We start from the raw sequence: 72,089 nt of genomic DNA, 5'->3' as shown, positions 1-72,089 counted from the left end.
AAGGATATATCAATAATATTTTGCACGGCTAAGTCCACGTATACAATATACAAAGTTGTATATCGGGTGCTAAATGATCCGAGAAAGATATCCCTGTACTGCATAACCCAGGCCCTTTATACGTCACTACTCGCAAAGGGAATAGGTAGAGATTCTAGTTCTTAGGGAGGAGAATGAGAAATAAAAATCTCATTTGGATAAGAAGGATGGCAAGTGCAATAAGGAATGTGAGGTGATTAGCAGAAACGAAGGGAAAAGTGTTGGATGTAACAAATGGAAAGGAGTTTCCAGAAGTGGGAGAAGGATGAAATTAGGGGAGTTTAAAGATGGGTTGTAAAACAGAAATCACGTTGCTGTTCTACAGGACGAGTCTGAGTTGTGAATGAGGAGACAAGTTGAACAAATGCCTCAGCATATAAGAAAAATGAAATTATTTGTTGTTGAGGGGATTCTCAGATTTGTTATATTGACCGGGATTATTGCGACAGAGGGTGTTACCCTGGAGCAGGTGTGGGTGACTTAGGTAGCAGGTTAGAAAACATTATGCCAGGTATTGGAAACAACCCCATTATCTGCCTCAGTGTTGAAGATAATAATGTAGGAAAATGTATAGGCAGTAATTAATTTAATTAGGTCTAGAAGGGGAGTAGGCGGTAGATGGATGTCTGGGGCAACTGAGGGACATTGCTGGCTAAGCAATTACTGCAAAGAACTTAGTGTACAACTGGGATAACTTCTATGGCAAACACGGGGTACATCTCTCTGGTGCAAGGGTACCAGTACTGGCTAACTCAGTTGAAGGAGTCATTGCTAAATTGTCTAAGACTTTCAACTGATAGAACATAAGCGTGTCTGTGGAAAACAAAGCGGTTACAATATTAGGGACAGAGGTAGAACAAAAATTGGCAAAAATTGGCTAACGTTCAGGATAAAAACAGGAAAATTGGTCGACAAACAAAACGAAACGGGAGAAAAGCGGAGCAAAAACTTACTTGATGCCTTTTATGCAGATAGCCGGAGTGCACGAAATAAAATAGATGAGCTAAGGTAAATTTCATAGTTATTATTACAATAACTGAAATTTGTTTGATCTAAAAAAATAGAGACAAGTTTTTCGAATTCCACGAACAGGAGTATAAATTATTCTTCAATGATGGAGTCAACAGGAAAGAGATGGAGTTACTATCTATGTTAGGGAAAATTTAAATTTTTGCATCAGAAATTATATGAAGATGGAAGGGGCAGACACGGAATCTGTTTAGCTGCAGTTTCTAAAATGACATAAAAGATATTCATAGGTGTGATCTACATATCCCCAAACTTAGATAGTGATCACAGTAAGATTATTGGGGAAAAAGTTGCTCAAGTATCAAGAAGCGAAAATAGTTTAATAATGACGACAAAGTGAAGGCTCCCAATTTTCTCACTGCACATTATAAGGGGCTAAGACATATAGACTAAGGTAACCTGACCAGGGACTGTGGTGGGAAAGACCGGATAAAAAATCCAATGAAGGCAGAAGTAGACAAGAACTTACTATACCTTATAAAATAAATTCGTTAAAACTTTAACTCTGAAGACGGCGAACTTGATGAATGGGTTCAGGCGGACAAGAAAGAACAGGTGTACACTGATAAATGAAGATTATAATTATCATTATTGATTCCCTTTTATGTCCAGCGTGGACAAGCTATATTTTTTTCAGATAAATGTTTAATTTCCTTCAAATTATGTCTAGGAAGGGGTACAGGGATGTGTGCAGTACATAATTTAATCACTTAGGGACCCAAGTAGAACTGAGTATCTCTGTCAATAATAATAATCAATAGATTCCTCAATAATTACTTAGGTTAACTTCATCGCCATTTATTTTGCACATAATATTCATAACATTCGGTGCATGGCATCAGTCATGCATCTCATTTGGCATAATGCAACAATTTCAGTACATTCCATCGCCTTAGTAGAGGCAAAAGGTGATTCAGAGAGCAACCAAGCCATCTCAGGCTAAATGAATAAACACTTATAAATTATCTATATATAATCTTATGACTCAGATTATTATTAAAATATTTTGGATAAGATAATCTTTAAACTGATGGGCTTGGCTCAAAAATGCATAAATTTTTAGTATTAATTAAAACTAAATATCCCTTTCAGTGAGCCCCCTGAGGAACGTTACCTAAGGCGAGAGCCAGGAAAAACAGCACCCAGGGAAGCAGTTAGTCTTCACACATTGTGGCAGTGAAGAGTGTGCAGCACGAATTCTCATAATAGGAAGCAATAACTTGTGTTGCTCAGCCTGACTGATAATGCAACTAAATATTGACAGCCATACAATAACTAAATTTAAATAAATTTGAGGAGGCGGCCAGTGTGTCTCCTATAGGCTGCAAATGTTCTTTACTTCCTAAAAGAGATCATTTTATTTACCTTAGTAGCTCAGTATTTTTCCCTTCTAACAGTGCTATTGATGGAACATTAAAATGGTATAAAATACCGACAGGTTGTTAGGTAAGACACATATGCAACAGTTAGGTATCTTTATTATGAAACGTTAAGAAGCCTACTGTGTAGGCGAAACGTTTCACAATAAAGATACCTAACTGTTGCATATGTGTCTTACCTAACAGTGCTATTGATACCTAACCAGAAAAGGCTGAGCTTAGTGTTGAATACACTACTTGGCGCAGATATTCCGCAGTTATATTCAATTTATTTCCATCAGTTTACGTTAGTTCTCTAATTTATCAATTTTATCGCGTAGGAATAATTCGGTGTGTAATGGTATCCATAAAAATCAAATATTAATTACTTTGTCTCTGAGATTTTAATATATATACCGGGCTTTTGTAGTGAGCTTGTTGAGTTAAGTAAGTCAAACACCTTCAGTGTTATTATTATTATTATTATTATTATTATTATTATTATTATTATTATCATCATCATCATTATCACCATTATCATAGATAAGCGTTAAACCCATAAGGGTCATACAACACTGTCAGTAACGACATAGAATCATTGTTGATCAAACAGTCGAGATCATCCTTAACTTTAATTAATACCAATAGAATAGCAAACAATTTAGTTAGTAATGTCGAAGATCAGTTGGTCATTCTTATAGTTAACTTAACATGGTTGTTATAATTCTCATCTATGGAGGTGGTAACAAGATCAGCCTTGAAATTTCCCCTTTAGATCAGTTGGTGTATATTATTTGATATATTTTTATTAACAGAAGAGCAGGATTATTTTTATGAGCAGTTGCCTTTGCAATTTGTTGGAAAAGTGATTATTTGTGATGAGCTTCTTGGGAGGGGCTTTAAATCGATATAAAAAAGTCCAGCTGCCATGGATGGGCGAAATGTTTTTATTTGTAGAAAAACGGTTCACGCAGATTATAAAATTTAGTGTAACTGTATTTTTTGACGATACATTTAGGTTTAAGATTTTACTTTTAGACATTTATCAAGATTTAAGAGAAGGTAAATTAAGAGATGTTGCTGGTGTTGTTGGTATTGCGTCGCAAATGCCCAAACTTTGTCAAAAACATTTTTAAACATTTTCACATACTATTTTGTTCTAAGTTGGCGAACCTGTGACATAAAATCTATAATAACTGCAGGTTCCATTGCATGTTGGAAGGCGCATCCTAATTAATGGTTTCAATTTCTTCGTGGAAAATTGCATTTATCTGAATGTATCATTATGCACATAACAGTAAATGAACAAAGATAATTATTATTTATCAGTTAGACAAGTAGGAATTTGGGACACCTAGGTCGCAAAAAATGTCCCCCTTCGATACCTACCACTGTCATATCCACAAGTTGCTCTGGACCCATTAATTACAAATAAAATATGTATCACCAGGAATGCTGGTAAATATATAAATTTGTGGACTGTATATTAAAAGTAAAATGATTATATATACACACATTTACATAACAGAAGGAGAATATATCTTAATATCACTCACCAATTTGACTGGAGATTAAGATGTATCATACTCAGAAAACCCCCCTGTCTACATTTATGATAATAATACTGGCCAGAACTATAAACATAAATATAGACATGACTTAGCTGGGGGTAATATCCTGTTTTCATCTAATTACAGAGTCCTGTCCAGTCGTCTGATATCTCAAGTTATGCAGGACTGCACATCCAACAATTTCGTCTCCTATTTGAGAGATGTCAGGCCAATTTTAACCTCTAGAGCACGAAAATTCTTCACATTACACTAACGTTTCTAATCCAAATTCAAACAACAATGGCGAGTGTCTTCTGCGCAGGCGCAGCTTCTTCCCATTTTCGATAACATAAGTTTTACTATATACAATATAGGACATCTATTTACCTATAAATTACCGTATTTCCGGAAAATATACAGTATTTTCCACATTCTTATCAACCTCGCTCTACTGCTCTAACTGGAGTCATTTTCACCACAAAGAATATATTTGGTGGCAACAGAGCATATGCCTGCCAAAAAAATAATCATTCTTTCACCCCTTTCTTGAATCACACGTATCCTTTTTTTTCAGCGCAGCAATAATTTTTTGAGGGTGGGGGTAACTTATCGAAAATTTTCATTTCCTCCTCTGATAGGCTTCAAAATTTCAACACTGGTGTATCCTATTTAGAAGAAGGTTGGTGTTGGTAATGGAGTGCCTAGGTGCCATTTTTTTCTCTTCTAATCTCGAAATGGATTAGTATTCTACATTATTGCATTATTTTGCCTTGATGTTGATGAGGGGGGGAAAGGGGTTCTTGATCTCAGGAACTGGATTTATCCTTCCCTTCCTTGGATGGAATCGAAATGACTTCCATTCCACAAGAGCCATATGACCCCTACGGGTTTAGCGCTTTCCAGATTGTTAAAAAAAAAAATAATGTGAACGGCGTCAAATTTTAATTTCTGATGCGCCGTATGAAATGGACGAAACTTTTTTTTTTATGGTATAGTCTGTGCAGGTGGAATTACGTTGGATTCTGTGGAGTAACTGGAGAATGCATCTTCTGATCGGCTCTAATTATTATTATTATTATAATCAAGGGGGAAGCGCTAAACCCGGAGGATTATACAGCGCCTGGGGGGGATGTGGAAGGCATTCAGGCTTAATTCGGGGAACTGGAGCACAGATCCAATTCCCTAAACCAAGAGCCCCTCACCAACATCAAGGAACCTTCCTTGAGGGGATCGGCTCTAAACTTTTAGTGCTGATGTGTTTTCCTCAAAGGAAGCTTCGCCTTGACTTTATACCATGTAAGTTTTAATGCGCTAATTTTATTAATCAAATTGGTTGCTGTGAAATAACTGGAAAATATCTCTTTTGATCATAAATAAATCACAGTGTTTAACAGTATAGGATTAAATGTACTATAATGAACTTTTATGTGCCCATAACACACATGTGTGCCCTAGGGATCATTATATAAATAAAATCTGTATGTTATGTACCCATTGTTTCAATAAAACTTGCTTTCTTACCTATGCACTTACTTTCTTATATTCTGATCTGTTTTGAAGAAAATCTTGGCTTAATTTTGGCAGTGTACGTCCTAATTTTGCTTCTTCTCGTGGAAGAAAATGGGGAAACTGAATTACTGCTTTTTCATGTGATAGCTTCTGAATTTCGCATCAAATTAGTTTTAACTCTTCAGCGCTGATAAATTCATATAAGCAACTTGCAAGTGACTTTAAGCTAGACATGCTTATGTACTTTCTTGAAAAAAAATGGTTTTTGAGATATCAAGAAAATGCCCCCTTAATTTGTCCTCAAAGAATGTGTTTCTTAGTAGACTTGGCAGGCGATGCAACATACCCCTAGTGAAAAGTTGGGTCGTCACTGTTACACTAAGAGAAAATGCAGTAAGTGTCTGGGGCCCAAGACTGTTCAACAGCCTCCCATCAGCAATAAGGGGCATTACCGGAAGACCCCTGGTTGTCTTCAAGAGGGAGCTGGACAGATACCTAAAGATGGTGCCGGATCAACCGGGCTGTGGTTCATACATTGGGTTGTGTGTGGCCAGCATTAACAGCCTCGTTGATCAGGCCCTGATCCACGGGGAGGCCTGGTCGTGGACCAGGCGCTGCCAGTCTTTCAAAATATTGGGTTGACGTTATTGGGTTACTGAAGTCCCAATTTGCCAATGTTATTAAATAAATAATGATGCTGATTTCCATTCGGTAATTAAGGAATGTCTTACCTCCTCGGCCTCAAAAATATGAACGCTGATGCATAAGAGGGAAGACAACCTGAGTTTTAAAGGGATTGTTAAAAAAAAAAACTTGGAATCACTGGATTCAGAGCAATTACTGGATTTTTTTTTTTTTTGATATGCTGCAAAGTGCATTTTAAATTACAAATTTTATTAAAAAAATATTCCATATAACTAGAAATTATTCTTCTGGTTGGCTTCAAACACTTGGTGGTTGGTGGATCTTAATTGGAAGAATTTTGTATGGACTGTGGTGAATTATATGCACCAATTTACCAATTTTATGTTTTCTTTATCAAATTTGATTTTTTGAAAAGACAAAAATCACGGGTTGTTTCACAGAGTATTACGGAGACTTATCAATAGAACTGCAAAAAGAAATTTGAGAAATATTCAAAATTCGCGGTTTACAGTCAATAATTTTCTGAGTTTAGTCAAAACTTAAAAGTTTTATGTCAGAGCTGGAACTTTGATAGGCACAGTGTGCTCGTCCCCAACTACCTCTTCCAAGACTTTCATTTATAACTTCAGAACACCTTATCCAGTCAGCTTAAAATTTCGAACCTTGGTAAACCATTACTAAGCAAAGGTTCAAGTAACGACTGACAGGATAGTTCTCTCTAAATGGTTATAACTATGACCATAATTTTTAAAGGGTAAGCCAGCGGAAGGCCTTGGTCAGATGACCAGAAGCTCCAACGGCAGGTCATCATTTAAGACCCGCGTCAGGAAACACTTGTCCTGTTTCCTGATGAACCTTACCTAACCGGCTGACAGGAGCTGAGGTTCACTGCTACATTTCAACACTGGTGTGTCCTACTTAGAAGTTGGTATTACTGAGTGTGTAGGTGACATTTTTACCACCTTTAATCTCGAAATACTGTAGTAATGCTATAGTAATATTTTGCATTACATAAATGAATTATACTTACTGATAGTGGGGTGCCTTGATGGTGGTGAGAGGCCCTTGGTCCAAGGAACTGAACTTATTCTCGCCTTGCTAGGATTGAATTTGAATGCCTCCGATTCCACAGGTGCTGGATGATTCACTGTATAAAATGTATGAAACGTTTCTGTATACATGCAAATATTGTTGCATTCTGTGCAATAAATAGATATGGTGATGCGTTTTCCTCAAAGGACGTTCTCTCTTTTGTCTCCTAACATTACTGCCTCCAGCACTGAGGCAGTTAGTGGGGAATGTTCCTGTCACCTTACATGATGTTGTCTAACTGGCAATTACATCATTTCTATCTGCTTCAAGGGAAATGCATCTGCATGATATTTGCACCACACATTGTCCTCAGACACTACATCTCCACTACCTCCATCTTCCATATAAGTGTTGGTACCACTATACTCTCATACATTCCCCTCTCTGCCTTTATGGACAATTTTGTCTCCACAGATACCTCAATTCACCACCCACGTTTTTTCCTGTGTCGATTCTGTGGTTCACCTTGTCTTTCAGAGACCCGTCTGCCAAAATGTCCACTCCCAAATATTTTAATACATTCACTTCCTTCATACCCCATACCTCCAATCAGATATCCAGTTTTTCACTGCCTTACTTGTTTGTTTGCTGACCTAGAAAATGTACAGAGAACCTTCATGGCGCGCATAACAGAGATAAAACACCTCAAATACTGGGAGCGCTTGAAGTTCCTGAACCTGTGCTCCCTGGAACGCAGGCGGGAGAGATACATGATTATATACACCTGGAAAATCCTAGAGGGACTAGTACCAAACTTGCACACGAAAATCACTCGCAGCGAAAGCAAAAGACTCGGCAGACAATGCAACATCCCCCCAATGAAAAGCAGGGGTGTCACTAGCATGTTAAGAGACAATACAATAAGTGTCAGGGGCCCGAGACTGTTCAACTGCCTCCCAGCATACATAAGGGGGATTACCAATAGACCCCTGGCTGTCTTCAAGCAGGCACTGGACAAGCACCTAAAGTCGGTACCTGACCAGCCGGGCTGTGGCTTGTACGTTGGATTGCGTGCAGCCAGCAGTAACATTCTGGTTGATCAGGCTCTGATCCACCATGAGGCCTGGTCACAGACTTGGCCGCGGGGGCGTTGACCCCCGGAACTCTCTCCAGGTAAACTCCAGGTAATACCCTCATCACCTTGCTCTTATTTATGTTCATTTTCAACTTCCTTTACACACCCTCCCAGATTCATCCACCAACCTTTGCAAATTCTCCTCAGAATCTCCTAACAGCACAGTATAATCAGCAAAAAGTAACTGTAACAACTCCCTTAGCATTCACTTCTTTTACAACCCCATCTATAAATACTATGTTAATTAAACAACATGGTGACATCACACATCCTGTCTCAGGCTTACTGTTACTGGAAAATCATCTCCTTCTCTCCAACATACCCTTACCCGAGTCTTATTATCCTCATAAAAACTCTTAAGATCAATCAGTATTATTACAATCAAAACTAAGTACTAAACCCACAAGGGTCATGCAACTCAGGATTCAGTAACCTACCACCTATTCCATACATTCTGCCACATTGCTCCCCTATCCATCCTATCATATGTCTTTTCTAGGTTCATAAAAACAATGAAAACTTCCTAGCCTTTATTCTTTATTTAACTCAGTCCTGTAACTAAGCCAAGGCTCATACAACTGCTAGCATGTGCAGGCACCTTATGACCAATTTATATAACTCATTTTAAGTTTCCCAGAATGGGAATAAATTTTAAAAAATCCTCCAATTGGCTTTAAATGTACAACACTGGTATCTCCTACTTAAACCAAAGCAGAGATTGCAAATTATGTGTGTAAGTGAATACGCAGTTGTCAGTTTGTTTAAAATACTGTATTGTCATATTTTATCCTTTTAGATATCTTTGCATATACATGAGCATACTCTTTTGAATGGCCTCAATCTTCAATGGCTGATATATCTTAAAGAGATAGCACCCAATAAATTTAGTTTAAGTAGAAATTTCCCAAAATACAGTACTAACATAATCAAGAAAACTTGAAATTGCTGGAATCCATGTGATAACTGGAAAATGTTTCTTTTGATTGGTTTCAAACTCTTGGCACTAGAGTGTTTAAAAAATATTTTATTCACATTGTTATTGGGTCACAAGAGTCCCAATTTGCCAATTTAATTAAATAAACTGTGATAATGATTTCCAATCAATAACTAAAGAAAGATGAATAAAAGACACATGCTACACCTGGGTATCTTTATTGACGAGAAGTCCCGCCTGCACAGCAGGCTTTTTTGTTTTTAATCTAATACAAAGGTGACTTTTATATTGGAAACAGTGGATGAAATATGTATATATACGTGTGGTTAATTCTGTAATCCACTACTTTGAAGTGATTTGTGCCCATGCTTGCAGGAATGCAAGGTATTAACGTGTTTGTATATATCATTAATATAAAGAAACTAAAGATTATTATTACATCCACGGGGAAGGGAACCAAACCCATAGGGCGGTCATACAGAGCCTGGGGAGAATGGGGTTCAGTTCAAGGAAGGGGCGCACAGATGAAACTAAAGAATACTTCTTCCGATTAGCTTTCAACTAATAATGCCGGAGCACTGGACTTGATGCATGGTATCCTATGGCTTTAGACTGTGTAGCTGCAAATTTGCCAATATACAAATAATGATAAAAAACCTGAAGTTGTTGGACAACTGGAGAATGCTTCATCTGGTTAGCTTCAAACTTTCAACATTACTGTATCTTATTTAGAGTAAGATGTGTTAGTTAGCAAGTTTAATGGAAGAGGATTCAAGCCATCTGTGTCTGATCTTGTCATGTTCATCAATAAGTAAGATTGCTAACTGTATTTAAAAATATTAAGAGTATCATAACATACTTACTTTTCAGACAGTGTTGTAAAAAAAAAAAAAAAAAATCTTTTAAATTTTTTTTCTTGAACCCAATCCGCCCAAGTATTTTAAAAAACTAAGTTTCTAAAATAAAGCCAGGACTTTTTGAGAAAAATCCCTCTTTTTTATTGTCTTTTCTTATTTTTTTATTTTCTTTTTACTGAATATAAAGCTTTTAAAATTATTACTATTTTTAATTTTTACATTTCTTATACTGACAGAATTATACTGACATAAAAACATAAGAAAGAAGGAACACTGCAGCAGGCTTACTGGCCCATGTGAGGCAGTTCCAAGTCACCTCCTGGCTTAGATCAATGACCCACCTAGTCAGGTCAGGTCACATCCACTTATTTATTTATTTATTTATTTACTTTATGTCTTTGCAAACAGTACATTGAGATTTTGTATTTACAATAGTGGGTTGCAATGCAGAGAGAGCCTCTATTATGCCTAGGCATTATGGGCCAACTTAACATTATTGGCTCACAGACTACTTAACACTAAGGATTATATCATAGTTGTACAGTAGGATAGTAATTATTTCAGTTGTACAGTAGATTATTAATTATAAATGAATCAAAATTTGTATAAAACAAAAGATATATTCATATACACTGTATTCGAAAATGATTTTTGTGAAAACAATGATTCAATTATATTCCTGTCAACAATGGATAAAAGGTTCAAAGTGATTGTTGAAGTTATGATGTAGGAGTACATAAGTGAGTATGTGTGTACTGAGTATTTAGCATTTAGGCTTTTGAGAAGTCTTAAATTGATTTTCAGACTGGGTTACTTTAATATCTTCTGGTAATGAATTCCATATTTTGGGGCCCTTTATGTGAATAGAGTTTTTACACAGTGTGATATAGACACGAGGTATATCAAAAAAAGATCTGTGTCTTGTGTTGTGGTCATGTGTCCTGTTTAGGTTGGTGAGGAGAAATTTGAGTGGAGGGTTTATATTTGCGTGTACTGTTCTGTGTATGTAGTAGGCACATGAATAAGTATGCTTAAGGAAGGGGCAAGGCATCAGACCTATTAGCACAAGCTGGTCAGGTCCAGCTCACACCCACTCATGTGTTTATCCAATCTATTTTTAAAACTACACAATGTCTTAGCTTTTATGACAGTACTCAGGAGTTTGTTCCACTCATCCACAACTCTTACAAAACCAGTGCTTTCCTATATCCTTCCTGAATCTGAATTTTTCCAACTTAAAACCATTGCTGCAAATCCTGTCTAGGCTAGATATTTTTAACATGCCATTTACATTCCCATTATTTATTCCTGTTTTCCATTTATACACCTCAATCATATTCCCCCTCATTCTATGCCTTTCTAGAGAGTGCAGATTCAGGACCCTCAGTCTATCCTCATAGGGAAGATTTCTGATACATGGGATCAACTTTATCATCCTCCTTTGTACGTTTTCCAGTGTATTTATATCCATTCTGTAACATGACGACCAGAACTGTGCAGCATAATCTAAGTGAGGCCTAACCAAAGATATAGAGAGTTGAAGAACAACCTGAGGACTCCTATTGTTTATGCTCCTTGATATGAAGCCAAGGATTCTGTTCATTTTATTGCACTTATGCACTGTTGTCTTGGTTTTAAATTACTGCTAACCAGAACTCCCAAATCCTTTTTGAAATAAGTAATATTAAGATCTACGGTACATTATTTAGTTTATATGTGGCATGGGTATTTTCTTGTCCAATGTTTAGAACTTTGCATTTGTCTATATTAGACTGCATCTGCCACTTCTCCGACCACTGCATCAGTCTATTCAAATCTTCCTGGATTGCTCTAATGTCCTCATTAGAATGAATTAGGTGACCTATTTTGGTGTTATCAGCAAACTTGTTTATTTATTTATTTTATTTATTATCACACTGGCCGATTCCCACCAAGGCAGGGTGGTCCGAAAAAGAAAAACTTTCACCATCATTCACTCCATCACTGTCTTGCCAGAAGGGTGCTTTACACTACAGTTTTTAAACTGCAACATTAACACCCCCGTTTATGTCACTATTTATTCCCTCATCTAAGTCAAATAAATTGTGAACAACAAAGAGCCCAACACTGACCCCTGTGGAACACTACTCATGATGCACCCCTACTCTGATTTCTCCCCGTTGATGCAAACTCTCTGCTGCCTGTCAACCACACCTCTACCCATGAAAAAATTTCTCCACCTATTCCATGTGCCCTAATTTTCCTCAACAGCCTCTGATGTGGAACTCTATCAAAAGCCTTACTGAACTCCATATACACAGTATTATATTCATTACCATGATCTACCTCCTCAAATACCTTGGTGAAAAAAGTTAGTAAATTCGTAAGGCAGGAATGCCCCTTTGTAAAACCGTGCTGAGATTCAAGATGGCTATGAATTGACTCAGCAATTATTGATTCCATAAATTTTCCCACTATGGGAAAATTTATGGCATTACATTTGCCATTTTCCACTTGTCTGGCACTGTCCCAGTTTGTAGTGATATGTTGAAAAGACTAGCCAAAGATTTGCTAAGTTCCCCTTTACATTCCTTTAAAATCCTTGCAAACAGTTCATCAGGGCCTGGGGATTTGTTCAATTTTAATTTATCTGTCTGAGGATCATGTCACTAGTTACCCTAATCGTGCATAGTTTATTATCGTCCTGTTCTACATACTTTATCATTTCTGGAATTTCGCTAGTATCTTTCTGCATAAAAACTGAGAGGGAATAAGAGTTAAAAATTTCACACATTTCTTTATCACTGTCAGTGATCTGACCAGAGTTATTTTTGAGTGGGCCTATCTTGTGCCTAATCTTACTTCTATATACCTGAAAGAAACCTTCTGGGTTAGTCTTCGAATCCCTTGCCATTTTAGCCTCATAATCTCTTTCAGCTTTTCTTATTCTCTTTTTTAAGCTAGCTGAAATCTTTCTGATCTGTGCAATACAATACTGTGCATAGTGCTGTGTATGGTTCTGTACTGTATTTTCATGTGCTTTCTACACTGAATACTGTACTGTATTGCCCATGCTTCCACTGTACATTATATGTCTTTTTAGAGCAATATTGATGTGCCTCTCATTAACAATACTGATGTTATGCTTTACAAATCATTTAACATGTTAGGGCATGTTATATAGAATCCAAGTGAATCCATACACAATGAAACTTGTGCAAGAAAGGTAGTATACAATACCGACAAGATGAAAGTTAAGACACATGTGCAACATCTGGTTATCTTTATTGTAGACGTTTCGCCATCCAGTGGCTTTATCAGTACAGATTCTAGCACATAACTAGAAGACAGTAGAACTATATACAAAAGATGAGGTAATCAGTCCCTCATCCTTGGAGTTGGTGATCTCTACACCAACTCCAAGGCTGAGGGACTGATTACCTCATCTTTTGTATATAGTTCTACTGTCTTCTAGTTATGTCCTAGAATCTGTATTTATAAAGCCACTGGATGGCGAAATGTCTACAATAAAGATAACCAGATGTTGCACATGTGTCTTAACCCCTTGACTGTCGCAACCCGCAATCTGGAGGTGTCTCCTGGTGTCGCAAAATTTAAAAAAAAAAATTATTTTTTCTTATGAAATGATAGAGAATCTTTTCCCGATTGTAATGACACCAAAAAAAAACGAAATTTGATGGAAAACTGATGGAATTACGCACTCGCGAAGTTAGCGACCTCGGCGATATTTACAAATCAGTGATTTCGCCCACTTTGAGCCCTATTTTCGGGTTCTATCCCCACCCGTGGTATGGTTTCTCATAGCTATTGCTTTGGAACTCCGTTTTTTCTATCAACTGAGTACAAGAAACTGCCCATTTACTGATTTCAACTACCCAATACCGTGGTCAGAAATTTGCAGTTCGGCCAATTTCACGAAAATTAAAAAATATGAATTTCAAAATAAGGTCCAGAATGAACAATGCAGACACTCCTGGCTCTAGAATAACATTTTCTTTGTTCATCAGTCACGTCTCCAGGCCCTTCTGATAATACTCTTACTTTCTATTTTGAATTTTTATTCAAACAAAAAATAGAAGATTTACTGTTATGCAGACTACTACAGTACTGTAATAATTGTACAAATAATGTCAACCCATTCATGACTGCATATTAGAATGGCTAGTTGGACATTTATTGGACAATGACATCATTTGTTTACTTTTGAACATTGGCAAAAATCAAACATTTTCCCTACTTTGAGCTCCATTTCCAGGTTCTTTTTATAGTAAAACCAATCAAAATCACCTTTATTTCTATAACAAGTTTTCCATTCTATCAAATGAGACCAAGAAAACGAGAATACACCCATAAATACTATACGAAAACAGACCACAAATTCGGCATTTTAATTAAAAAAAAAACGGTCGGAGTTTTTTTTTTTTTTCTCATTATGCACTGCGTGCTCCAGGATTTTTTTTATATGGTGCACACTGACCACACAGACCCATTCTCTCACATGTCGGCCTACCAGCTTACTCCTGCTTGATTTGAAGCCACTAGAATTTATGAGTATATATATGTCAAATACGGTACCTCATAAGACGTATATATATGACCGAAACAGTCAAAGGGTTAACTTTCACAATGAAACTTGTTCTGATAATAACCTCATGGTACAATGTACCTATTGCATGTTGAGACATGATGCACAAAAAGACTGTGAAATCCAGAGTGAAACATTCATGTTGAGACTTGTTATATTAATAAAGCATAAATACTCCATTCAGCAAGGAACAGTTAGGCAGTGTGTTTTTGGCAGTGAAAATGTCAACACAAGATCATGATGACAAGTAAAAGCAGATATGAAGCTACAGACTGCAAATAGTCTAAGGAAACAAAAGATGACAAGGGAAATAAGAAACAGAGGACTGGACACTGGAGTGAAAAAAAATCAGTTCAAGAATTTAAAAATTCAGAGAACGCTTGAAAAAAAAATGTAATGAATTTGCAAAGAAAATCTACTCAGATGATCAGAGCCTTGAGGGGGATGCAGATGATATAATGAGAATATGCAGTGAAACCAGTGTGCCATGGAACTCTAAAAGCCCACCTTCACCATCACTCAGGTTAAAGAGAAGTGCAAGTTCAATATCTGATTGCTCTATTGAATTTACTGCCTCATGTCCTTCTTTAATACAGAAAACAGACAACTACTGAATCAAAAAAAATATTAGACCTGCAGTTTGCCAGAGAGTTTTTAGCCTGTAACATCCCTTTCAGTGCTGTTAAAAATGAACAGCCGAAAATAACTGTAACAATGTTTAGAGGACAGTCATGTAGACCCTAACAAGACATGTCATTGGTGGATACCTTCTGGATGATGTGTGTAAGGAATGTGAAATGGCACTAGTTTCTTAATTAGAAGGACAAAATGTTACACTGCTACAGGATGGCTGCTCCAACCTCCACAATCACCCCATCATTGGAACAAGCTTTAATAATGAAACCACATCATTCTTCATCCATTCAGTTGACACCTGGCCACAGAAGAAGAAAACTGAATACTGTTGCAGTATAGCAGAAATGGAAATTGACTACTGTGAGGCTAATTATAAATGCAAAGTGAAATGCATGCTACAAACATTGTTTACTGTCACTATGTAGACTGTACTAAGATTTTTAGTTCACTGTATCACATACTGCTCTGAATACTGCCATAATTAAAAAACTACAGTACTATGCAATGCATTACCGTACACTTCTTAGCATTAAATTATGTAATAGCAACACAGGACTATATTGCACATTGGTGTACTGAGATCAAAAGCCATACAATTTTTGGTGGTAAATGATTTCTTAACCCTTTCAGGGTTTCAGACGTACTAGTACGCCTAAAATCTAGCACCCTCAAATCTAGTGAGAGAAAGCTGGTAGGCCTACACATATAAGAATCGGTCTATGTGGTCAGTGTGCGCAGTATAAAAAAAATCCTGCAGCACACAGTGCGTAATGAGAAAAAAAAACTTTGACCGTGTTTTTGGATTAAAACAGCGACTTTGCACTGTATTTTCGTATGGTATTTATTGTTATATTCTAGTTTTCCTGGTCTCATTTTATAGAATGGAAGACATATTATAGAAATTGAGATGATTTTGACTGGTTTTACAATGAAAAGTACCTTGAAATTGAGCTCAAAGTAGCAGAAATGTTCGATTTTTACAAAAGTTCAAAAGTAGACAAATCATGCTAAGCGTCCAATACACGTCAACTGGTGAGTCTAATATTCTTTCACAAGTGCGCCAATATTATTTATACCATTTCTACACTAATGCAGTAGTCTGCATAACAGTAAATCTCCCATTTTTTGTGAGAATAAAAAATTCAAAGTGGAAAGCAAAAGAATGAAAGAGGGGCGTGGGGACGTGACTAATGAACAGAGGAAATGTTATTTTAGTGCCAGGAATGTCTTTCTTGTTTATTCTGGACCCTATTTGGAAATTGGTATCTTTTGAAATTTGTATGAAATTGGCAAAATTGCTAAATTCTGACCACTGTATTGGATAGTTGAAATCGGTAAATGGGTGGTTTCTTGTGATCATTCGATAGAAAAAATGGAGTTCTAGCGAATTAGTTATGATTTTTGTCAACTAGTATACTGGAATTGGCCGAAAATAGGGCTCAAAAGTGGGCAAAATCGCCTATGTGTAAACATTGTCGAGGCCGCTAACTTCGTGAGTGCATAATTCCCTAAGTTTTCCATCAAATTTCATACTTTTGGTGTCATTATGATCAGGAAAAGATTCTCTATCTTTTTATAAGAAAACAATATTTTTTTTTGTTTTTTTTTTAAATTTGGGCGACCCTGAGAACAAGTCTGGGAGAGGTCCTGGGGACCCTGAAAGGGTTAATGCATATTGTTGTCTCCTGTGTAGAACTAATAGTCTTGTTAATTTCAAGCAATACTTGTAGCCTGTAAATATGTAATGTATCTATTGCAAATTGTCGTTTAATTGTAATTTGTTAAAAAATTATGTGCCATACCGTTCAGCAGATATTTTACTGTACTTATTTTTTTTGTCAGATTTATAAGAAGTGTATTTTCATTCTATAAAAAATCCTGAAATACTGCAATGTAATATGTTTGAAGTTTATAAGTAAAAATTCAGTATTCATACCACTGATCTACATTTCATTAATGATTTACTCAAATCTGAATTATACTGCACAATATTAATGTACAGGTCTCCCTCAACATTCACGTTTTCAACTTTCACGGGCTTCACACATTCATGAATTCCCAACCGCCAAATTCCCAGCCACCAAATTCCCAGCCGCCAAATCATATTTAAGTTTCCCGCCACCTGCGAGTCCCTACTACTCTCCCTCCGACCCCCGCAACTGGCAGTCAGCCCTCCCACCACTCAGTGTGGTGAGTGTTTTGTTTGTTCATTATTTGCTATTAAACTACAGTATAAATAATGTAAACCCATTCATGACTGCATATTGGAATGGCTATTCGGACAGGTATTAGACGGTGACATCATGTGTTTACTCTTGAACACTGCAAAGAATTAAACATTTCTGCTACAGCTAATAATAGCAGTAATAATAATAATAATAATAATAATAATAATAATAATAAATATGATATAATTGAAGAAGGAAATTGTACAAAAATACGAGGGAGTGGATGACACATCGTCAGAGTGACTTTGTTTATGCTGGAGTGAACATTAGTCTCCCTGCTCTTCCAAACATTTCACAATAATTCATTGTGTTTGGTGCTTGTAGATTGAGTGTGACTGGAGTGGTAGAGGCAGTGATTGAGGCAATGGTATTTAATAACATACATGTTAATAATAATACATGTTATCAATAATATGTACTGTTATTATTTATAACATATATGTTATTAAATACATACATGTTAATAATAATACATGTTATTAAAAATAACATGAACTATTATTATTTATAACATATATGTTATTAAATACCACTGCCTCAACCGCTGAATTATTGTGAAATGTATGGAAGAGCAGGGAGACTAATGTTCACTCCAGCATAAACAAAGTCACACTGACGATGTGTCAACCACTCCCTCGTATTTTTGTACAATTTCCTTCTTCAATTATATCGTATTTATTATTATTATTATTATTATTATTATTATTATTATTATTATTATTATTATTATTATTACTATTGTTATTATTAGCAATAGCAGAAATGTTCGATTCTTTGCTGTGTTCAAGAGTAAACACATGATGTCACCGTCTAATACCTTTCCTAATAGCCATTCCAATATGCAGTCATAAATGGGTTTACATTATTTATTCTGTAGTTTAATAGCAAATAATGAACAAACAAAACACTCACCACACTGAGTGGTGGGAGGGCTGGCTGCCAGTTGCGGGGGTCGGAGGGAGGGTAGTAGGGACTCACAGTGGTGGAGGCAGTGGTGGAGGCAGTGGTGGAGTCTGTGGTATTTAATAACATACATGTTATTAACATACATGTTATTAAATAACATACGTTATTAAAGCATAACATGTATATATTTAGTACAATTTATGACGTTTTCATGTATTTTATGATTATTCATGGTTCAACAAGTTAAGGAAGCAGTATTGTAATATATTTCCCTACAATATATTGGGGCACCAAACATTCACGGTTTTTCAACATTCGCGAGGCTCTTGATCCCCTAACCCTCGCGAATGTTGAGGGAGACCTGTATAGTGGACCCCCGGCTTACGATATTACGTGTATTTCATTCCAGAAGTATGTTCAGGTGCCATTACTGAACGAATTTGTTCCCATAAGGAATATTGTGAATTAGATTAATCCATTTCAGACCCCCAAACATACACGTACAAATGCACTTACATAAATACACTTACATAATTGGTCACATTGGGAGCTGATCGTAAAGCGGGGGTCTACTGTATACTGTAACAATACAATACGTTTTTAAAATACGTACTGCATTTTTTACCAACCTCTGAAAAGCATAAATAAAAGATTAAAAGCTAAATTACTGTAATTCTATGTATCCAAGCTATTATAAATGATAGTTTTTTGAGTTATGGTACCAGATCAGGCCCAGGTTTTTAAACTGAAAAAACTGGGCCTGGGTGGGTGAGGGAGTAGTAACCCAAGGAGCTACCTATGACAACACTGCTTTCATACCAATAAAAAATTGAAACAAACAAACAGAAAACATTTAACATACATCTAAAACATTACAAACCTACATCATTTCAAATGTTATGCAATTAACATTAGCCACTTAGGGGATATAAACTGTTTTATCTAAAACCTACAACAAACATCAAGTATCAGGTAATATAGATTAAAATATTTTTTTTTTTACAATGCTTTGGCTTGTTGTGTGTCCTTTCATAGTAAAATAACTTATGTTTGAGTCAGAATAGCCTGTGTTAGAATCATCAGTCTATTGGCTTCAGTGATATAAATAGGAGAACCAACCCACAAAAAAATAGACGCTGAACGTTAATACTGTTTAACTCTATGGGAACTGTCATCCAAATATTGCTGAATGACTGCAACCTATGTATTATATTACCTTATACATTCACACATGGTCATATGAACATGCACACAATGTAAGTTCACACATGTAAGCACACACATGGAAGTGCACATACATGGGAGCATACTTAAACATACATATGCACATGCATAGACACACTAAAAAAAAACACACACACACACACACACACGACACTGGAGGACGGGAGGGTCAGGGGAGAGATGATAACGACATATAAAATACTGCACGGAATGGACAAGGTGGACAAAGACAGGATGTTCCAGAGATGGGACACAGGAACAAGAGGTCACAATTGGAAGCTGAAGACTCAGATGAATCAAAGGGATGTTAGTGAGTATTTCTTCAGTCATAGAGTGGTCAGGCAGTGGAATAGCCTAGAAAGTGACGTAGTGGAGGCGGGAACCATACATAGTTTTAAGACGAGGTTTGATAAAGTTTATGGAGCAGGGAGAGGACCTAGTAGCAATCAGTGAGGTGGGGCCAGGAGCTGTGACTCGACCCCTGCAACCACAAATAGGTGAGTACACATCAATCAGATCACTGCTGCAGCATACGGGCGCCTGGCAAACCTACGGATAGCGTTCTGATACCTCAGTAAGGATTCGTTTAAGACTCTGTACACCATCTACGTCAGGCCCACACTGGAGTATGCAGCACCAGTTTGGAATCCACACCTAGTCAAGCACGTCAAGAAATTAGAGAAAGTGCAAAGGTTTGCAACAAGACTAGTCCCAGAGCTACGGGGATTGTCCTATGAAGAAAGGTTGAGGGAAATCGGCCTGACGACACTGGAGGCCAGGAGGGTCAGGGGAGACATGATAACGACATATAAAATACTGCGCGGAATAGACGAGGTGGACAAAGACGGGATGTTCCAGAGATGGGACACAGACACAAGAGGTCACAATTGGAAGTTGAAGACTCAGATGAATCAAAGGGATGTTAGGAAGTATTTCTTCAGTCATAGAGTAGTCAGGCCATGGAATAGCATAGAAAGTGATGTGGTGGAGGCAGGAACCATACATAGTTTTAAGGCGAGGTATGATAGAGCTCATGGGGCAGGGAGAGAGAGGACCTAGTAGCAATCAGCGAAGAGGCGGGGCCAGGAGCTGTGACTCGACCCCTGCAACCACAAATAGGTGAGTACACACACACACACACACACATACAGTCATTACTGTGATGTATAACCCACCACAGAACTGCAGGAGGCCAAGAGAGGAATATGATGATGGGGGACACACTGGCTGAGGTGGCACGAAGAGCTCAAACGTGCAGAGCAAAGTTACTGGTTATGGGTGATTTCAACCAAAGGGAGATCAATTGGGAAAACCTGGAGCCCCATGGGGGCCCCGAAACATGGAGAGCCAAGATGATGGATGTGGTACTGGAAAACCTCATGCATCAACACATCAGGGACACTACCAGAGAGTGAGGGGAGGATGAACCAGCATGACTGGACCTTGTGTTCACCCTGAGTAGCTCAGACATTGATGACATCACATATGAGAGGCCCCTCAGAGCTAGTGACCACATAGTCTTGAGTTTTGATTACATAGTAGAGTTACAGGTGAAGAAGGTAACAGGAGTTGAATGGGAAAAGCCAAACTATAAAAGGGGGGACTACACAGGTATGAGGAACTTCCTGCGGGAGGTGCAGTGGGACAGAGAAATGGTAGGAAAGACAGTAAATGAAATGATGGAGTATGTAACAACAAAATGCAAGGAGGCAGAAGAAAGACTTGTTCCCAGGGGCAACAGAAACAATGGGAAGACCAAAGCGAGTCCTTGGTTTACCCAAAGGTGCAGGGAGGCAAAAACTAAATGCATTAGAGAATGGAAGAGGTATAGAAGGCGAAGGACCCAATAAAACAAGATCAGTCGAAGAGCCAGAAATGAATATGCATAGATAAGGAGGCCCAGTGACAGTACGAAAATGACATAAAATCGAAAGCCAAGTCTGACCCGAAACTGCTGTTTAGCCACATTAGGAGAAAGACGACAGTCAAAGACCAGGTGATCAGGCTGAGGAAAGAAGGTTGGGAACTCACAAGAAACGATCAAGAGGTATGCGAGGAGCTCAACAGGAGATTTAAGGAAGTATTCACTGTGGAGACAGGAAGGGCTTTGGGAAGACAGGACAGAGGGGGACACCAACAGGGAATAGACCAACAGGTGCTGGACGATATGCACACAACTGAGGAGGAGGTGAAGAAGCTGCTAAGTGACCTTGATACCTCAAAGGCAATGGGACCGGACAACATCTCCCCGTGGGTCCTCAGGGAGGGAGCAGATATACTGTGTGTGCCATTAACCACAATCTTCAACACATCCCTTGAAAATGGGCAACTACCTGAGGTATGGAAGACCGCAAACGTAGTTCCCATTTTTAAAAAAGGAGACAGAAAAGAGGCACTAAATTACAGACCAGTGTCACTGACCTGTATAGTATGCAAAGTCATGGAGATTATCAGGAGGAGAGTGGTGGAGCACCTGGAACGGAACAAGATTACAAATGATAACCAGCACGAATTTATGGAAGGCAAATCCTGTGTCACAAACCTTCTGGAATTCTATGACAAACTTACAGAAGTGCGACATGAGAGACAGGGGTGGGTTGATTGCATTTTCTTGGACTGCAAGAAGGCCTTCGACACATTTCCTCACAAGAGACTAATGCAGAAACTAGAGGATCAGGCATGTATAACAGGAAGGGCACTGCAATGGATCAGAGAATACTTGACAGGGAGGCAACAACGACTCATGGTACAGGATGAGGTATCACTGTGGGCACCTGTGATGAACGGGGCTCCACAGGGGTCAGTCCTAGGACCAGTGCTATTTCTGGTATATGTGAATGACATGATGGAAGGGATAGACTCAGAGGTGTCCCTATTTGCAGATGATGTGAAGTTAATGAGGAGAATTAAATCAGATGAGGATCAGGCAGGATTTCAAAGAGGCCTGGACAGGTTGGACACATGGTCCAGCAACTGGCTTCTTGAATTCGACCCTGCCAAGTGCAAAGTCATGAAGATCGGAGGAGGGCAAAGAAGACCACAGACAGAGTATAGACTAGGTGACCAAGGACTGCAAACTCGCTCAAGGAGAAAGATCTTGGGGTGACCATAACACCGAGCATGTCTCTGGGGGCACACATCAACCAGATAACTGCTGCAGCATACGGGCGCCTGGCAAGCCTGAGAATAGCATTCCGATACCTTAGTAAGGAATCGTTTAAGACACTGTACATTGTGTACGTCAGGCCCAAAATGGAGTATACAGCTCCAGTTTGGAACCCACACCTGGTCAAACACGTCAAGAAATTAGAGAACGTGCAAAGGTTTGCAACAAGACTAGTTCCGGAGCTCAGGGGTATGTCCTACGAAAAAAGGTTGAGGGAAATCGGACTGACGACATTGGAGGACAGGTGGGTCAGGGGAGACATGATAACGACTTACAAAATACTGCGTGGAATAGATAAGGTAGACAGAGACAGGTTGTTCCAGAGAGGGGACACATAAACAAGGGGTCACAATTGGAAGCTGAAGACTCAGATGAGTCATAGGGATGTTAGGAAGTATTTCTTCAGTCATAGAGTTGTCAGGAAGTGGAATAGCCTAGCAAGAGATGTAGTGGAGGCAGGAACCATACATAGCTTTAAGACGAGGTATGACAAAGCTCTGGAAGCAGAGAGAGAGGACCTAGTAGCGATCAGTGAAGAGGTGAGGCCAGGAGCTGTGTCTCGACCCCTGCAACCACAATTAGGTGAGTACACACACACAGGCCAAGTGTTTATCAACAAGTGCCTTTAACAACTAGTAACTACATACATACATACTTTCACCCAATACACTCATATACATACATACATACTCAATACATATGCACATATAAACATATGCACATGGATAAATTCACACATGCATACATAAAGGTATACATTTGCAAGTGTTCATACATGCATACAAAGCATTTTTTTTTATTAACACACCAGCCGATTCCCACCAAGGCAGGGTGGCCCGAAAAAGAAAAACTTTCACCATCATTCACTCCATCACTGTCTTGCCAGAAGGGTGCTTTACACTACAGTTTTTAAACTGCAACATTAACACCCCTCCTTCAGAGTGCAGGCACTGTACTTCCCATCTCCAGGACTCAAGTCTGGCCTGCCGGTTTCCCTGAATTCCTTCATAAATGTTACTTTGCTCACTCTCCAACAGCACGTCAAGTATTAAAAACCATTTGTCTCCATTCACTCCTACCAAACACGCTCACGCATGCCCACTGGAAGTCCAAGCCCCTCGCACACAAAACCTCCTTTAACCCCTCCCTCCAACCTTTCCTAGCCGACCCCTACCCCGCCTTCCTTCCGCTACAGACTGATACACTCTTGAAGTCATTCTGTTTCGCTCCATTCTCACTACATGTCCGAACCACCTCAACAACCCTTCCTCTTCCAAACTACGAATTCTCTGCATTATATTCACACCACACATTGCCCTCAGACATGACATCTCCACTACCTCCAGCCTTCTCCTCACTGCAACATTCATCACCCATGCTTCACACCCATACAGGAGCGTTGGTAAAACTATACTCTCATACATTCCCCACTTTGCTTCCAAGGACAAAGTTCTTTGTCTCCACAGACTCCTAAGTGCACCGCTCACCCTTTTCCCCTCATCAATTCTATGATTCACCTCATCTTTCATAGACCCATCCGCTGACACGTCCACTCCCAAATATCTGAATACATTTCCTCCTCCATACTCTCTCCCTCCAATCTGATATCCAATCTTTCATCACCTAATCTTTTTGTTATCCTCATAACCTTACTCTTTCCTGTATTCACTTTCAATTTTCTTCTTTTGCACACCCTACCAAATTCATCCACTAACCTCTGCAACTTCTCTTCAGAATCTCCCAAGAGCACAGTGTCATCAGCAAAGAGCAACTGTGACAACTCCCACTTTATGTGTGATTCTTTATCTTTTAACTCCACACCTCTTGCCAAGACCCTCTCATTTACTTCTCTTACAACCCCATCTATAAATATATTGAACAACCACGGTGACATCACACATCCTTGTCTAAGGCCTACTTTTACTGGGAAATAATCTCCCTCTTTCCTACATACCCTAACTTGAGCCTCACTATTCTCATAAAAACTCTTCACTGCTTTCAGTAACCTACCTCCTATACCATACATCTGCCACACTGCCCCCCTATCCACCCTGTCATACACCTTTTCCAAATCCATAAATACCACAAAAACCTCTTTAGCCTTATCTAAATACTGTTCACTTACATGTTTCACTGTAAACACCTGGTCCACACACTCCCTACCTTTCCTAAAGCTTCCTTGTTCATCTGCTATCCTATTCTCCGTCTTACTCTTAATTCTTTCAATAATAACTCTACCATACACTTTACCAGGTATACTCAACAGACTTATCCCCCTATAAATTTTGCACTCTCTTTTGTCCCCTTTGCCTTTATACAAAGGAACTATGCATGCTCTCTGCCAATCTCTAGGTACCGTACCCTCTTCCATAAATTTATTAAATAATTGCACCAACCACTCCAAAACTATATCCCCACCTGCTTTTAACATTTATCTTTATCCCATCAATCCCAGCTGCCTTACCCCCTTTCATTTTACCTACTGCCTCACAAACTTCCCCCACACTCACAACTGGCTCTTCCTCACTCCTACAAGATGTTATTCCTCCTTGCCCTATACACGAAATCACAGCTTCCCTATCTTCATCAACATTCAACAATTCCTCAAAATATTCCCTTCATCTTCAAAATACCTCTAACTCTCCATTTAATAACTCTCCTCTCCTATTTTTAACTGACAAATAGGAATAGGTGGTAAGTTACTAAATGGTGTAAAGAGTTTTTATGAGGATAGTGAGGCTCAGGTTAGGGTGTGTAGAAGAGAGGGAGACTACTTCCCGGTAAAAGTAGGTCTTAGACAGGGATGTGTAATGTCACCATGGTTGTTTAATATATTTATAGATGGGGTTGTAAAAGAAGTAAATGCTAGGGTGTTCGGGAGATGGGGATTAAATTATGGGGAATCAAATACAAAATGGGAATTGACACAGTTACTTTTTGCTGATGATACTGTGCTTATGGGTGATTCTAAAGAAAAATTGCGAAGGTTAGTTAATGAGTTTGGGAGTGTGTGTAAAGGTAGAAAGTTGAAAGTGAACATAGAAAAGAGTAAGGTGATGAGGGTATCAAATGATTTAGATAAAGAAAAATTGGACATCAAATTGGGGAGGAGGAGTATGGAAGAAGTGAATGTTTTCAAATACTTAGGAGTTGACGTGTCGGCGGATGGATTTATGAAGGATGAGGTTAATCATAGAATTGACGAGGGAAAAAAGGTGAGTGGTGCATTGAGGTATATGTGGAGTCAAAAAACGTTATCTATGGAGGAAAAGAAGGGAATGCATGAAAGTACAGTAGTACCAACACTCTTATATGGGTGTGAAGCTTGGGTTGTGAATGCAGCAGCAAGGAGGTGGTTGGAGGCAGTGGAGATGTCCTGTCTAAGGGCAATGTGTGGTGTAAATATTATGCAGAAAATTAGGAGTGTGGAAATTAGGAGAAGGTGTGGAGTTAATAAAAGTATTAGTCAGAGGGCTGAAGAGGGGTTGTTGAGGTGGTTGGGTCATTTAGAGAGAATGGATCAAAGTAGAATGACGTGGAGAGCATTTAAATCTGTAGGAGAAGGAAGGCAGGGTAGGGGTTGTCCTCGAAAAGGTTGGAAGGAAGGGGTAAGGAAGGTTTTGTGGGCGATTGGCTTGGACTTCCAGCAGGCGTGCATGAGCGTGTTCAATAGGAGTGAATGGAGACGAATGGTATTTGGGACCTGACGATCTGTTGGAGTGTGAGCAGGATAATATTTAGTGAAGGGATTCAGGGAAACCGGTTATTTTTATATAGCCGGACTTGAGTCCTGGAAATGTGAAGTACAATGCCTGCACTCTAAAGGAGGGGTTTCGGGATATTAGCAGTTTGGAGGGATATGTTGTGTATCTTCATATGTATATGCTTCTAAACTGTTGTGTTCTGAGCACCTGTGCAAAAACAGTGATTATGTGTGAGTGAGGTGAAAGTGTTGAATGATGATGAAAATATTTTCATTTTGGGGATTTTCTTTCTTTTTGGGTCACCCTGCCTCGGTGGGAGACGGCCGACTTGTTAAAAAAAAAGAAAAAAAAAATCCATACAAAGCATATGTACACATAAGTGCATGTATATTCATACACACAAAAAACGTTTACACACATACGCATACATAAGCAAGTGTTTGCATGTACATGCATACATACACATACATATTCATATCTATTATTTTTTATATTTTTTTATTAACACATCGGCCTTCTCCCACCAAGGTAGGGTGACCCGAAAAAGAAAAACTTTCATTATTATTCACTCTATCACTGTCTTGCCAGAGGCATACTTACACTATAGTTATAAAACTGCAACATTAACACCCTTCCTTCAGAGTGCAGACACTGTACTTCCCATCTCCAGGACTCAAGTCCGGCCTGCCGATTTCCTCAACTCCCTTCATAAATGTTACCTTGCTCACACTCCAACAGCATGTCAAGTCCTACAACCATTTGTCTCCATTCACTCCTATCTAACAAAATATGTAAACAAAGGCATATGTTTACATATTTTTACATTTTGCTGCATTAGATCTTTATGCGCTATTGCTTTTGCATGTACTCATGTAGAGGAAACTAGGCTTATGAAGTACAGGAATACTTTTCTTGGATCTTGCAGTGACCAAAATATATCTTAAGCTTAATCTAGTTTAATCTTGGGAAGGCAGAAAACTCTGAGGAGCAAACAGCTTCTGGGAAATGGGAGGTACTGTTCATAACTGGCCATAAGAGAAAAAGGGAAAGCTGTACTTTGGGTTAAATTATCAGTATTTTCATGCCACATAGATGGACATAAACTGGGCTTTTCTGCAGCAGGAATCAATATATGCAGTGTTTTCATACCTAATGAAGAAACAAGAATTAAGGAGTTCTGCAGTACATCTAGTGCCCCATGGTTGGAAAGTGTTTCTCAAACCAAACTCTTCTCACTCATATACATGTTATCTTCTTTCAACAAACCGGCCGTATGCCACTGAGGCAGGGTGGCCCAAAAAGAAAAATGAAAGTTTCTCTTTTCAAATTTAGTAATTTATACAGGAGAAGAGGTTACTAGCCCCTTGCTCACTCGTATACATGTATTTGTTCAAATTACTTTTAAAGCAACCTATGGTTTTAGCTTCAATGCAGTGTTTTCATATCCTATGAGGAAAAATATTACTGAAGAATAGAAGTGGAAGACATAAACAAAGGAAATATAAATAGGGTGCTGAAGGGATCTAACAAATAGAGCTCATAATAATGGGCTTAAGTGGGATAAATTTAGATTTAGCAAGAGGCTGGTAACCTCTTCTTCTGTATATATTACTAAATGTAAAAGGAGAAACTTTCGTTTTTCCTTTTGGGCCACCCCGCCTCGGTGGGATACGGCCGGTGTGTTGAAAGAAAGAAGAAAGAAATTTAGATTTAAAATGGTCTAGGAAAACACTGGTTTGGTAATAGTTCCTGATAAGTTAAACAATCTGCCAAGTAGCCATTAGGCATTTCACTGATGCAACCCTAGAAACTGAAAGTGCTGACAGTGTCGGGTTTAAAAATATCATTATCTACTGAAATGCTAGAGAATCTTTTTCTGGAGATAATGACACCAAAAATGCAAAATTTGATGGAAGACTTAAAGAATTACACAGGCACAAAGTTAGCAGTCTAGGCACAATTTATAGATTAGTGATTTCACCCAATCTGAGTCTTATTTCAAGCCAATTCCAATGCTTACTTCTCCCAATTCCTAACTAACTCACTAGTACATGTGCCTTTTTTTCTATCAACCGAGTGCAAGAAACTGCCCATTCAAATTTTAGAACTATTTTTTTTTATTATCACACTGGCCGATTCCCACCAAGGCAGGGTGGCCCGAAAAAGAAAAACTTTCACCATCATTCACTCCATCACTGTCTTGCCAGAAGGGTGCTTTACACTACAGTTTTTAAACTGCAACATTAACACCCCTCCTTCAGAGTGCAGGCACTGTACTTCCCATCTCCAGGACTCAAGTCCGGCCTGCCGGTTTCCCTGAATCCCTTCATAAATGTTACTTTGCTCACACTCTAACAGCACGTCAAGTATTAAAAACCATTTATCTCCATTCACTCCTATCAAACACGCTCACGCATGCCTGCTGGAAGTCCAAGCCCCTCGCACACAAAACCTCCTTTACCCCCTCCCTCCAACCTTTCCTAGGCCGACCCCTACCCCGCCTTCCTTCCACTACAAACTGTTACACTCTTGAAGTCACTCTGTTTCGCTCCAAATTAGTAATTTGGCCAATTTTACATAAAATTCAACAAATTATAATATAAACACTAAATATTCCAGCCAGTAAAATAGCCTTTGCTCTGTTCATTAATCATGTTCCTAGGCCTCTCCTATCATGACTTGTATTGCTTTAATCACACTACCTGATTGATTACCATATCCCAAGTGACTGTGATATTACATATTTATTTACCTCAGTCCCACTATAATAAATTACTACAATATCATTTGTCTTCTTGAGTGAAGACCAATAATTGCTAAAAGTTCAGCACATTTCTTTCTCATTGTCAGTAAACTGTCCAAAATTAGTTTAAAGTGGACCCAACTTTTCTCTAACCTTTGTTCTATATGTACTTGGAAAAAGACCTATTGAATTAGTTTATAGATCCTTAGTAACTTTAATTTCATAATCTTGTTTAGCTTTTTGTACCCCTTTTTAAAGCTCCCTTTTAATGTGAATATATTAATTCATGAAATGACCCCTTTTGATACACCTATAAATTCCTTTCTTCACCCTTAAAAGATATTTAGGCATCCTGTTCAACTTTTTGGATCACTTCAATTTGATCTTATTTCTCTATTACCTGGAGTTTACCTGGAGAGAGTTCCGGGGGTCAACGCCCCCGCGGCCCGTTCTGTGACCAGGCCTCCTGGTGGATCAGAGCCTGCCTATAGGGAATAAATGTTCTTTGAGCAGAATATACAGTCATATAGATAGTTCTCTTTGTTACCCCAGTCAGCATATGAAAGGCATTCTCTAAGCCAACTATAATCTGCTAAACAAAAAACTGTGGAACCCTTATATGATTCCATTCAGTTTTAATGTAATTGATTTACGACTGCACATGCCAAGTTCATCTGTAATCTCCAGTTTATTAGCAAGGGTTTTCTCATTTGCCAGAACTAAATCAAGCAGGCTGTTTTCCCTAGTTGCTTCTGTTACAAACTGTCTTAAAAAACCTCTAGGAAGTTATCTGACTCTACATTCTTAGTTAAAGAATTCCAATAAATTTTACTAAAGTTAAAGTCTCCTAGAAGTACTATGTTATCATGCCTTGAAGTTTAATAATTTCCTCCCAAAGTAGTCTCCCTTGGTACTATCCCAGTTTGAGGGATGGCACATCATACCTAAAATAAATTTTTCATGTCCATCTTAAAATTCTACCTAGACTCTACATATGTTCCTTCAGTCTTTATGCCCATTTTTATGTAGCAGTTCAAGTTGTCTCAGATGTTTAGTGCAGTTCTGAATAAACTCCTGCCTATTTCACAAGTATGTCTTCCATTCTACCAACTGATACAAGAAACAGCCAATAAAACTATAAAAAGTACCCTAGAAGACACCTCAAAGCACTTTTCTGGGTATTTACTTGTCTCCTTCAATTATTGGAATGTCCTAAACCAAGACCAAGCATTCTTGATTATGGTTTATTACCTGAGAAATAGGAAAAAGTATCATTTTTTTGCGATGGGGGATTCAAAATTGGGGACAAGGGTTATGTAGGAGAGACCTGGGTACATGATTATTGAACAGAGAGAAGGTTGCTTTAGCAGCTCGAATGCATACAACCTTTGTTTAGAACTATGTTACTGAACTGAAATTTGTTGACGATAATGTATAATTAGCTATGTTATCAAATTCTGGGAGCTTGATAGGATAATTGTCTTGGTTGATTGGGTGGTTTCTTGCAATCAAAGGATGGCAGGGAAGGCATATTAATGATCGAGCCTAAAATAGGCCTCAAGGTGAGCAAAACCACTAAATATGTAAAGTGCTCCCTTTTTATTTTTTTTTTTTTTTCAACAAGTCGGCCGTCTCCCACCGAGGCAGGGTGACCCAAAAAAAGAAAGAAAATCCCCAAAAAGAAAATACTTTCATCATCATTCAACACTTTCACCACACTCGCACATTATCACTGTTTTTGCAGAGGTGCTCAGAATACAAAGTGCTCCCTGCCTGCATAATTAATATTACATCAGATTTTGTGGGAGGGGGGGGGGGAGTTTCTAAAGATAAAACAAAATTTGGAGGGAGTCAACAGTGAAAGGGTTAAAAACAGGCTGCAGTAGGCCTACTACAGTGTTCCTCTAATTTTCTTCTTCTTTCAATGCACCAGCCATATCCCACTGAGGCGGGGTGGCCCAAAAGAAAAAACAAAAGTTTCGCCTTTTAAATTTAGTAATATATACAGGAGAAGGGGTTACTAGCCCCTTGCTCCTGGCATTTTAGTCGCCTCTTACGACATGCATGGGTTACGGAGGAAGAATTCTGTTCCTCTTCCCCATGGAGATAAGAGGAAATAGACAAGAACAAGAACTAGAAATAAAATAGAAGAAAACCCAGAGGGGTATGTATATACATGCTTGTACATGTATGTGCAGTGTGACCTAAGTGTAAGTAGAAGTAGCAAGACGTACCTGAAATCTTGCATGTTTATGAAACGGAAAAAAGGACACCAGCAATTCTACCATCATGTAAAACAATCCTCTAATTTTATATTCTGAAAATCTTGGGTAGCTTTATAAGAAGGTTGAACAAATATATAATTGAGAAAAGTTAAATTTGAGATGAGCCTGCTTAGCATGAGCTAATAATCTTACAGCTGTTCTCCTCTATTTAGTTATTTTCCTATTTTTCTTTTTTTTTGTGGCCTGCATTCTTAAGACATGGGGTATAACACTGGGTATATTCATTTAGAAAAAAAACCTCATCTTATGGCCGGAAATATATATATATATTTTTTTATCACATCGGCCATCTCTCACCGAGGTAGGAAGACCTGAAAAAGAAGCACTTTCACCATCATTCAGTGCACTGCCATAGGTGCAAAGATACTACAGTTCAGATGCCCTTCCAAAACTGTAAATATCCCCACCCCTCCTTTAGAGTGCAGGTACTGTACTTTCCACCTCCAACATTCAAGTCCAGCTAACCAGTTTTCCCTGAATCCCTTCACAAAATGTTACCTTGCTCAAACTGGATCAAGAGCCCTTCACCAGTATCATGGCATCCTCCTTGAAAGGATGGAATGTCATTAACATATCTTTGCTTCTATAACTTGAAATTGATAATTACAACTTAACTTAAAATGTCATGGCTTAATCTTCAATAGTTTACAAATTCCATCTTCAGGAAAGCAAAAATGTACGATAGTGAAGTTTTCTTTTTTTTTTTAACATGTTGGCCATTTCCCACCAAGGCAGGGTGACCCAAAAAGAAAGAAAAAACTTTCATCATCGTTCAACACTCACCATCATTCATGCATAACCACTGACTGTCTTTGCAGAAGTGCTCAGATACGACAGTTTAGATGTCACTCCAAATAGCCAATATCCCAAACACCTCCTTCAACCCTTAAACTGTCCAAACGTAGATCTACGTTTGCACGCGTAGCACTCCGAACGTAAATCTACGTCCAATTTTACGTTGTTTCTTGTGTAAAAAAAAAATGTAAATCTACATTGGGAGCGCTAAGTGCGCAAACATAGATCTACGTTTGGACAGTTTAAGGGTTAAAGTGCAGGCATTTAGTAAATTAGTGAAGCATTTAGTAATAATCTTTCATAATTATGTTTAAAGATTTACATATTTTAGCATATTCAATTACTCAATATAAAATGAAAAGGTGGATGAAATCTACAAGTTTTAGTTTACAATGAAAATACTTTTCCCATGGGTTTCATGGTAAAAATTATAAAAACTTACATTAAGCTTGCTAAGCAAGCATTGTGCAGTGTAACCTACTCTGCTAATCGTTATCATAATATTCACCTTTGTACAATATGCAAGCTTAAAAAAGTATAACTCTGTAAATGGGGTCCATCAGTAAAAATCACCGGTACTTATCATCAATATACAGCAAGCCAATGATTTAACCAACATTATAATAGAGTAGCCAGTGAGTGGTGGTATTTAGATAACAGATTATTTTTTTTGTAATTGCAACAATATGTCAATTCTTTAACCAACACACTTAGTCCACTGATTCTGAATCAACTGATTCAGCAATTTTTATTCTATATTTCCAAAATCTGTTAAAGTGAGGTCAGTTAAACTGAGGGTTTTCTGCAACATGCTTTAAAAACAGGAATCTTAAAAGCTACTGATAAAAATCCTGAATCAACTGACTCAGCAATTTTTAATCTGAATTTCCAAAATCTGCTAAATTGAAGTCAATTAAAATGAAGGTTTTTCTACAGTATGTTTTAAAAACAGGAGTCTTAAAAGCTACTATTCAAAGTTATGAACTAACTCTACACATGAGATCCATAAATTTAAAAAAAATGAATATTAGTTAAAAAGAGCTATCGAGAAAATAACATCAATTACGATGAACTTCTTCAAACTTGCTGTGACCAGTCTTTTTAGCATGAGCAAGTGCTTGGTCCTCTCCAGCAATTATGGTACCACACTGTTTACATTCAAGTCGAAAGACATTGGTATCTGTAAACTGTCCACTCTGCTTGGCTTCAGTTGCCATTTCCTTGGCCTGATATAACACAGAGTCGTCGCTACTTGGAAATATATAAATATTTTCTCCCTGAAAAATAATCACCAGCTTAGAAATTAATAGAGAAAATAGATATAAATAAAGGTTTTAAAAATCTGTTAAATATTCTTAAAGGTATCTCATGATGTGTGAATGTTGTTGTACAAATAAAAACTAGACAGTGAACTAAATGGTGAAGATGACTAATTTATGTTAATATGCAGCTGGAACTGATGGGATCATGACAGAAATGTTAAAAGCAGGGGGGGATATAGTGTTGGAGTGGTTGGTACTTTTGTTTAATAAATGTATGAAAGAGGGGAAGGTACCTAGGGATTGGCAGAGAGCATGTATAGTCCCTTTATATAAAGGGAAAGGGGACAAAAGAGACTGTAAAAATTATAGAGGAATAAGCTTACTGAGTATACCAGGAAAAGTGTACGGTAGGGTTATAATTGAAAGAATTAGAGGTAAGACAGAATGTAGGATTGCGGATGAGCAAGGAGGTTTTAGAGTGGGTAGGGGATGTGTAGATCAGGTGTTTACATTGAAGCATATATGTGAACAGTATTTAGATAAAGATAGGGAAGTTTTTATTGCATTTATGGATTTAGAAAAGGCATATGATAGAGTGGATAGAGGAGCAATGTGGCAGATGTTGCAAGTATATGGAATAGGTGGTAAGTTATTAAATGCTGTAAAGAGTTTTTATGAGGATAGTGAGGCTCAGGTTAGGGTGTGTAGAAGAGAGGGAGACTACTTCCCGGTAAAAGTAGGTCTTAGACAGGGATGTGTAATGTCACCATGGTTGTTTAATATATTTATAGATGGGGTTGTAAAGGAAGTAAATGCTAGGGTGTTTGGGAGAGGGGTGGGATTAAATTATGGGGAATCAAATTCAAAATGGGAATTGACACAGTTACTTTTTGCTGATGATACTGTGCTTATGGGAGATTCTAAAGAAAAATTGCAAAGGTTAGTGGATGAGTTTGGGAATGTGTGTAAAGGTAGAAAGTTGAAAGTGAACATAGAAAAGAGTAAGGTGATGAGGGTGTCAAATGATTTAGATAAAGAAAAATTGGATATCAAATTGGGGAGGAGGAGTATGGAAGAAGTGAATGTTTTCAGATACTTGGGAGTTGACGTGTCGGCGGATGGATTTATGAAGGATGAGGTTAATCATAGAATTGATGAGGGAAAAAAGGTGAGTGGTGCGTTGAGGTATATGTGGAGTCAAAAAACGTTATCTATGGAGGCAAAGAAGGGAATGTATGAAAGTATAGTAGTACCAACACTCTTATATGGGTGTGAAGCTTGGGTGGTAAATGCAGCAGCGAGGAGACGGTTGGAGGCAGCGGAGATGTCCTGTTTAAGGGCAATGTGTGGTGTAAATATTATGCAGAAAATTCGGAGTGTGGAAATTAGGAGAAGGTGTGGAGTTAATAAAAGTATTAGTCAGAGGGCAGAAGAGGGGTTGTTGAGGTGGTTTGGTCATTTAGAGAGAATGGATCACAGTAGAATGACATGGAAAGCATATAAATCTATAGGGGAAGGAAGGCGGGGTAGGGGTCGTCCTCGAAAGGGTTGGAGAGAGGGGGTAAAGGAGGTTTTGTGGGTAAGGGGCTTGGACTTCCAGCAAGCGTGCGTGAGCGTGTTAGATAGGAGTGAATGGAGACGAATGGTACTTGGGACCTGACGATCTGTTGGAGTGTGAGCAGGGTAATATTTAGTGAAGGGATTCAGGGAAACCGGTTATTTTCATATAGTCGGACTTGAGTCCTGGAAATGGGAAGTACAATGCCTGCACTTTAAAGGAGGGGTTTGGGATATTGGCAGTTTGGAGGGATATGTTGTGTATCTTTATATGTTTATGCTTCTAGACTGTTGTATTCTGAGCACCTCTGCAAAAACAGTGATAATGTGCGAGTGTGGTGAAAGTGTTGAATGATGATGAAAGTATTTTCTTTTTGGGGATTTTCTTTCTTTTTTGGGTCACCCTGCCTCGGTGGGAGACGGCCACTTGTTGAAAAAAAAAAAAAAAAAAAAAAAATGCAGAACAACCACTGTGAAAAAAAAAATAATGAAATTCTTTTAATGGCTGTTTGAATAATCACCCCAATGGCCGGGTCTCAGATAACGCCTCTTAAACTGCAAAGGAAATATTACAGAATTAAGAAATATTAGTAAGCACACAGGAAAGTAAACATATATTTATAATGAATGTTAACAGAAGCTTGTGAAATTATCATCTCACAAGTTCATGATGGAGAAAGTAAAGACCAAAAAGGACTCCCTACACCCTCCAGTCCATTTTATGGGATTTAAATAGGTTTGATTCAATTATTGGGACAAAGTAAAACATGACCAATCATACCTGGTTAGGTAGATGAATGGCTCAGAGAACTGACAGGTTGATAAATTAGACACATATGCAACACCTAGGTATCTTCATTGAGGGAACGTTTTGACACACAGTGGCTTCATCAGTCCATACAAAGAATATTGGTGAAGAACAGGAGGAGTTTGAGGTAATAAGTCCCTCAGCCTTGAGTCAATGTAGTCAGTCCATCAATCTTGAAGAGAATACAGCATATGTGTGAAGATGTAGCTTATATACCTTAGGCAGGAGAGGTGAAGTAGTTGTAGGAGGTATCACATTTGACAAATGTGGAAGTAGGTAATGCCCAAGGGTTAGGCAAGTGAAGAATTCCCTGCATTCTTCACTTGCCTAACCCTTGGGCATGACCTACTTCCACACTGGTTAAATGTGATACCTTCTACAACTACTTCACTTCTCCTGCCTACAGTATATAAGCTACGTCTTCACACATATGCTGTATTCTGACTGACTACATCGACTCAAGGCCGAGGGACTGATTACCTCAAACTCCTCCTGTTCTTCACCATTCTCCTTTGTATGGACTGATGAAGCCACTGTGTGGCGAAACGTTTCCTCAATAAAGATACCCAAGTGTTGCATATGTGTCTAATTTATCATTCCTGGTTATATTTTATTATTCAAGAAATAGAACAAAATGGAAGGCAATTGTAATATAGGAGAGGCCTGGGGACATGATTAATGAACAGAGAAAATGCTTTTTAGTGCCAGGAATGTTTACCTTGTTTATTTTCAACTATTTTTAAATTGATATTTTTTTTAATTTTGTGTAAAACTGGCCAAATTATGGACTTCTGTACACTTCATACAGTTGTTCAAATAGTTGAATGGGTGATTTCTTGTGCTTAATCAATAGAAAGGAAGGCATAATAGTGAAACAGCTAGGAATCTGGTCAATTAGAACAATGAAATTGACTTACAATAGGACTCAAAGTTGGCGAGAATGCCAATGTGTAAATTGTGCCAAGAAGGCTAACTTTGCACTCGCATAATTCCATAAGTTTAACATCAAATTTCAAAGTTTTGGTGTTACTATCTTCAGAAAAAGATTCTTTACTATTTGAGAAGAAAAAATATTTAAAAAAAAAAAGTGAATACTGAGAGCAATATTAATTTGGGGGGCCTGGGCAGTGAAAGGATTAAGTCATGACTTAAGTCTTAACATGAGAGGTATCCATGTGCAGTAGAGTATTAAATGTTAAAACTTATTTAACAAAACACACAATATAAGGAAATCTTAAATAATTATGGAATGCATACTATGTTTTTTCTGTGCATATTTTTTTGTGAGTATTTTGAGTGTCTAAGCAATAAAGAGTACAACACAAAATAATTTTTTTTTCATCAAACCAGCCCTATCCCACCAAAGCAGGGTGGCCTAAAAAGAAAAACAAAAGTCTCTGTTTATAAATTTAGTAATGTATACAGGAAAAGGGGTTACTAACCCCTTGTTCCCGGCATTTTAGTCACCTCTTATAACACACATGGCTTACAGAGGAAGAATTCTGTTCCAATTTCCCATGGAGATAAGAGGAAATAAACAAAAACAAGAACTAGTAAGAAAATAATAAAAAAAAAAACAGAGAGGTGTGTGTATATATATGCTTGTACATGTATGTGTAGTGTGACCTAAGTGTAAGTAGAAGTAGCAAGACATACCTGAAATCTTGTGTGTTTATGAGACAGAAAAAAAGACAGCAGCAATCCTACCACCATGTAAAACAATTACAGGCTTCTATTTTACATTCACTTGGCAGGACGGTAGTACCTCCCTGGGTGGTTGCTGTCTATCAACCTACTACCTAGGACTCAGGTAAGCTGTCAGCGGTAAATCTGGGCCTAGATATGACAGAATGGGTCACTGCAGTAAGTGCGCAGCACACAAAACAAATCCTGCAGCCTGCAGTGCATAAAGAGAATAAAAACTGCGACCATGTATTTGGTTTAAAACAACAACTTTGGTGTATTTTCATATGGCTTTTGTGGTTGTATTCTCGGTTTCTTGGTCTCATTTGACAGAATGGAAGATATACAGTAGACTGTCATTTAACATAGTAGTTACGTTCCTGAAAACGCCATGTTAGGTAAAAAAAAATGTGTTAAATGAACTGAAAAACGTATGGGAAAAGTAGGTTTACATTCCTAAGAGCCCCAAAAAGCCAAATAACTTTTTTTTTTAGATCAACAGAACTTACAAAAATAAATGGAATATGTAATTGTAGTTCACTGTTGAGATGTATTATGTTGTTTTTACTGCTTAAGACTACAAAGGCAACAGAAATAATAGTATTTCTTACCTAAAATTGTGGGTGCTAGTGTTTGTCGATGATTGTGAAGAGAGTGGAGAGTTATGCTGTGGCCCTACTGGGCTGAGGTGGATGGTAGAGGTTGTGGTACTGAAGTCGATGGTTGTACTGGAGGGTGCATAAATTCTGTAATGGATTTCTGTTCTATTTTACCCTGCAGTACACTATACAACTGACAGTAAGGCATCAGCTGCTCTAGACACCATTTCAGGGTCCTCTTCAGTGAAAAAGTCTAACTTTAAGTCATTCAGTCAGTCAAGTCATTTAGTCAGTCATGTCACTCAGTCAGTCAGTAAGTCATTCAGTAAGTCAGTCAAGTCATCCAGTAAGTCAAGTCATTCAGTCAGTCATGTCACTCAGTCAGTCAGTAAATCATTCAGTAAGTCAGTGAGTCAATCAAACAAATTCATATTTACCTCATTTTATGTGCACAGTGACGATTCATTACGGCCACAGGTTATCTCTTGTCTAATATCTCTGTATTCTTCGTTATTCTAAGACATAAACACTTAAAAGCCTTTTCTTGCCACTTTCAGCAACACTTGTATAAATACTGGGTGCCATGATTGCTTGGCAGATTTAAGATATGGCAATTAAAATACGTATGTAAAGAAACACAGCGAGTTTCCCAAGTATCCTTCCAACACATGTATGAACCAAACTGAAGGCTGGAAGGGTGGTGTGGGTGGCTTAATGGTGGCAGGGAATGGCAGTAGGTCTCCCCCCATTGATTCAATGGTGTAACCCACCACCAATCCCGCGGGTGACCACGTGCTCAAAATTTTTTCCCCTCCCGTGAACTGTGTTAAATTAATTTTACAAAGTATTACATAAAATTATGCCACAATTCTTCAATCGTGCTATACATGAATCATGCCAAATAAACTCGTGTTAAATGGCGGTCTATTGTGTTACAGAAATAGGCAAGATTTCGATGGGCTTTAGAACTAAGTAGTGAAAATACGCATTCATTTTCTGCCGATGTTCAAGAGTAAACAAATCCCATCACGCGTCCAATACATGTCAACTAGTGGGTCTATTATGCGTTCATGAATGTACTGATATTAGTTATACAATTATTATAATATTGCATAACAGTAACTCTTCTACTTTTTGTGTGGATAGAAATTATTTGTATGAATAAAAAATCAAAATGGAATTCATGTGTAAAGCCTGGAAATGTAACTAATGAACAAAGGAAATGTACTTTTAGTGCCAAGAGTGCCTGCTTTGTTTATTCTGGACCCTATTCTGAAATTAATATATAATAAAATTTGTGTGAAATTGGCCAAATTACCAATTGCTGATCACTTCATTAGGTAGTTGAAATAGTTTACTGGGCAATTTCTTGTGCTCAATTGATAAAATGGAACACATACTAGCAAAATAGCTAAGAATTTAGTCTAATGGAACAATGTAATTGGCCGAAAATGGGACTCAAAGTGGGAAAAAATCGCTGATGTGTAAATATTGCTCACACAGCAAAATTCATGAGAGCATAATTTTGTCAGTTTTTTATCAAATTTCATACTTTTTGCTTTATTACCTTCAGCTAAAGATTCTCTACATTTCCATAATAAAAAATAATAAAAAAAAAAATTTGAAAATTCTTAAATCCCGTGAGAAATTTTCAGATTGGGGGTCTGGACACTCAAGGGGTTAATAATAATAATAATAATAATAATAATAATGATGGAATGATGATGTAAAGAGAGTAGTAAAGGAGAAAAAGTTAGCATAAGAGAAGTTTTTACAAAGTAGAAGTGATGCAAGGAGGGAAGAGTATATGGAGAAAAAGAGAGAGGTTAAGAGAGTGGTGAAGCAATGTAAAAAGAGAGCAAATGAGAGAGTGGGTGAGATGTTATCAACAAATTTTGTTGAAAATAAGAAAAAGTTTTGGAGTGAGATTAACAAGTTAAGAAAGCCTAGAGAACAAATGGATTTGTCAGTTAAAAATAGGAGAGGAGAGTTATTAATTGGAGAGTTAGAGGTATTGGGAAGATGGAGGGAATATTTTGAGGAATTGTTGAATGTTGATGAAGATAGGGAAGCTGTGATTTCGTGTATAGGCAAGGAGAATTAACATCTTGTAGGAATGAGGAAGAGTCAGTTGTGAGTGTGGAGGAAGTTCGTGAGGCAGTAGGTAAAATGAAAGGGGGTAAGGCAGCTGGGATTGATGGGATAAAGATAGAAATGTTAAAAGCAGGTGGGGATATAGTTTTGGAGTGGTTGGTGCTATTATTTAAAAAATGTTTGGAAGAGGGTAAGGTATCTAGGGATTGGCAGAGAGCATGCATAGTTCCTTTGTATAAAGGCAAAGGGGACAAAAGAGAGTGCAAAAATTATAGGGGGATAAGTCTGTTGAGTTCTCCATGGGGAAGTGGAACAGAATTCTTCCTCCGTAAGCTATGCGTGTTGTAAGAGGCGACTAAAATGCCGGGAGCAAGGGGCTAGTAACCCCTTCTCCCGTATAAATTACTAAATTTAAAAGAGAAACTTTTGTTTTTCTTTTTGGGCCACCCTGCCTTGGTGGGATATGGCCGGTGTGTTGAAAGAAAGAAAGAAAAGAAGTCTGTTGAGTATACCTGGTAAAGTGTATGGTAGAGTTATTATTGAAAGAATTAAGAGTAAGATGGAGAATAGGATAGCAGATGAACAAGGAGGCTTTAGGAAAGGTAGGGAGTGTGTGGACCAGGTGTTTACAGTGAAACATATAAGTGAACAGTATTAGATAAGGCTAAAGAGGTTTTTGTGGCATTTATGGATTTGGAAAAGGCATATGACAGGGTGGATAGGGGGGCAATGTGGCAGATGTATGGTATAGGAGGTAGGTTACTGAAAGCAGTGAAGAGTTTTTACGAGGATAGTGAGGCTCAAGTTAGGGTATGTAGGAAAGAGGGAGATTATTTCCCAGTAAAAGTAGGCCTTAGACAAGGATGTGTGATGTCACTGTGGTTGTACAATATATTTATAGATGGGGTTGTAAGAGAAGTAAATGCGAGGGTCTTGGCAAGAGGTGTGGAGTTAAAAGATAAAGAATCACACATAAAGTGGGAGTTGTCACAGTTGCTCTTTGCTGATGACACTGTGCTCTTGGGTGATTCTGAAGAGAAGTTGCAGAGGTTGGTGGATGAATTTGGTAGGGTATGCAAAAGAAGAAAACTGAAAGTGAATACAGGAAAGAGTAAGGTTATGAGGATAACAAAAAGATTAGGTGATGAAAGATTGGATATCAGATTGGAGGGAGAGAGTATGGAGGAGGTGAATATATTCAGATATTTGGGAGTGGACGTGTCAGCGGATGGGTCTATGAAAGATGAGGTGAATCACAGAATTGATGAGGGGAAAAGGGTGAGCGGTGCACTTAGGAGTCTGTGGAGACAAAGAACTTTGTCCTTGGAAGCAAAGAGGGGAATGTATGAGAGTATAGTTTTACCAACGCTCCTGTATGGGTGTGAAGCATGGGTGATGAATGTTGCAGCGAGGAGAAGGCTGGAGGCAGTGGAGATGTCATGTCTGAGGGCAATGTGTGGTGTGAATATAATGCAGAGAATTCGTAGGAGGAGGTGCAGGATTGCCAAACTGTTGTCCAGAGGGATGAGAAAGAGTTGTTGAGGTTGTTCGGACATGTAGAGAGAATGGAGCGAAACAGAATGACTTCAAGAGTGTATCAGTCTGTAGTGGAAGGAAGGCGAGGTAGGGGTTGGCCTAGGAAAGGTTGGAGGGAGGGGGTAAAGGAGGTTTTGTGTGCGAGGGGCTTGGACTTCCAGCGGGCATGTGTGAGCGTGTTTGATAGGAGTGAATGGAGACAAATGGTTTTTAATACTTGATGTGCTGTTGGAGTGTGAACAAAGTAACATTTATGAAGGAATTCAGGGAAACCGGCAGGCCGGACTTGAGTCCTGGAGATGGGAAGTACAGTGCCTGCACTCTGAAGGAGGGGTGTTAATGTTGCAGTTTAAAAACTGTAGTGTGAAGCACCCTTCTGGCAAGACAGTGATGGAGTGAATGATGGTGAAAGTTTTTCTTTTTCGGGGCACCCTGCCTTGGTGGGAATCGGCCAGTGTGTTAATAAAAAAAAAATAATAATAATAATAATATTATTATTATTATTATTTTCACACTGGCCGATTCCCACCAAGGCAGGGGGGCCCGAAAAAGAAAAGCTTTCACCATCATTCACTCCATTACTGTCTTGCCAGAAGGGTGTTTACACTACGGTTTTTAAACTGCAACATTAACACCCCTCCTTCAGAGTGCAGGCACTGTACTTCCCATCTCCAGGACTCAAGTCCGGCCTGCCGGTTTCCCTGAACCCCTTCATAAATGTTACTTTGCTCACACTCCAACAGCATGTCAAGTATTAAAAACCATTTGTCTCCATTCACTCCTATCAAACACGCTCACGCATGCCTGCTGGAAGTCCAAGCCCCTCGCACACAAAACCTCCTTTACTCCCTCCCTCCAACCTTTCCTAGGCTGACCCCTACCCCGCCTTCCTTCCACTACAGACTGATACACTCTTGAAGTCATTCAGTTTCGCTCCATTCTCTCTACATGTCCAAACCACCTCAACAATAAAAAATAATAATTTTTTCTTTTAACACACTGGTCACCTCCCAGCAAAGCAGGGTGACCCAAAAAAGATGAAACACTTTCATAAGTTTTTGTTCTTTCTACATTTATTAATTTATACAGGAGAAGGGCTTACCAGGCCCTTGCTCCTCATTATTATTATTATTATTATTATTATTATTTTATTATTATTATTATTATATTATTATTATTATTATTATTATTATTATTATATTTAATAATTTTATCTTAGGAAATCTTGATTATATTATATTTAGTATTCAGTTGGTTTTTTTTATTATACAACTGCATAATGTTGAGCAATTTTAAGTTTAGCTTGAGTCTAAATGAAAATCTGTGCATAACCAAGGTGTTTCTCAGAATTGATAAAATAATTTCTCCTTATTTTGTAACAATGTACTATATTGTCTATTATTATTATTATAACCATTAATCACCTAAACTAATTTACCACCAATTTTTTCACAAACAGATTCTCACCTCAAATGTTTCCATATAGATGGGATCATAATGTATTCCATCATACATAACAATTACTCTGTAGTCATACCGCTTATCCTCGCCAAATCTGGAAATACAAAACATATGTAGCATACATGGGAGCATATTTTGATGATGTGAGTAGTAGGTCTGGTATATAGAAAGTAAATATAAGACTATTTTCTTACTAGTTCTTGTTCATGTTTATTTCCTCTTATCTCCATGGGAAAGTGGAACAGAATTCTTCCTCTGTAAGCCATGTGTGTTGTAAGAGGCGACTAAAATGCTGGGAGCAATGGGCTAGTAACCCCTTCTCTTGTATATACACTGTATTACTAAATTTAAAACAAGAAACTTTTGCTTTTCCTTTTGGGCCACCCTGCCTCGGTGGGATGCGGGTGGTTTGTTGAAAGAAGAATAATTAGATGTTGGGGAGCAAGGTGATAGTAACCCCTTCTCCTGTATAAATTACTAAATTTAAAAAGAAAAACTTTTGTTTTTCTTTTAACCCTTTCAGGGTTTCTGACATACTAGTATGGCTTACACACCAGGGTTATTGACGTACTAGTACGCCTAAATTCTAGCACCTTCAAATCTAGCAAGAGAAAGCTGGTAGGCATACATATGAAAGAATAGGTCTATGTGGTCAGTGTGCGCAGTATAAAAAAAAATCCTGCAGCACAGTGCGTAATTAGAAAAAAAACTTTGACCATATTTTTGGTTTAAAACAGCGACTTTGCACTGCATTTTCATATGGTATTTATGGTTGTATTCTAGTTTCCCTGGTCTCATTTTATAGAATGGAAGACATATTACAGAAATTTAGATGATTTTGATTGATTTCACAATGAAAAGTACCTTGAAATTGACCTCAAAGTAGTAGAAATGTTCGATTTTTGTCAAGGTTCATAAGTAAACAAATCATGCCACGCGTCCAATACTAGAGAGTCTAATATTCTTTCACAAATGCGCTGATATTATTTATACCATTTCTACACTAATGCAGTAGTCTGTGTAACATTAAATCTTCTATTTTTTGTGAGAATAAAAATTCAAAGTGGAAAGCAAAACAAATGTAAGAGGGGCCTGGGAACATGACTAATGAACATAGGAAATGTTATTTTAATGCCAGGAATGTCTGTCTTGTTTATTCTGGACCCTATTTGGAAATTGGCATCTTTTGAAATGTGTGAAATTGGCAAAATTGCTAATTTCTGACCACTTTATTGGATAGTTGACATCAGTAAATATGTGGTTTCTTGTACTTATTCAATAGAAAAAATGGAGTTCTAGCGAAATAGTTATGATTCTTGTCGACTAGTACACTGGAATTGGCAGAAAATAGGGCTCAAAGTGAGCGAAATTGCCGATGTGTAAACATCGTTGACACCGCTAACTTCACGTGAGCATAATTCCGTAAGTTTTCCATCAAATTTCATACTTTTGGTGTCATTATGATCAGGAAAAGATTCTCTATCTTTTCATAAGAAATCGTTTTTTGTTTTTTTTTTCCGAAAAATTTTTGACCCTGAGAACAAGTGTAGGAGAGGGCCTCTCGACCCTGAAAGGGTTAAGGTCACCCTGGCTTGGTGGGATACGACTGGTTCATTGAAAAAAAAAAAATAGGTGTTGACAACCTGACTGAGCCTATTACAGCTGCCATAGGCCTGGAGCTTCATAAAATGTACAACACGGGAATTTGAGGTCAGGAGGATAAATTGGAGATTAAGAAGAGCAACAGATATTGTGAATGGGTTACTAAACATGATTAACTGGAAGTAATCATAAAAAAGTGAAATTTTGCTTGGGACAGTTCAAGGGAGTACTATACCCTTAGTCTATAAAATGACTGAAATACATCTATGGATGTACTGTGTACTGAAATTTGCTAGTGTTGTGATAATTTTTACCACTGATGCTATTGAATCTAGACAATATTTAACACTTAAGGAAACACTGCTATGTTCGGCACATGATGAGGTCTCTAGGAGCCACTGAACCTTTATAGTAACTTCGTAGATACTTTATTAGGATAACCAATTTTATTATTTCTTCACTGTTAATACTAACTTCCTATATATAACTTTATTTACGTGTTAATAACTAAACAGTTTTACCGTCATCATCATTTTCTGCGGGTTTACTTTATGTGTATTCACTATTATGTCATGTCCCATTTCTCTCATTAATTCTTTGTGCTTGATATGCATTCACTGCATACAATTGATGCGGCTTACAAAACATACCGAAGATTGTTATAATAGGAATTAAGTGTTAATGACTTGATTGAGCTTAGTACAGCTGCCATGGGACTGAAATACATTTAAAACACTGCATAAAATGAAAGCCATATCTCTATGCCAATCACTGAAGAAACTGAATACTGTATTCTAATTTTCATTATTAGCTAAAATTCAACCAGAAAGGTTCATTTAAGTACTCATCAAACTTTAGTGATTTTCAGAAAAACAACCAAAGAGTGTATTAATTATAATTAAAATTGTTACTATTGATTAAACTACACTCCTTTTCATGAATCATCAACACAAGGTAGGTTTCTTATTTAGACAGGCATTACATACACAGGAACAAAACTTATCCCCAAAAAAATCTCTAGCACTAGCCAAAAGTTTTGCATCTGTGAGTTAGCTAAGCTGCAAGTTAACTTTGATGTCCTATTATTATGTTGAGAATACGAAGTACAATGCCTGCACTCTAAAGGAGGGGTTCGGGATATTAGCAGTTTGGAGGGATATGTTGTGTATCTTTATAGGTATATGCTTCTAATCTGTTGTGTTCTGAGCACCTCTGCAAAAACAGTGATTATGTGTGAGTGAGGTGAAAGTGTTGAATGATGATGAAAGTATTTTCTTTTTGGGGATTTTCTTTCTTGTTTGGGTCACCCTGCCTCAGTGGGAGACAGCCGACTTGTTAAAAAAAAAAAAAAAACATGAAAAAAATTACCCTGGATTATGGTGTGGTAGTAAGAAGCAGAAAAAAAAGCTTGCTGAGATGGTTTGCCTGGAGACAGTGCAAGACAGGCTGACCAAGAGGGGTGTATAAATCTGGAGTGGATGGAAGGTGGGGTAGGGAGGAATGTCCCATAAAGAGGTGGAAGTTTTATGGACAGGTAGGAGCTTGAGCATCTAGTAGGCATGTGTGAGCATGTAGTTTTTAGGAAGTGATGTGCTGTTGGAGGATGAGTTATGGAGGTGGGAAGCACATTGATTGCATTTTGAAGGATAGATGGGGATGTTATGGTCTGGTGAGTAATTCAATTATTATAATCAAAATTAAGCACTAAACCTACCAGGGTCATACAGCACTGTGTGGGTAATTCTGCAAAGACAGCTGAGTAAAGAGCAATGGTGAATATGTGTATCCTTCTCTGGGTCACCCTGCCATGGTGAGAAATGGCCATGTGTTAAAAAAGTATGTACTATTTACAGCCATGTTTCCAGATTCCTGGCTCATGTATTGTATTATGGTATCTTCAAATCACTGATATATACTGAAAGAGTTATAGTTCAACATTCAGTGTACAGCAAATATTTAACATGATCTGTCATGTTTATTTATGTACTTGTGTGTGAAAACCTTAATGGTCAACACATTCAAGAATTTTTGTCATTTACTTGTACACGTGCTTGCTCTATGGACTGCTTATCTTTTTTGAACACCTTGTATTACAGTAAGTAGTTAGAGGGAAGCTTGTTTACCAGATCTGTGTACATGCTATATGTTTATCAGATACTTATTTTTCCTACAAGTGACTGAAAATCTGGAAAAACTTAAACTGAAAACAAACCTTGTTGAACATTGCAGATCAGTTAAAAAAAAAAAGAAAAAGGGTCGATTTAAAAACAGTTCCAGACAAAAAAAATATTCAAGCTAAAGACATACCTTAAATACTCTATCTACCTTACATAATTGACACTATTATGATATATAATGCTATAATAATGCAACCCCTATATTCAACAAATATTAGTCAAAATGATGCATGTTAAAGATTTATAATGAAGCACTCATGTATGTCAAGGCAGCTTCTTGTGTAAATCTACTGAGGTTTTTACTCCTGAGAGGACAAGTAGCCATGTTAAAAGAGGTTTTTTAAATAATAAATGATAAACTTTTTTTCTACAAATTACAACTTACAATTGATTCAGGGATAGTTGACATTACTGGCACACTTATAGAAAGCAAGTATATAAGGGTCTAAAATATTACACTGCTCAAGTCTTGCATGTCAGTGGATTCAAAGTTGAACCTATGAAGAACCACTCACGATTATGATGCTTTAGTTTAGACAAGACCATTATTAAATCCCAAGTACAAAAGTCATGGCTTGATAATGAACCATGACAGACTGAAATGTACTGAGTCTCCTTTCCCAAGTTTGGGTTATCTGAGCATGGTTACACCTATGTTTGTCTTGGTAGAGGTCTAACACTGTAACATAGGGTCCCTAGATATACAAGGTAGAGCTGAAAATACTTGGTAGTGAACAAAAATATGCATGCTCCTTTAAGGTTTCTCAACACTGGAAGGCACTGGAAAATGTCTACAATGAGTCTATGCATATCCACTTCCACAAAGATAGGGAGTCTTCAGAAAGAACATGGTGTCGAAGATAAAGAGAAATGATGAAAATTTGTAATACTACATGAATGTAATAATTCAATGAGGTAACTAGCCAGTATACCACAGAGGGTCATAAGATTTCCCCAGCCAGAACACAGGTGCTCCTCAACTTACGATGGGGTTACATTCTGACAAACCTTTCTGAAGTCGAAAATATCGTAAGTCACATATGAATATGATATGATAAATAAGTAAATAAATAACTACTGTCACTGAATAATTAAATAAGCAAATAATTAGTGTAACTAAATACCAGCATTGAAAATTAAATAAATGAATATAGGCTGAAGAACTGAGACACTTATGCAACATATGGGAATCTTTATTGAAGAAACATTTTGCCACGCAGTGGCTTCATCAGTCTTATACAAAGCAGGAAGGTATAAGGAGAGGAGGAATTTGAGGTAATCAGTCCCTCAGCCTGGAGTCGATGTGTTCAGTCCATCAATCTTGTAGAATGAATATAAGATACGGACTTATTGCCTTCAGTAATGGTGACAAAGTAATTGTTTTTGCACTACTGTAAAATCAAAATATTGTATGTCATAACATCGTAAGTCGAGGAACACCTGTACTGTGTGATATACCTGCATGAGACAGACGGTAATGCTCTTAACTATGTTGCAGTGGCTACCTTAGGAATACAAACTTACCTATTCAAAACACCAGTCTTAGCATCTAAGGCAACAATTTCAATTTCATAATACTGGCTGAAGACAGACAGCTCTATGGCTCCTCCCCATGATGTATCTTTCACAATCCATTCACAATATTTACTGTTGGATCGTTCAAGTACTGCCTCATCATAAGCCTCAGGCTGGCTTCTTATCACAGATGCCACAAGCTGACGCATTTCCTGGATCTGTTTTGTGCCTATTATTTCACCACCTGAGAACAATATAAGAATCAGAACAGGATAATTACTGTGTTAATAATGAGAATTAATGTGAAATGCTAAACCTACACCTAGTTGTCCTATATTATATGCATAGTCAAAATAACATAGTGAAAAATAATAAGTATAATAAATATAAATCAGTAGGTCAGTAGACAGCAACCCCCCAGGGAGGTACTACTGTCCTGCCAAATGAGTGTGAAATGGATACTTGTAATTGTTTTACACAATGGTAGGATTGCTTATGTCTTTTTTTCTGTCTTTTTTTTTTGTCTCATAAACATGTAAGATGACAGGCACATCTTGCTACTTTTACTTATATTTATTTCATTCTACAAATGCAGTTGTGTATCTACATGTATGTGTATACATACTCATCTGAGTTTTCTTCTAATTTCTTAATGGTTCTTGTTTCTACATCGTTTCCTTTCATCTCTATGTGGAAGTGGGTGAGAATTCTTCTTTCGTAAAAGGTAACTAAAATGCCATAAGCAGCAGCAAGTAACCCCTTCTTCTGTATAATTCACTAAAATGACAAAGAAGAAAATTTTAATGGTTAGCTGTTTGCATGTGCATGGGTGCAGTATGGATGCGAAGAAAGAATTGCTTGTGAATGTTATCAGTGAAAAGAAGCTGAATGTCCTAGCTCTAAGTGAAATGAAGCAAAGGGGAGTAGGTGAATTTCAATGGGAAGATGTAAATGGGATTAGGGATGGTGCGTGAGGCAGTGGATAGAATGAAAGGAGGTAAAGCAACTGGGATAGATGGGATTAAGACAGAAATGATAAAAGCAAGTTGAGTTTGAAGGCAATGCGTGGTGTGAATACACCAAAAACAACATTTACTTCTGCTTTAGCATTAACATTCCCAAAAACAATTATTCCCTTCTATGGTTCACCATTCTCTAAACAACCTAACAGAAACTTTCTCTTCTCTACAATCCACTCACCTCCAGGCACATAAACACTGCCTGTTGCCCACTTATCATTTCCCTCTTTGATTCTAAATTACACAATACTTTTCACAACTATTCATTTAAAATTATCAGAACTCCTTTTCCTTCAGATCTCATTCTATCAGGAAGCAAATATATATGTACAAATGTATACGTACCTGAACTAATGAAAATAACTTCTTTCCATTTAAGCTCTCTTACTCCTTTTAACTTTTTTAACTTATTGTTAAGACAACCAACTTAATTTCCGTCATTAATAATCAATTCTTTCCTACATCTCTAGCACATCCTCATATAGTACAGCCAAACAATCCTATATCAAAAACAGCACTGTGGAGCAAACTGACAAACTTGCCAAACGTCACTTTCATGAAAATCGCCCATAAACTTTTGCAACATGTTTCCAACAATACTTTGGTAACCAATCTTGTAATTTTGATCAAACTGGGTCTCATTTTAATGAAAATTTAATGAGCTTTAAGTGGTATGGCAAGTTTGCTGGTTTTCTTAGGAGCCAAATCATTGTTTTCGGGCATGACTGCATGGTCAAATACCCCTTGATTCTCAATAGGAAAAAACAGGGTAAAAGTAACAAACTTGTAAATCTAAGATATGTACATGAAACTTGAAAGAATGAACATTTGGTATAGAAAGCACAATTTTTGCTCACTGGAGAGTTCGTTTGTTTTCTTCTTGGTGCTTCGATTTCTTTTAACCTGGCAATCACATGTAGGAAAAAGAGTAATCATTCTTTTTCCTGACATTCTATTCATTTATTTGGCACACTTGGTTAATGAGTAAGAATTCTAACCAACTTTCTCAAAATCTTGAGAACAGTGAGAATGAGATATGGATATGGAAGTAATTACAGTGGAACCTTGACTTACGAGTTTAATCCGTTCCATGACCTAGCTCGTAACTCAATTTACTCGTATACCAAATCAATTTTCCTCATTAAAATTAACTGAAAAGCCATTAATCCATTTCTGCTCTCTGGAGAGAAGACAAAATACTTGAATATGATTCTAATATTAACTGTACGGCTTATTTATCTATCACAATTCATCTAATATGACATAATAAACAATATAATTAACACAGAGACATGATATATACTGTATCTGAAAACATTCAATTCTTCCATACTCCTCCTCCCCAATTTGATATCCAATTTTTCTTTATCTAAATCATTTGATACCCTCATCACCTTATTCTTTTCTGTGTTCACTTTCAACTTTCTACCTTTACACACACTCCCAAACTTGTCCACTAACCTTTGCAATTATTCTTTAGTATCTCCCATAGCACAGTATCATCAGGAAAAAGCAACTGTGTCAATTCACATTTTGTATTTGATTCACCATAATTTAATCCCACCCCTCTCCCGAACACCCTAGCATTTACTTCTTTTACAACCCCATCTATAAATACATTAAACAACCACGGTGACATTACACATCCCTGTCTAAGACCTACTTTTACCGGGAAGTAGTCTCCCTCTCTTCTACACACCCTAACCTGAGCCTCACTATCCTCATAAAAACTCTTTACAGCATTTAATAACTTACCACCTATTCCATATAGTACTTACAACATCTGCCACATTGCTCCCCTATCCACTCTATCATATGCCTTTTCTAAATCCATAAATGCAATAAAAACTTCCCTACCTTTATCTAAATACTGTTCACATATATGCTTCAATGTAAACACTTGATCTACACATCTCCTACCCACTCTGAAACCTCCTTGCTCATCCGCAATTCTACATTCTGTCTTACCTCTAATTCTTTCAATTATAACCCTACCGTACACTTTTCCTGGTATACTCAGTAAACTTATTCCTCTATAATTTTTACAATCTCTTTTGTCCCCTTTCCCTTTATATAAAGGGACTATACATGCTCTCTGCCAATCCCTAGATACCTTCCCCTCTTTCATGCATTTATTAAACAAAAGTACCAACCACTCCAACACTATATCCCCCCCTGCTTTTAACATTTCTGTCATGATCCCATCAGTTCCAGCATAAAATATGTATTACTTATTAAAATATGTATTACTTATTAAAATATGTATTACTTATTACCAAATCTCTTTCTACACATAGCTCAATTAAAGGCTCCCCATTTACATTTACCCCTGGCACCCCAAATTTACCTACTACTCCCTCCATAACATTTATTATTATCATTATTTAGGGAACTGGAACACAGATCCAATTTCCTAGATCAGGAGCCCCTCACCAGGGTCAAGGAACCTTGACGCTGGTGAGCGGCTCCTGATCTAGGGAATTGGATCTGTGCTCTAGTTACCTAAATTAATAATAATAATAATTATAGATAGTAGGTTGGTAGAAAGCAACCACCCCAGGGAGGTACTACCGTCCTGCCAAGTGAGTGTAAAATGGAAGCCTGTAATTGTTTTACATGATGGTAGGATTGCTGGTGTCCATTTTTCTGTCTCATAAACATGCAAGGTTTCAGGTATGTCTTGCTACTTCTACTTACACTTAGGTCACACTACACATACATGTACAAGCATATATATACACACCCCTCTGGGTTTTCTTCTATTTTCTTTCTAGTTCTTATTCTTGTTTATTTCCTCTAATCTCCATGGGGAAGTGGAACAGAATTCTTCCTCCGTAAGCCATGCGTGTTGTAAGAGGCGACTAAAATGCCGGGAGCAAGGGGCTAGTAACCTCTTCTCCTGTATATATTACTAAATGTAAAAGGAGAAACTTTCGTTTTTCCTTTTGGGCCACCCCACCTCGGTGGGATACGGCTGGTGTGTTGAAAGAAAGAAAGAATAATAATAATTATAGGTAGTAGGTTGGTAGACAGCAACCACCTAGGGAGGTACTACCGTCCTGCCAAGTGAATGTAATTGTTTTACATGATGGTAGGATTGCTGGTGTCCTTTTTTCTGTCTCATAAACATGCAAGATTTCAGGTATGTCTTGCTACTTCTACTTACACTTAGGTCACACTACACATACATGTACAAGCATATACAGTGGACCCCCGGTTAACGATATTTTTTCACTCCAGAAGTATGTTCAGGTGCCAGTACTGACCGAATTTGTTCCCATAAGGAATATTGTGAAGTAGATTAGTCCATTTCAGACCCCCAAACATACACGTATAAATGCACTTACATAAATACACTTACATAATTGGTCGCATTCGGAGGTGATCGTTATGCGGGGGTCCACTGTATATACACACACCCCTCTGGGTATTCTTCTATTTTCTTTCTAGCTCTTATTCTTGTTTATTTCCTCTTATCTCCATGGCTAAGTGGAACAGAATTCTTCCTCCGTTAGCCATGCGTGTTGTAAGAGGCGACTAAAATGCCGGGAGCAAGGGGCTAGTAACCCCTTCTCCCGTATAAATTACTAAATTTAAAAAGAGAAACTTTTTTCTTTTTGGGCCACCCTGCCTCGATGGGATACGGCCGGTGTGTTGAAAGAAGAAAGAATAATAATAATTATTATTCTTTCTTTCTTTCAATACACCGGCCATATCCCACCGAGGTGGGGTGGCCCAAAAGGAAAAACGAAAGTTTCTCCTTTTACATTTAGTAATATATACAGGAGAAGGGGTTACTAGCCCCTTGCTCCCGGTATTTTAGTCGCCTCTTACAACACGCATGGCTTATGGAGGAAGAATTCTGTTCCACTTCCCCATGGAGGTAAGAGGAAATAAACAAGAACTAGAAAGAAAATAGAAGAAAACCCAGAGGGGTGTGTGTATATATATGCTTGTACATGTATGTGTAGTGTGACCTAAGTGCAGGTAGAAGTAGCAAGACGTACCTGAAATCTTGCATGTTTATGAGACAGACAAAAGACACCAGCAATCCTACCATCATGTAAAACAATTACAGGCTTTCGTTGTACACTCAGTTGGCAGGACGGTAGTACCTAACTGGGCGGTTGCTGTTTACCAACCTACTACCTAGGAATAATTATTATTACTATTATTATTATTATAATAATAAATGCTGCCAACTCAGTGCACTGTTTACCTGGCTGTGGGAGCAGTTCTCTCATGCTTTGCTTACATTTTTGACAATCATTTGGCCAAATTTTGTTTTTCTAAGCATTGGTCCTAAGAAAGTAAGTGTAAAGGACAGTGCTGAGAAGAAAAAGAGGATTTCCATGGAATTAAAGCATGAAATCATAGATAAACAAGCGAGGTGTTCAGATTTTGGGTTGAGGGGGAAGCAGGGGGAGCTGGCTCGTAACTCAAATGTTGGCTCATAACTCAGAGCAAAAAAATCGACCCAGGTTCATATCTCAAAAAACTTGTACGTTGGGACACTTGTAAGTAAAGGTTCCACTGTATAAGCAAAAAAAAAACACTCTAAATCCATATAAATACAGTAAGAAATCTATATGTTATACTGTACTGGCAAACTTCAAAATAGCTTTCAAGTGCTGTAGAGAACTGTATGTATGTATTATTCACAATATATGTTAGATCTCAATTAGAATAAAGCATGTTAAGTAAAAGGACACAAATGCAGCTAATGTGACATTTTACTGTGGCAATGTTTCACTCTCAAGGAGCTTTGTCAAGCTCCTGGAGAGTGAAACGTTGCCACAATAAAATGTCACATTAGTTGCATTTGTGTCCTTTTACTTAACATATTGTTGGTAATTCTACCAATATTAATACAGAATAACGCATGCAGCTGAAGCGTTGTCTCCTCACAAAAAGAAGATCAGAGGACATGTTACATAACGACTTGTTCAAGAGAAGTAGTACAAAGAAACACTGAAAATTATGAAAAGTACTAAATTTTGTTGATAGAAGGAAAAGATAAAATGTGATAACTATATTTAGGTGAAGAAAAGGATGAGAGAAAGGAGACGAGGAATATTTATGACATGGGCATTGATTTTAATGCTGCCAGAGTTTGTAGAGACCTAGCACTGCTAGACGTGTCAGCCCACTTTTTAATTTGCTTATTTGTCAGTACACGTACATGCATAACAGATCAGATTTTACATGTTTATATAACATAGCTTACCTAACCCATTCTACAATAAAACCTTTCCCTCTGCAGGAAACATTCAGAAATTTATGCTAAATTTACCTAAACTTTGTAAAATGATAAGGGGTTGCATCAACAGAAGCACAAGAAGGCACCACTGTAAACTAAAAAGAAAAAGTGCCAAAATGCACTGTAAGGTATTTCTTCACAAAGAGAGGTAGACTGTTAGAATGATAAAATGTGTAGTAGGATGCAGAGTACTATAAACACTGGAAACTTTACCATTAATAAGACCATAAATATATACACTATTGAAGATGGGACTCGGTGAACATTGCTCTGCTTCTGTAGCAATATATGTGCCAATGCATGGAGAAAAATACTCTGATGCTAAAACAAACTTGTCTTACCATTTATTAGATAATAGACACTTGCGAAGAGACAAGAGTTGTCAGAGGGAACAACTCTCTTAAGAAGGATGCCTTTCTGTCTCATTATGGAAGGCAGTTGTGAATTCTTGATGCCTGGTGATGAAATTCTCTTATCAGTCGAAGGTGTTGTTTGTAGCTTTACTTCTTGTGGTATACATGTCTGAAATATGGGATATAATTCTATTTTTTTTATTTTTATTAACATATCGACGGTCTCCCACCAAGGCAGGTAGGCCTGAAAAATAAAAACTTTCACCATCATTCACTCCATTACTGTCTTGCCAGAGGTGAGCTTACACTACAGTTATAAAACTGCAACATTAAACCCCTCCTTCAGAGTGCAGGCATCTTATTAGAACCCAATGAAATTATAAGACCTCTGTGATTACACAGTCCTCAAGACATTTCTAAGGTGATTAGTGTTTATGGAGGTGGAAACTATAATGCCTGCACTAAATTTAAAGGAGGGGTTTGGGATATTGGCTGTTTGGAGTGACATCTAAACTGTCATACATGGGCACCTCTGCAAAAACAGTGATTACCTGTAATAATGGTAAAAGAGTTGAATGATGGTGAAAGTGTTTCTTTCTTTTTTGGGTCACCCTGCTTCAGCAGGAGATGGCCTATGCATTGAAAAAAAATTAGCAAAAAATAATAATCACAATATTGTGGTTGGAACAGTTTGCCACTCATCAGCACACATAAGCCTACCCAATTAAGCTGTTATATATTCATGCCTCCATGCATAAAGCAAGAACTGTCTTCATAAATGAGAAGAATAAGTCACAGGTGTAACAGTTAGGCATCTTCATTTCTGAAATGTTTTGCTGATACAGTATATTTCTAAAGATTTGTAAAGATTTTGTAAAGTTCCTCCTGAAAACCACTCTATCATGTGTGTATGTGCTTGTATATATACTCATTGATTTATCTTGGTGTATTTGAAGCAAGGTTTAGTTTTAATACGAATGTTCAATTTCCCATTTGAAAACCAAAAATTTTATTACACTCTGAAGGTAAAATCATTTTTGCTACTTTACCATGCCACTTGATGAATCAACTTCTTCAACTATTAGCACTTCTCCATTCCGGATTCCTATGCTATTCAAAGTCGTGTCAGGATTCCCAGTGATTGGTTTTGGTGGAAATCCTGCAATGAACAATGAATAGTGAAGAGATCATTCTCCTTACTGCAGCACATCCATGATCATACAATGCAGTAAACAACCAGAACACGCAGAATTTATTAATATTTACAAAATAACAATAATCTTCATTGTCTGTAATTCAAGAAAAAAAGAGTGTCTACATAATTTGTCAATGTTCTACAGCATTTCAAATTCAACCAGACAAGTTTATGATTCTTCAGAGTACAATGTTCTTGAGTCTAGGAGTACAAACATCTAACAAAACTTTTATGAGCAGTTTAGATCAAAGTCAAATGGAGGAGAGTGATTTTTGTGACTTGACATGCTGTTGGAATGTGAGCAAGGTAACATTTATGAAGAGATTCAGAGAAACCAGTTAGCCGGAGTCGAGTCCAGCCAACTTAATAAGTGCCAGATTGGAGGGAGAGAATATGGAGGAGTAAATGTATTCACATATCTGGGATATTTGTCAGCTTTCAGAGATGAAGTAAAGAGATGAAGTAAACTAGAGAGTAGATGATGGGAAAAAGTTGGGTATTATGTTGAGACATCTGTGGAGACAAAGAATTTTATAACTGAATGAAAAGGGTGAATGCAACAGAGTGTAGTGTACCAACATTGTTATATGGGTGTAAAGCATGTAATTTTAATGTTGCAGCAAGGAGGAGGCTGGAGCCAGCAGAGACGTCATGCTTGAGCTTAATGTGTAGTGTAAATATAATGCAAAAAAATTTGTAGACTGGAGATTAGAAGATGATGTAGGATTACTAAAAGAGAACTGAGGAGAGGTTATTGATGTAGTTTGGGCATTCAGAGGATGGCGCAGAATACTAAGGCAGGAGCGTAGTGGGTAACCCAAGAAGGGTTGGAGGGGATGAAGGAGGACTGGAGTGCTAGGGGCCTACACATCCAACAGGCATGTGTGAGTGCTTTAGATCAGAGTGGAGACAAGTAGTTTTTTCTGACTTGCTGTGGTGCTGGCATGCAAGTCAGGGAAACTGGTTAGCCAGACTTGAGTCCTGGAAGTGGGAAGCACACTGCTAGCACTGAATGAAGGGTGACGATGTTGCAGTTAGGAGGACCACCTAAATTGTGATGTGATGTTAGTGAACTTTTGGCAAGACAACAACAGAGTGAATGGCAGTGAATATTTCCTCTTTATTTCTGAGGAAAAGGGGGAAAGGGGGGGGGTCACCCTACCTTGGTGGAAGATGGCCAGCAGACACACATTTCAATATCGTGAAAACAGGTAAAAATTACTAATAAGTCATTGCTTTGAAATTATGGGTAAAAATATACAACTCTTTGGCCTGACATCACCCAGTTTCCACCAGTCCAAAGGCAATGGGTTTATCCTCAGTCAGTGTGTGCTAAAAGTGACAGTGGATTGTATCTGAGGAAACAATGTTCTTTGTGGATTATCTATCATCAGTATTTCATTTATAAACATTGCAAGGTAAGTTTATTTACCATTCATAATAAGAGATATTATTATTATTATAATCAAAAAGAAGCGCTAAGCCACAAGGACTATACAGCATAATAAGAGATAGAATAGGTAATTTTAATAACTGTTTGTTAAGAGTTCTTGCTGAATTAGTGTAATTATTTTTGCCATACTGTGATTTCTTGAATTAATAAATGAATAAATATGTATAATTTAAAACCAATGTGTTATTTTTAATCAAACATTTTTGGTATGGCTGTAAATCATTTAAACCCACAGATTAGAATGAAACCGTTAAATTGCTAAATTTATGAAAAGCAGCCTCACCTGTTAAAATTTTTTGCCTGTGTGGAACAATTGCTGTCACATCTTGGATAGCTGAGAGAAGGTCAAGTAAGGTACTTTCTCCACTAACTCTCTCTGTTATGGGATACTGCCCACCAGAACTGGTTTTCACACGCAAACGAAGCATTGTCGACTCCTGAAATAATAAACATTATCATATAGTATCTGCTAGTGGAAACTTAATAGCCTTTTTCCAGTGTTGCACACACTGCAATAAAAAGAAGGGAGCAGGTGACCAGTAATGGCTAATGTGGTGGAGTGAGGAGATTGTTTTGCCATGACTGTAACAATAATATACCATTCTGTAACCATGGAATTTTGTCATTTCAGAATCAACTGACCTAGAAGATTTTTGTCCCTTATTTTAGAAGTTGGTTAAATCAAAGTCCATTAAATTGAGAGCTTATACACCATACATAAATTAATTAATGTATTTTTCATTAATAAGTAAATTACCAGCAAGTGCATGATTTTATTCAAATAAAGAAGATAAAATGATGCAAAACAATCTGATTAATGTACCTTAAAAAAAAGTTGAAAACCCTTACAGCCTTAAAGATCTATTAATTAAACACAAAGTGAATAAAAATAGAGGGAATAATAACGTCATTTTCCCAATGATACCAAAATAAAATTTCCACTGGAAAGCAAAAAGTCCTGTAAATAGTACTGCATCATATGTATATTTATGTAAAATTACAAAAACTGCAATTATGAAAGATGGGAAAAAATTTTTACCTGCCTTCTTTACAAACTGTACAAGGTCTTCTTAAATGCACACCACCAGATGTGAAGTTCTTATTTAAAATTTCCGTAGTTTACATTAGACTTTCTTCTTGCAATAATTTAGCATAAAATATAATGATTTGTGGTGACCTGGGAGCTTTGAGCACTTATTGTGATGTCCTAGAAGCTATGAGTATATGTTGTGATGTTCTAGGTCTGGTTACTCGTTGTGATGTCCTAGAACACTCGCTGTGATGTCCTACAGCACTCGCTGTGATGTCCTAGAACACTCGCTGTGATGTCTTAGAACACTCGTTGTGATGTCCTAGAACACTAGCTGTGATGTCCTAGAACACTTGCTGTGATGTCCTGGAACACTCGTTGTGATGTCCTAGAAGTTTTGAGTACTCGTTGAGATGTCCTAGAACACTCACTGTGATGTCCTAGAACACTTGCTGTGATGTCCTGGAACACTCATTGTGATGTCCTAGAAGTTTTGAGTACTCGTTGAGATGTCCTAGAACACTCGCTGTGATGTCCTAGAACACTCGTTGTTATGTCCTAGAACACTCACTGTGATGTCCTAGAACACTCGTTGTGATGTCCTAGAACACTCGTTGTGGTGTCTTAGAGCACTCGTTGTGATGTCCTGGAACACTCGTTGTGATGTCCTGGAACACTCGTTGTGATGTCCTGGAACACTCGTTGTGATGTCCTGGAACACTCGCTGTGATGTCCTGGAACACTCGTTGTGATGTCCTGGAACACTCGTTGTCCTAGAACACTTGTTGTGATGTCCTAGAACACTCGTTGTGATGTCCTAGAACACTCGTCGTGATGTCCTAGAACACTCGTTATGAAGTCCTAGAACACTCGTTCTGATGTCCTAGAACACTCGTTCTGTCCTAGAACACTCGTTGACCTAGAACACTCGTCGTGATATCCTAGAACACTCGTTATGTCCTGGAACACTCGTCGTTATGTCCTAGAACACTCGTCGTGATATCCTACAACACTCGTTGTGATATCCTAGAACACTCCTTATGTGCTAGAGCACTCGTTGTGATATCCTAGAACACTCGTTATGTGCTAGAACACTCGTTGTGATATCCTACAACACTCGTTGTGGTGTCTTGATAGCTCTTGATACCTGTTGTGTTATTCTGGGGCCTTTTATTACCAGCTGCTATGACCTGGATGATCCAGATGCGTGCTATAATGACCTAGAAGTCCTAAACATTCGCTGTGATGACCTGAAAACTCTCAACACTCAATATAATGACCTATATTATTGTTGTTGCTTTTGGGGGTTTGAGGGCTAGCAAATCTTTTTTTTTTTTTCTAGCCTTTCTTCCTATTTTTTGGGAAAGAAATGATGCCCAAACTAGAGCAGGAACTGGGTAGGGAACAGGAGACCATAACCTAACCTTATCTAACTGGGAAGAAAAAGTTTGCAATTAGGTGGAGCCTGACGCCCAAGTGAGTCAGCAACAGGCTTCTCCCAGGCATTAGAGTTCCACAGAGCTGGTAAGTTTATTTAGGTACAGTTGTTATACGTAAGATAAGATAAGATAAGATTTCGTTCGGATTTTTAACCCCGGAGGGTTAGCCACCCAGGATAACCCAAGAAAGTCAGTGCGTCATCGAGGACTGTCTAACTTATTTCCATTGGGGTCCTTAATCTTGTCCCCCAGGATGCGACCCACACCAGTCGACTAACACCCAGGTACCTATTTGCTGCTAGGTAAACAGGACAACAGGTGTAAGGAAACGTGTCGAAATGTTTCCACCCGCCGGGAATCGAACCCGGGCCCTCCGTGTGTGAAGCGGGAGCTTTAGCCACCAGGCCACCGGGCCACCACATGCTTAACAATTTGCAAATAGGTGAAATTATTTACAAACATTATCTCTCAGTCCACAGCAGGTGTTTTCGGTTATGGGTTTAAGAGGATCTGCCTGGTGTGGGCCGCCTCGCATGCTGCAGTGCTCATATAACTGTGCTCACCTAACTGTGGTTGCAGGCGTCGAGACTCAGCTCCTGGCCCCGCCTCTTCACTGATCGCTACTAGGTCCTCTCTCTCTCTCTCTCTGCTTCCAGAGCTTTGTCATACCTTGTCTTAAAGCTATGTATGGTTCATGCCTCCACTACATCACTTGCTAGGCTATTCCACTTCCTGACGACACTATGACTGAAGAAATACTTCCTAACATCCCTGTGACTCGTCTGTCTTCAGCTTCCAGTTGTGACCCCTTGTTTCTATGTCCACTCTCTGGAACAACCTGTCTCTGTCTACCTTATCTATTTCACGCAGTATTTTGTATGTTGTTATCATGTCTCCCCTGACCCGCCTGTCCTCCAATGTTGTCAGTCCGATTTCCCTCAACCATTCTTCGTAGGACATACCCCTGAGCTCCGGAACTAGTCTTGTTGCAAACCTTTGCACTTTCTCTAATTTCTTGACGTGCTTGACCAGGTGTGGGTTCCAAACTGGAGCTGCATACTCCAGTATGGGCCTGACGTACACAGTGTACAGTGTCTTCAACGATTTCTTACTAAGGTATCGGAACGCTATTCTCAGGTTTGCCAGGCTCCCATATGCTGCAGCAGTTATCTGGTTGATGTGTGCCTCCGGAGACATGCTCGGTGTTATGGTCACCCCAAGATCTTTCTCCTTGAGTGAGGTTTGCAGTCCTTGGCCACCTAGTCTATACTCTGTCTGCGGTTTTCTTTGCCCTTCTCCGATCTTCATGATTTTGCATTTGGCAGGGTTGAATTCAAGAAGCCAGTTGCCGGACCATGTATCCAGCCTGTCCAGGTCTCTTTGAAGTCCTGCCTGATCCTCATCTGATTTAATTCTCCTCATTAACTTCACATCATCTGAGAACAGGGACACATCTGAGTCTACCCCTTCCATCATGTCATTCACATATACCAGAAATAGCACTGGTCCTAGGACCGACCCCTGTGGGAACCCGTTCGTCACAGGTGCCCACTGTGATACCTCATCCCGTACCATGACTCGTTGTTGCCTCTCTGTCAGATATTCCCTAAACCATTGCAGTGCTCTTCCTGTTATACACACCTGATCCTCTAGTTTCTGCACTAGTCGCTTGTGAGGAATTGTGTCGAAGGCCTTCTTGCAGTCCAAGTGTGTGTGTGTGTACTCACCTAGTTGTACTCACCTAGTTGAGGTTGCAGGGGTCAAGTCCTAGCTCCTGGCCCCGCCTCTTCACTGGTCGCTACTAGGTCACTCTCCCTGAACCGTGAGCTTTATCATACCTCTGCTTAAAGCTATGTATGGATCTTGCCTCCACTACATCGCTTCCCAAACTATTCCACTTCCTGACAACTCTGTGGCTGAAGAAATACTTCCTAACATCCCTGTGATTCATCTGTGTCTTCAGCTTCCATCTGTGCCCCCTTGTTGCTGTGTCCCATGTCTGGAACATCCTGTCTTTGTCCTCCTTGTCAATCCCTCTCAGTATTTTGTATGTCGTTATCATGTCCTCCCTATCTCTCCTTTCCTCCAGTGTCGTCAGGTCGATTTCCCTTAACTTCTCCTCGTAGGACATACCCGTTAGCTCTGGGACTAATCTTGTTGCAAACCTTTACACTTTCTCTAGTTTCTTTGCGTGCTTGGCTAGGTGTGGGTTCCAAACTGATGCCGCATACTCCAATATGGGCCTAACGTACACGGTGTACAGGGTCCTGAACGATTCCTTACCAAGATGTCGGAATGCTGTTCTGAGGTTTGCTAGGCGCCCATATGCTGCAGCAGTTATTTGGTTGATGTACTCACCTATTTGTACTCACCTATTTGTGGTTGCAGGGTCATAGGAGATGTGCCTGGTGTTATACTCACCCCAAGATCTTTTTCCTTGAGTGAGGTTTGTAGTCTCTGGCCCCCTAGACTTACTCCGTCTGCAGTCTTCTTTGCCCTTTCGCAATATTTATGACTGTTTACTTAGTAGGGTTGAACTCCAGGAGCCAATTGCTGGACCAGGTCTGCAGCCTGTCCAGATCCCTTTGTACTTCTGCCTGGTCCTCGATTGAATGAATTCTTCTCATCAACTTCACATCATCTGTAAACAGGGACACTTCAGAGTCTGTTCCTTCCGTCATGTCGTTCACAAATACCAGAAACATCACTGGTCCTAGGCCAGGTCCTGGTCATAGGCGCCCACTCTGACACCTTGCCACGTACCATGACTTCCTGCTGTCTTCCTGACAAGTATTCCCTGATCCATTGTAGTGCCTTCCCTGTTATCCCTGCTTGGTCCTCCAGTTTTTGCGCTAATCTCTTGTGTGAAACTGTGTCAAACGTCTTCTTGCAGCCCAAGAAAATGCAATCCACCTACCCTTCTCTCTTGTCTTACTGCTTTCACCCTGTCATAGAACTCCAGTAGGTTTGTGACACAGGATTTCCCATCCCTGAAATCATGTTGGCTGCTGTTGATGAGATCATTCCTTTCTACGTGTTCCACCACTCTTCTGATAATCTTCTCCATGACTTTGCATACTATACATGTCAGTGACACTGGTCTGTAGTTTAGTGCTTCATGTCTGTCTCCTTTTTTAAAAATTGGGACTACATTTGCTGTCTTCCATGCCTCAGGCGATCTCCCTGTTTCGATAGATGTATTGAATATTGTTGTTAGGGGTACACAAAGCACCTCTGCTCCCTCTCTCAGGACCCATGGAGAGATGTTATCCAGCCCCATTGCCTTTGAGGTATCCAGTTCACTCAGAAGCCTCTTCATTTCTTCCTCGGTTGTGTGTACTGTGTCTAGCACTTGGTGGTGTGCCCCACCTCTCCGTCTTTCTGGAGCCCCTTCTGTCTCCTCTGTGAACACTTCTTTGAATCTCTTGTTGAGTTCCTCACATACTTCACAGTCATTTCTTGTTGTCCCTCTTCCTTCCTTAGCCTGATTACCTGGTCCTTGACTGTTGTTTTCCTCCTGATGTGGCTGTATAACAGCTTCGGGTCAGATTTGGCTTTCGCTACTATGTCGTTTTCATATTATCGTTTGGCCTCCCTTCTTATCTGTGCATATTCATTTCTGGCTCTATGACTGCTCTCCTTATTCTCCTGGGTCCTTTGCCTTCTATACTTCTTCCATTCCCTAACACACTTGGTTTTTGCCCCCCTGCACCTTTGGGTGAACCATGGGCTCATCCTGGCTTTTTCATTATTCCTGTTACCCTTGGGTACAAACCTCTCCTCAGCCTCCTTGCACATTGTTATTACATATTCCATCATCTTATTAACTGGCTTCCCTGCCAGTTCTGTGTCCCACTGAACCCCGTTCAGGAAGTTCCTCATTCCCGTGTAGTCCCCTTTGTTGTAGTTTGGCTTCATTCACTCTGGTCTTCCTGCTTTCCCCTCCACTTGTAGTTCTACTGTTTATTTGAAGCTTAAAACCACATGATCACTGACCCCAAGGGGTCTTTCATATGTGATGCCCTCAATATCTGCACTACTCAAGGGGAATACTAGGTCCAGTCTTGCTAGTTCATCCTCTCCTCTCTCTCTTGTAGTGTCCCTTGCGTGTTTGTACATGAAGTTTTCCAGTACTACCTCCACCATCTTAGCCCTCCATGTGTCTTGGCCCCCATGTGGCTCCAAGTTCTCCCAATCGATTTCCTTGTGGTTAAAATCACCCATGATCAGTAGCTTTGCCCTGCATACATGAGCCCTTCTGGCCACTGCAGCCAGTGTGTCAACCATCATTCTATTGCTCTCATCATATTCGTGCCTTGTCCTCCTGTTGTTCTGTGGTGGGTTACACATCACTGCAATTACCCCTTTGGGACCTCCAGAGTGAAGCGTTCACGCTATGTAATCACTTGCTTCTCCGTTGTCTCCTCTCTCCAGCTCATCAAAATTTCATCAGTTTTTGATCAGCAGTGCCACTCCTCCACCCCCCTGTTCCCTCTATCTTTCCTCAGGATCTGGTATACCGTTGGAAAGATGGCATCTGTTATCATACCTGTAAGCTTGGTTTCTGTGAGACCTATGATGTCCGGTGATGCTTCTTTGACTCTTTTGTGCCACTCCTCCCACTTATTTGTTATTCCATCAGCGTTTGTGTACCATACCTTCAGTTTCCTCTCCAACACTGGTTTGGGGGGCCTGTGAGGGTGGGAGACCTGGTAGCATACTGTGGGATTCTATAGCTGGGTGTTGGGTGGAAGCTGTGAGTATGGATTGTAGTTTGTGTTGGGATGGTGTGATAGGGTGTGGGGTTCTGGGAATGGTTCTGTGTGTGCTTGCCCTTGTTGGTCTGTCCTGCTCTGATTGACCTCTGCTGGTTCCATCCTTGTCTCCCTTCCTAGCTCCTTTCGCTTTTTTGTCCTCTCCCTCAGCTGCTGTCGTTCTGTTTGTGTTCTCTGTCTAGGAACACCCTCTTGTACTCTCCGAGTACTTCAACCATGATTTCTCTTGAAGGATCCTATTCCGCACTGTTTCTGTCCTGAAAATCAGCTTGATCGGTCGTTTTCTCCCCTTCAAGTACCCCCCTATTCTCTGAAAATTTGCAATCTCATCCATGTCTTCTTCACCTATTTCTGTGATGATGTTCTCAATCTCCTTTCTTTCTGCCTGCTGTCTTTCAGTGTGTGTCCTTTCCTCACTCTCCTGAAGCCCATGAATAAACACTGATTTTGCCCTTTCCTCCTCCCATTGTCTTTCCCTCTGTGACTCTGGTTCCTGTCTGTATGTGGTCATTTTCTCCCTTGTTTTTTTCCAGTAGCTCTTGGTAGCATGGTTGTGCCTCTGCATTTGACCTATCACCCTCTCCATCTGCACCCAGCTGCTCTCCCCTTTCACTCCTTGGCCCTTCTTGGCAGACTGATATGGCCTTAGCATAATTCATATCTCCTTCCTTCCTGTTCGGCCTCTCAGCTTCATATGCTGTGTCTTCTCTGGTCAATGCCCCTGTAACTTGCTTCAGCCTATTTACCTAATCTTCTAGGACCCTTATCCTGGCTACTTTTTCTCCTCCAACCTCTTTTCCAATTTCACAGAAAGCTCTGTCTCCATTTTTTCAGAAAGCTCTCCTAATTTTCTCTTCCACTCTTGTTCCATCCTTTTCCACTGCTCCTCCATTCACTCCTTCCTACCAGAACCATTCTCATCTGATCCCTGGTTCCTTTGAGTAACCACCATTTTTTTTTTCTCTTTTTTTAGAGAGAGAGGAAAGAGTGAGAGAGAGAGAGAGAAAGAGAGGGAAAGAGAGAGAAGGGAAAGGTAGAATGAGAGAGAGAGGGGGGGAAAGTGAAAAGGGAAAAGGGGAAGAGGGAGCAAGAGAGAGAAAGAGAGAGAGGAGAGAGAGAGAGAGAAAGACAAGAGAGAGGGGGGGCAAAGAGAGGGGGAGAGGGGGAGAGACAGGGGAGAAAGGAGAGAGAGAGGGGGGAGATGGAAGAGAGAGAGGGGAGAGAGAGGAGAGGGGGAAAGAGAGGGGAGGAGGGGAGTGAGAGGGGAGAGGTAATGAGAGGGGGAGAGATGGGAGAGGGGAGAGAGAGAGAGAGAGAGAGAGAGAGAGAGAGAGAGAGAGAGAGAGAGAGAGAGAGAGAGAGAGAGAGAACGTGGAGTGGATAGTGGAGTGTAAGAGGGAGGAAGGGAGGGTTATCAGGTCAGTTTACAGGAAGGTATGAAATCATGTGTATGTGTGTGTGTCTGTATGTGTGAGTGTGTATTACAGCTTTTACAAGTGCCCGAGTGCTTGTTCCTGTGTGTATGTGTGTGTGTGTGTTCTTATGAACGAGAGGGGTTAGATTTGAGCAGGCTTTTGGCTTCAGCTCCCTCGGTGCCTTGCTGATGGACCAGGTGCTTCGGCTCCTTCAACGGCCTAGTGATGGACCAGGTGCTTCGGCTCCTTCAGTACCTTGGTGATGGACCAGGTGCTTCAACTCCTTCAACGCCCTGGTGATGGACCAGGTGCTTCGTCTCCTTCAGTGCCTTGGTGATGGGCCAGATGCTTCAGCTCCTTTAGTGCTCTTGTGATGGATCGTGTGCTTCAGCTCCTTCAGTACCATTTTTAATAGCGGTATGATTATCAACGCTTATTCCATGGATAGAGTAGAAGGTGGGCTGGACAGGTGTTTTTGGTTTTAGGGGGACCTGCCTAGTGTGGGCCGGTTGGCCTTCTGCAGTGTTTCTCCTTTCTTATTTTCTTAAACTCGGCATCAGAGTACACATTATCCTCAACTCCAGAGTCTAGTGTTGTCGATAAAATACTGGGCAAGTTTCTAATTTCTGTTCATTCAATTGATTTTCAAAAGGCCGAGAAAGTTACATCAAGAAGGTTTATAGTCGAGAGAAATAAAATAGAATAAAGTTTCAGAAAAAATAGTTTTAAAATTAATATGAATACTGCTTTAAGATTATACAAATTGGATTTATTTATAAATAATAAAATTTGGGAAGAATTTAAGATACATTAGACAAATTAGAATCTTAAAGCTTGGGTAAAATGTATAAGCTGTTTGACAAATTCTTGGCTACCTACCTACATCGTTATAAAAAGAGGTCAGGTGTTGTAAGGTGACTGCAAGGTGTAGTCTCGTCCTTATATGCCTTTCTCTTGATATTTTATTTTTACAGTTCCTAGATAATGTGAGAAATCACACACACACACACACACACACACACACAGAAGACAGGACAGAGGGGGACACCAACAGGGAATACACCAAGAAGTACTGCATGACATGCACACAAATGAGGAGGAGGTGAAGAAGCTGCTAAGTGACCTTGATACCTCAAAGGCAATGGGACCGGACAACATCTCCCCGTGGGTCCTCAGGGAGGGAGGAGATATACTGTGTGAGCCATTAACCACAATCTTCAACACATCCCTTGAAACTGGGTAACTACCTGAGGTATGGAAGACCATAAATGTAGTTCCCATTTTTAAAAAAAGGAGACAGAAAAGAGGCATTAAATTACAGACCAGTGTCACTGACGTGTATAGTATGCAAAGTCACGGAGAAGATTTTCAGGAGGAGAGTGGTGGAGCACCTGGAACGGAACAAAAGTATAAATGACAACCAGCACGGTTTCATGGAAGGCAAATCCTGTGTCACAAACCTTCTGGAGTTTTATGACAAAGTTACAGAAGTAAGACACGAGAGAGAGGGATGGGTTGATTGCATTTTCTTGGACTGCAAGAAGGCCTTTGACAGTTCCTCACAAGCGACTAGTGCAGAAACTAGAGGATCAGGTGTGTATAACAGGAAGAGCACTGCAGTGGTTTAGGGAATATCTGACAGAGAGGCAACAACGAGTCATGGTACGGGATGAGGTATCACAGTGGGCACCTGTGACGAACGGGTTCCTACAGGGGTCGGTCCTAGGACCAGTGCTATTTCTGGTATATGTGAATGACATGATGGAAGAGATAGACTCAGATGTGTCCCTGTTCGCAGATGATGTGAAGTTAATGAGGAGAATTAAATCAGATGAGGATCAGGCAGGACTTCAAAGAGACCTGGACAGGCTGGATACGTGGTCCGGCAACTGGCTTCTTGAATTCAACCCTGCCAAATGCAAAGTCATGAAGATCGGAGAAGGGCAAAGAAAACCACAGACAGAGTATAGACTAGGTGGCCAAGGACTGCAAACCTCACTCAAGGAGAAAGATCTTGGGGTGACCATAACACCGAGCATGTCTCCGGAGGCACACATCAACCAGATAACTGCTGCAGCATATGGGAGCCTGGCAAACCTGAGAATAGCGTTCCGATACCTTAGTAAGAAATCGTTCAAGACACTGTACACTGTGTACGTGTAGAGTCGTCAGGAAGTGGAACAGCCTAGCAAGTGATGCAGTGGAGGAAGGAACCATACATAGCTTTAAGACAAGGTATGACAAAGCTCAGGAAGCAGATAGAGAGAGGACCTAGTAGCGATCTGTGAAGAGGCAGGGCCAGGAGCTGAGTTTTGACCCTGTAACCACAATTAAGTGAGTACACACACACACACACACACACACACACAGTAGGGACACAGCGTGCGTGAGTCACGCCTTCCGTGCTCCGCGAATGTTTTTGAGGGCTACGCAAGTGTACTGCAGGGGGTTGCTAAGTGTGTTAGGGTAGTGAAAATTCCTTGAAGTGATTTACAATCTGCCTGAGCCGCATAAGTGTGGGGAGAGCCACAATTTTGTAAGTGATCTATAAAGTAAAGCGTGGTTGCGGATCCAGAGCGAGCAGGGCTCAGGCGACTTTGCCACGTGTCACCCAAGAAAGATAATAAAGTCAAACAATCATGTGACCAGTGAAAGAAATACAGTGAATAGGGTACATTATATAATGAGAAGAAATTGAGGTGGATCTACACCAGGACGTCACATCGAACTGGACACTCTACAGGCTGCTACAGCTGCATTGCAAGTACTGTATTCACCTATGCGTGGTTGTTTTGGATTTGGGTCTCGAGTTCCATTTAACCACCAAGCTGATTGTGAATGATCCAACTCTCCTAGCACTATAAAGAACAGGCACTCAAGTACTCAATAAGGAATAGCAATTGGTAATCTATGGAACAAGGCGAGTAAGTTACTATAAGCCTAGGCGGTGGGAAAAGCACTGAGGGCAGCATTGTAAGTAGGTGTGGGTCAAGTCACAGGAGGGTGGGGGTCAGGTCACAAGAGGTTGTGGTCAGGTAAAGGGACCACTGAGACTCCACATAACACTCCAACGCACAATTCCACCTACTTTTCAGACACTTAATAAACCCATAAACTCACACATAAATCCACACATAATTCCACACACACACACATGCACACACACACACATACACACACACACATACACACACACACGCACGCATGCACGCACGCACGCACGCACGCACGCACACACACACACACACACACACACACACACACACACGCACGCTGATGGAATAACAAATAAGTGGGAGGAGTGGCACGAAAGAGTCAAAAAGGCATCACCGGACATCATAGCTCTCACAGAAACCAAGCTTACAGGTATGATAACAGATGCCATCTTTCCAACGGGATACCAAATCCTGAGGAAAGACAGAGGGAACAGGGGGGTGAAGGAGTGGCATTGCTGATCAAAAATCGCTGGAATTTTGATGAGCTGGAGAGAGGAGACAGTGGAGAAGAAAGTGATTGCATAGCGGGAACGCTTCACTCTGGAGGTCCCAAGGTGATAATAGCAGTGATGTATAACCCACCACAGAGCAGCAGGAGGCCAAGGCAAGAGTACGACGAGAGCAATAGAACGATGGTTGACACACTGGCTGCAGTGGCCAGAAGAGCTCATGCATGCAGGGCAAAGCTCCTGATCATGGGTGACTTTAACCACAAGGAGATCGATTGGGAGAACTTGGACCCACATGGGGGCCAAGATACATGGAGGGCTAAGATGATGGAGGGGGTACTGGAAAACTTCATGTACCAACACGTAAAGGACACTACAAGAGAGAGAGGAGAGGATGAACCAGCAAGGCTGGACTTAGTATTCACCTTGAGTAGTGCAGATATCGAGGACATCACATATGAAAGTCCCCTTGGGGCCAGCGACCATGTGGTTTTAAGCTTCGAATACACAGTAGAGCTACAAGTGGAGGGAGAAGCAGGAATTCCAGGAGGAATGAAGCCAAACTACAACAAAGGGGACTACACAGGAATGAGGAACTTCCTGAACGGGGTTCAGTGGGACAGAGAACTGGCAGGGAAGCCAGTTAATGAGATGATGGAATATGTAGCAACAAAATGCAAGGAGGCTGAGGAGAGGTTTGTACCCAAGGGTAACAGGAATAATGAAAAAGCCAGGATGAGCCCATGGTTCACCCAAAGGTGCAGGGAGGCAAAAACCAAGTGTGCTAGGGAATGGAAGAAATATAGAAGGCAAAGGACCCAGGAGAATAAGGAGAGCAGTCATAGAGCCAGAAAAGAATATGCACAGATAAGAAGGGAGGCCCAAAGACAATATGAAACCGACATAGCAGCGAAAGCCAAATCTGACCCGAAACTGTTATACAGCCACATCAGGAGGAAAACAACAGTCAAGGACCAGGTAATCAGGCTAAGGAAGGAAGGAGGAGAGACAACAAGAAATGACCGTGAAGTATGTGAGGAACTCAACAAGAGATTCAAAGAAGCGTTCACAGAGGAGACAGAAGGGGCTCCAGAAAGACGGAGAGGTGGGGCACACCACCATGTGCTGGACACAGTGCACACAACCGAGGAAGAAGTGAAGAGGCTTCTGAGTGAGCTAGATACCTCAAAGGCAATGGGGCCAGATAACATCTCCCCATGGGTATTGAGAGAAGGAGCAGAGGCACCATGTGTACCCCTAACAACAATATTCAATACATCTATCGAAACAGGGAGATTGCCTGAAGCATGGAAGACAGCAAATGTAGTCCCAATCTTTAAAAAAGGAGACAGACATGAAGCACTAAACTACATACCAGTTTCACTGACATGTATAGTATGCAAAATCATGGAGAAGATTATCAGGAGAAGAGTGGTGGAACACCTAGAAAGGAATGATCTCATCAACAACACCCATCATGGTTTCATGGACGGGAAATCCTGTGTCACAAACCTACTGGAGTATTATGACATGGTGACAGCAGTAAGACAAGAGAGAGAGGGGTGGGTGGACTGCATATTCTTGGACTGCAAGAAGGCGTTTGACACAGTTCCACACAAGAGTTTGGTGCAAAAACTGGAGGACCAAGCAGGGATAACAGGGAAGGCACTACAATGGATCAGGGAATACTTGTCAGGAAGACAGCAGCGAGTCATGGTACGTGGCGAGGTGTCAGAGTGGGCACCTGTGACCAGCGGGGTCCCGCAGGGGTCAGTCCTAGGACCAGTGCTGTTTCTGGTATTTGTGAACGACATGACGGAAGGAATAGACTCTGAGATGTCCCTGTTTGCAGATGACGTGAAGTTGATGAGAAGAATACACTCGATCGAAGACCAGGCAGAACTACAAAGGGATCTGGACAGGCTGCAGACCTGGTCCAGCAATTGGCTCCTGGAGTTCAATCCCACCAAGTGCAAAGTCATGAAGATTGGGGAAGGGCAAAGAAGGCCGCAGACGGAGTACAGTCTAGGGGGTCAGAGACTACAAACCTC

At 39.3% G+C, this 72,089-nt stretch overlaps 1 protein-coding gene across 2 annotated transcripts; it reads right to left on the bottom strand.

Annotated features, from left to right (window-relative positions):
• Positions 1–32,222: 32,222 nt before the first annotated feature.
• On the bottom strand, positions 32,223–60,262 carry Yod1 (Yod1 deubiquitinase). Of its 2 annotated transcripts, none has more exons than XM_053773353.2 (7): positions 58,974–60,262; positions 58,218–58,371; positions 56,336–56,445; positions 55,275–55,455; positions 48,664–48,898; positions 43,367–43,454; positions 32,223–33,637 (listed from the first exon to the last, which is right to left on the bottom strand). In XM_053773353.2, the coding sequence occupies exons 2-7, from the start codon at positions 58,360–58,362 to the stop codon at positions 33,419–33,421; spliced, it is 978 nt and encodes a 325-aa protein (XP_053629328.1). In that variant the 5' UTR covers positions 58,363–58,371; positions 58,974–60,262; the 3' UTR covers positions 32,223–33,418. The 2 variants fall into 2 exon arrangements, with proteins under 2 accessions (XP_053629328.1, XP_053629327.1); XM_053773352.2 differs by having other exon boundaries at positions 58,978–60,262.
• Between the last annotated feature and the right edge of the window lie 11,827 nt (positions 60,263–72,089).

This window comes from Cherax quadricarinatus, chromosome 17 (assembly GCF_038502225.1).
Source record: "Cherax quadricarinatus isolate ZL_2023a chromosome 17, ASM3850222v1, whole genome shotgun sequence".
Classification (NCBI taxonomy): Eukaryota; Metazoa; Arthropoda; class Malacostraca; order Decapoda; family Parastacidae; genus Cherax; species Cherax quadricarinatus.
The sequence above is the reverse complement of the archived record's forward strand: the minus strand, read 5'-3'. Positions and strand labels throughout refer to the sequence as shown.

What these genes read in the sequence shown, in the direction of transcription:
- Yod1 (XM_053773353.2), bottom strand. Translation starts at nt 58,362, where the DNA reads ATGCTTCGTTTGCGTGTGAAAACCAGTTCTGGTGGGCAGTATCCCATA. An exon ending in CAGGCAAAAAATTTTAACAG is followed by an intron (nt 56,446 to 58,217) that starts GTGAGGCTGCTT and finishes TGTTCATTGCAG; the next exon opens with GATTTCCACCAAAACCAATC. An exon ending in TTGATTCATCAAGTGGCATG is followed by an intron (nt 55,456 to 56,335) that starts GTAAAGTAGCAA and finishes CCCATATTTCAG; the next exon opens with ACATGTATACCACAAGAAGT.